Source organism: Pristiophorus japonicus, unplaced genomic scaffold (assembly GCF_044704955.1).
Source record: "Pristiophorus japonicus isolate sPriJap1 unplaced genomic scaffold, sPriJap1.hap1 HAP1_SCAFFOLD_45, whole genome shotgun sequence".
Lineage (NCBI taxonomy): Eukaryota > Metazoa > Chordata > Chondrichthyes > Pristiophoridae > Pristiophorus > Pristiophorus japonicus.
In genome coordinates, this window is record NW_027254352.1 from 2,295,599 (window position 1) to 2,367,687 (window position 72,089).

The 72,089-nt window shown below is 45.9% G+C and overlaps 3 non-coding genes across 3 annotated transcripts; all 3 read left to right on the forward strand.

The window, feature by feature from the left end:
* Positions 1 to 28,714: 28,714 nt before the first annotated feature.
* Positions 28,715 to 28,786, forward strand: trnaw-cca (transfer RNA tryptophan (anticodon CCA)). The gene has a single exon. It is a non-coding gene; the product is annotated as a tRNA-Trp (tRNA).
* A 9,986-nt stretch (positions 28,787 to 38,772) lies between these two features.
* On the forward strand, positions 38,773 to 38,845 carry trnav-cac (transfer RNA valine (anticodon CAC)). The gene has a single exon. It is a non-coding gene; the product is annotated as a tRNA-Val (tRNA).
* An 18,485-nt stretch (positions 38,846 to 57,330) lies between these two features.
* trnak-uuu (transfer RNA lysine (anticodon UUU)) lies at positions 57,331 to 57,403 on the forward strand. The gene has a single exon. It is a non-coding gene; the product is annotated as a tRNA-Lys (tRNA).
* The last annotated feature ends 14,686 nt before the right edge of the window (positions 57,404 to 72,089 follow it).

Consider the following 72,089-nt stretch of genomic DNA (forward strand, 5'->3'; position numbering starts at 1 on the left):
ACAGTGAATACATCACCTCTGGCACGAACAGCGATCATCGCACTGCTCCACAGAGAGGGAGTCGGAATCTGAGAACAGTAGATTGGAATGATACAACAATGTATCAGAGTCTGAAAAAATGGATTGGAATGTTACAACAAATGGCAGGAGTTTCATCTTGTATTTTAACTTTCTTGTTGCACATTTTGAGGAATTATCATTGTTATTGCGAATCCGTTACGCATTTCGTATTTATTCAATACATTTACTTTCCCGTCCTTGCTGTTGTTGGTTTTACTAGTAATTCTATCTAATTATTCCAGTAATAATGTTTCAATGTATTACTGATCTTATATTTTACTCTCCCCTCCTTGCTGCATTTGTTTTTCCTACTCGTCTCTGTATCCAACTATTAACTCTGCAACCAAATTTCGCTGTATTACAAGACTTGTAAATTGCTTTCTCATCTTTGATGCAGTTGTTGTTCCTGGGAAATCTCTTCATACAGCTGGTAACTATGCATACGTTGTTAATTGTACGAGTGATATTTTAATTTATTCCACAATCTTTCCTATAGTTGGTGTTCCTGGTAAGTCTCTATATCCAACAATTATAACTCTACTCTATATTTCACTGTATTACTGAGTATGTCACTTAATTCGATGGAAGTCTTTGTCACATTGTATTTCTACTGACTCAGTCCCCTCTGTGGCCAATGTCTGAATCTGAACGAGATTGTTCACAAATTCGGCATTCTGTTTTTTCCCAGAGTTCAGTTCTGAGCTCTTCTCCTCTGAATCACTGGTTCTGCCCACTATCATCTCCATAATACTGCCCAACTCATTCCTTCGCCTCAATAACCCAGTGACTTTGTGAAACAAGAATCAACCATTGCAATGCTTTCCTAGCCCACCTCGCAGTTACAGTCCACTATAAATTAGAGCTCAACTAAACAAGTTGCTGATCATTACCCAACTCCACTAAGTCCTGTTCACCCATCAATAATCTGCTCTTCAACATTGGCTCCCGATTAAGTAATACCTCATTTTTATTATTCTTATCCATGTGTTCAAATCCCACCATGGTCTCACCCCCTCCAATTATTCCCATTCAATTGCTCTATTCCCATAGTCCAGCAATTTTTTCCCCTTCAAATATTTATCCAATTGTCCAATAAATGTTAATTTACTTCCCTCTATACGTCCTCCAGTCATACTGTCTCTATTCTCTTTTTCTCATTCATTCTGGCACTTTGTGAATTTCTCACTTTCTCTCTGTCTCTCTGGCAGTTTCACGCTGTCTCTCCACATTTCCCTGTCTCTTGCTCATCGACTGTTAGATTAATACAGCAAAGAATGTGGCCGCTCGGTCCGTCGTGTCCATGCCGTCTCTTGGATAGGACGATCTCAAAAGCCAACTCTTGAGCCAGAAATATGTAAATATATCTCCTTCCACGAATAAAGCAATTCCCTTTCGATAATAACGATTGAATCTACTTCCACCGTGATCTCACAAATTGCATTCCAGATCGCAAAAGCTCACTGCATAAAGAACACTTTTCCCATCTCTCCTGTGGCTCTTTTGTCAATTACCTTAAACCTGTCTCCTCTGGTTATGCACAATTGTGCAACTGGAAATATTTTCGACATATCGCTCTATCACAACCCATCATAATTTAAAAATCTACATTAAATGTTAAATCTTTGCTGATGATACAACGTCATCATCGTAGGCAGTCACTTTAAATAGAGGAAGGCTTGCTTCCACTCTAAAAATGCGTTCGTTTGGAACTGAACAGTGCAATACGGGAATTAAAGTCTCTGTCACACGTGGGACAAACAGTGGTTGAAGGAAAGGGTGGTGGGACTCGTTTGACGCATGCTCCTTCTTCCTCCTGCGCTTGGTCTCAGCATGCTCTCGGCGACGAGACACGCGGTGCTCAGTGCCCTCCTGGATGCGCTTCCTGCACTTCAGGCAGTTTTGGGCCAGGGACTTCCAGCTGTCGGTCGGGATGTTGCATTTTATCAAGGAGTCTTTGATCGTTTCATTCAAAAGTTACCTCTGCGCACCTGGGGCTCGCTTACTGTTTAGGAGTTCCGAGTGGAGCGCTTGCTTGCGAGTCTTGTGTCAGGCATCCGGAAGATGTGGCCCGCCAATGGAACTGTCCAGGTTTACCAGCATCGAAGCACTGATAATACAAAGATAAGTGTGAAAGCATGTTGTGAGCAGGACGCAAAAAATCTGCAAAGGCATATAGATAGTCTAAGTGTGTGGGCCACAACAATGGCAGATGGGGTATAATGTGGAAAATGTGACGTTATATTCTTTGTTATGAAAAATAAATAAGCAAATTATCATTAAATGGGGAGAGATACCAAATTGCTGTGGTCCAGATTGATCTAGGGGTTCTTCTACATAAAACACTGAAGGTTAGCATGGAGGTACAGCTAGCAATTAGAAAAGGCAGCAGAAGGTCTGTCTTTATTTCAAGTGGGACAGAATATAGAAGTCCTGCTACAAATGTACAGGTTGTCTATAAGACTACAGCTGGAGTATTGTGTACAGTTTTGGTCACATTAGTGAAGGAAGGATTTACTTGCATTGGAGGCAGTTCAGAGAAGGTTCACGACATTGATTACTGGGATGAATATGTTGTCATAAGAATAAAGGTTGAGCAGGTTGGGCGTGTGTACATTGGAGTTTAGAAAACTACGAGGTGATCTTATTGAAATGTGCAAGATTCTATAGGGGCTTGATGGGGTATACGCAGAGATGATGTTTCCTCTCGTGGGAGAAATCTAGAACCAGGGGACATAGGTTCAGAATAAGGGATCGCCCATTTATATCACAAGTAAGAAGCAATTTATTCTCTCAGGGGGGCGTGAATCTTTGGAATTCTCTTCGACAGAAAGCTGTAGAGGCAGCTTCATTGAATCTTATTCACTGGAGATAGACTGAGTTTTAAACGAGAAGGGAGTTAAGGGTGTGTGCACGGAAGGGGAGTTGCGGCCAAGATCATATGTTCATTCCAAAGAGTCAGGTCCAATCACAGAGGCGGGAGCGGAGTAATGTTTTTGGCTCTCGGAATGAAATCCCTGGACCGACGTGAGAGCACTGGAAGTTAGGCAAACCTGAGAATGAAATTTCTCGACAGAGGTGGGAGTAGTGTAATGTAGGAGAACCTGGTCATTAAATATCTAGACTGAGGGAGGGAGCAGTGTAATCTAGGCAGATGTTGGTGTGAACTCCTGGGGCGAGGTGGGAGCCCTATCTGGGAAGTCGCATCATCGCATCACTGGAATCATCTCAGAGATCCTGAGGTTCATGAATATTTATTTATTGTGAATGTTTTACCGTTATTTTCTTTGATGCAATAATTCAGAAATCATATAAGCGGCCGTCCATTTTTTATTATTTAATTCCTTCCTTTTATCAGCCAATTTCTCGTCTTTTGTTCTCACTTGGAGTTGAACAGAGGAAGCGAAACTCTTTTCGCTCTGTTCTGTCCACGCTATGTTACAGGCGGGTAAATATCCGGTGATCATTTAGTTCCAGTCAGTGTCTCCTTTGTCACCATCTCAAGTTCTGCATTAATGGAAGTGCTTCTGATGGGTGGAACAGGATTACAAGCATCATTAACATTCACAAACAAAATGTTCGTTCAGCCAGATTTCATTCATTTATTTCCAATCTTTATTTTGAATTTGCAATTTGGTCCCAAGCCGATCTGTCACAATTTAGTAGGTCTCTCAGCGAGAAACAGAGTGGATATATCAGTTGCCTGCGGCTGTACACTTCTGATTTTGGGGCCCCTCGTGCGGAGGGGGAGCGGGAGGTCCGAAGACCTCCTCGTCGGATTGCTCCGGGGCATGGCCAAGTGGAGCATCAGCTGGTCCAGGCAGCGGGCGGTCGAGAGGATCGTTCAGCCCGGCTGCCTCCCTCTCTTCCGCGGACACATTCAAGCCAAGGTGCCCCTGGAGATGGTGCACGCGGTGTCCACCGGAACGTTCACAGCCTTCCACGAGAGGTGGCTGCCGGAGGGACTGAAGTGCATCATCAACACCGGCAACCACATTTAATTTGCTTCTTCAATGGTAAAAGTGTAATATCATTACAGTTATCGGTTTTATTGCACATTATATATCATAGCAGCGCATTTGGGAAGAGGTGGCATGATAGGTCCAAGTCAGCATGGATTTGTGAAAGGGAAATCATGCTTGACAAATCTTCTGGAATTTTTTGAGGATGTTTCCAGTAGAGTCGACAATGGAGAACCAGTTGATGTGGTATATTTGGACTTTCAGAAGGCTTTCGACAAGGTCCCACACAAGAGATTAATGTGCAAAGTTAAAGCACATGGATTTGGGGTTAGTGTGCTGACATGGATTGAGAACTGGCTGTCAGACAGAAAGCAAAGTGTTGGAGTAAATGGCTACTTTTCAGAATGGAAGGCAGTGCCTAGTGGGGTACCGCAAGGTTCTATGCTGGGGCCCCAGCTGTTTACACTGTGCATTAGTGATTTGGACGAGGGGATTAAATGTAGAATCTCGAAATTTGCGGATGACACTAAGTTGGGTGCCAGTGTGAGCTGTGATGATGATGCTATAAGGCTGCAGAGTAACTTGGATAGGTGAGGCGAGTGGGCAAATGCATGGCAGATGATGTATAATGTGGAAAAATGTGAGGTTATCCACTTTGGTGGTAAAAACAGAGAGACAGACTATTATCTGACTGGTGACAGATTACGAAAAGGGGAGGTGCAACGAGACCTGGGTGTCATGGTACATCAGGCATTGAAGGTTGCATGCAGGTGCAGCAGACGGTTAAGAAAGCAAATGGCATGTTGGCCATCATTGCAAGGAGATTTGAGTACAGGGGCAGGGAGGTATTGCTACAGTTGTACAGGGCATTTGTGAGGCCACACCAGGAGTATTGTGTACAGTTTTGGTCTTCTAACTTGAGGAAGGACATTCTTGCTATTGAGGGAGTGCAGCGAAGGTTCACCAGACTGATTCCCGGGATGGTGGGACAGACCTATCAAGAAAGATTGGATCAACAGCGCTTGTATTCAATGGAGTCAGAAGAATGAGAGGGGATCTCATAGAAATGTTTCAAATTCTGACGGGTTTAGACAGGTTAGATGCAGGAACAATGTTCCCAAAGTTGTGGAAGTCCAGAACTAGGGGTCACAGTCTAAGGATAAGGGGTAAGCCATTTAGGACTGAGATGAGGAGAAACTTCTTCATCCAGAAAGTGGTGAACCTGTGGAATTCACAACCACAGAAAGTTGTTGAGGTCAATTCACTAAATATATCCAAAAAGGAGTTAAATATAGTCCTTACTACCAGGAAGATCAAGGGTTATGGAGAGAAAGCAGGAAAGTGGTACTGAAGTCGAATGTTCAACCATGAATTCATTGAATGGCGGTGCAGGCTCGAAGGGCCGAATGGCCTACTCCTGCAACTATTTAATATATTTTCTATGTTTCGATAATGAGGGAGCAATTCATATATAGTTTAAATCAAAAATCGTTGAATTTCAGGATAAACAACCCCAGCTGATTGTAACTTAGGTACTTAGAATATGAACAAACTTTCATATTTTCTCGTCTGATATTCTCTGCACAAGTGGAAAGCAACAGGTGAAAAGCTGCAGCAATTAATCTCTTCCATTTGTATTCAAATACTTTAAATACTCGTTTCAAGGACACCCTCAAAGCCTCCATATTAAAAAGCAACATCCCCACCGACACATGGTAGCTCCTAGCCAAAGACCACCCTAAGTGGAGAAAGTGCATCCGGAAGGGCGATGATCACCTCGAGTCGTCGCCAAGAAAATGTAGAAACCAAGCGAGGGCTGCGGAATGAGCGTGTGGCAAACCAGACTCCCCACCCACCCTTTTCTTCAACCATTCTCTGTCCCGCCTGTGACAGAGAATGTAATTACCATGTTGGACTGTTCAGTCACCTGATAACTCACTTTTAGCGTGGAAGCAAGTCTTTCTCGATTTCGAGGGGCTGCCTCTGATGATGATGTTACATAAGCATTTGGCGGCTCAATGACTGAGGGATGCGTCGCCTGATTTAATGCTGATAAATTAATTTATTTGGTGATTACCTTGTCAATGATTGTTAATTATTTTAGTTTGGAGTCTATTCCTTGCACCCACATTAATGTTTAATTTACCTGTTTATTTCCCTGCCTGACAGTTAACATCCTGACGATTGTGATCCTGCCTCGTGGAAAGTGCGGTCTCTCCAGATGTGTCACTCGCTATCTGGTGGCCATGGCAGTGACAGATCTCCTGGTCATTATCCTCGACCTGATACTGAGACACATTCCGAATCTTTATCAGAAAGAGTTCCATTTCGTGCGGTTCTTCCATGTGTGTAATATTCACGCCATCTTACTTCACGCAGCCACAGATTGTTCTGTCTGGTTCACCGTCAGTTTCACCTTTGATCGCTTTGTGGCCATTTGTTGCCAGAAGCTGAAAACTAAATATTGCACCGAGAGAACGGCGGCTGTGTTTGTGGGCACCGTGACTTTGCTGAGCGGGTTCAAGAACATGTTCTGGTATATTAGGTTGACACGTTTCTATACACTTGAAAACATGCCCTGGTTTTGCTTTATAACAGATGATGTTCTGAATTCACCGGTCTGAGCAGCAATCATATTCCTTCATTCTATTCTCACCCCATGTATCCAATTTGCTCTGATTCTGCTGCTCAATACTGTCACCGCCAGGCATATTATATTAGCCAGCAGAGCCCGCAGGCAACTCCGGGGTGCCAGCAGTGGCGAGTGTCCCAGTGACCCAGAGATGGCGAGCCGCAGGAATTCCATCATTTTACTGTTTGTTATCTCCAGCAATTTCATCCTGTTGTGGACGGTGTTTATGGTGAATTCCATATGGACCCAGATGTAATTTTTGCGGCATGATTCTGTCTGTATACCTTTTTATGTAATGGACGTTGGAATAATGCTGCAGCTGCTGAGTTGCTGCACAAACACGGGAATTTATGCCGTGACCCAGACTAAGTTCAGACAGGAGTTGAAGAATGTAGGGAAATATCCCTTCACACTGATTCTGAAATTAATTAAGCAATGAGAAGACGCAGAAACGTTCCTGCATCAGACTCCCTGTGTCCTGATATTGTGAGCGAGCTGCTCTCCCCGGCGTGGCCAGTGATTCGCGTGAATAATAATACTCTCACTCACGCACTGTGTGCAACGGTCTCCCTATGAGGGGCCTACAGTCCGGGTGAATCACCATCAGCATCATCGGCAGTCCCACGAAATATAGAAACATAGAAACATAGAAAATAGGTGCAGGAGTAGGCCATTCGGCCTTTCGAAACTGCACCACCAACAATAAGATCATGACTGATCATTCACATCAGTAGCCATTTCCTGATTTCTCTCCATACCCATTGATCCATCCGTGAGGGCCATATTTTGAATATATTTCACGAATTGGCATTAACAACTCTCTGTGGTAGTGAATTCCACAGGTTCACAACTCTCTGAGTGAAATGTTTTCTCCTTATCTCGGTCCTAAATTTCTTACGCATTATCCTTAGACTGTGACCAGTAGCTTTGTACTTCCCCAACATTGGGAACATTCTTTCTGCATCTAAACTGTCGAGTCCCGTCAGAATTTAATAAGTTTCGAAGAGGTCCACTCTCATTCATTTAAACTCCTGTGAATACAGGCCCAGTGGATCCAATCTCTTCTCATATGCCAGCCATGCATCCCGGGAATCAGTCTGGTGAAACTTCGCTGCACATCTCAATAGCAAGACGGTCCTTCTTCAGATTAGGACATCAAAACTGATCATGATAATCCAGGTGATGCCTCACCAAGGCCCTGTACAACTGCAGTAAGACCTCCCTGCTCCAATACTCAAATCCCCTAGCTATGAACGCGAACATGCCATTTGTCTTGTTCACCACTTGCCAACTTTCAATAACAGATGCACCATGACTCCCAGTTCTCGGTGCACCTCCCCTTTTCCTAGTCAGCCACCATTCAGACAATATTCTGCCTTCACGTTTTCGTCACCAAAATTGATAAATTCACAATTATCCACATTATACCTCATCTGTCATGCATTTGCCCAAACACTGAACCTGTCCAACTCACCCTGCAGCCTCTTAGCATATTCCTCACAGCTCATACCGCCACCCAGCTTAGTATCATCTTCAAACTGGGAGATATTACACACAATTCCTTCACCTAAATCATCGATGTATATTGTAAATTGCTGGGGTCCCAGCACTGAGCCCATCTGCACCCAACTAGTCACTGCCTGCCATTCTGAAAAGGACCCGTTCATCCCGAATCTCTGCTTCCTGTCTGCCAAACAGATCTCTATCCACGTCAAAATATTACCACCAATACCATGTGCATTAATGCTGCACAACCATCTCTTGTGTGGGCCTTTGTCCAAAGTTTTTTTGAAAGACACCACAACCACTGGTTCCGCCTTGTCCACTCTACTCGTTAAATCCTCAAAAGATTCTTGAATATTGGTCAAGCATGAAGAGGACTTACTTCCACGCCGACAAATGATGCGTTGAGAGCGAAATCGAGGAGCAATAATTTAGGCAAGTTATTGTGAAGTCCAAAAACGTTAGGTTGGTAATAGTGATATTTGGAAAATAATCAGCGTGTTCACATCAAAGGGAGGTAGTTCTGTGCCGTGTGTGGGAAGCAAATCAATAAATCATCCAGCGTGCAGAAGCACGCAATAGTTCACACTGACGAGAGCTACCACTCAGAGGCTCTTACTGTGGAAAGTCATTTACGCACTCGTTCCACCTGCTGACACACCAAAGAGTTCACACTGGAGAGAGATTGTTTACCTGCCACGGGCGTGCGAAAGGATTCACTCAGTCCACGAAGCCCATGCAAAAGCAGTGGATTCACAGCGGAGAGAAACAAGTTAAATCTTAGAATAAGGGGACATTAAAAACAAAGAATCATATAAAATAGTTGCAGGAGTAGGCCATTCGGCCCTTCGAACCTGCACAACTATTCAATAAGTTCATGGCTGATCATTCACCTCAGTACCCATTTGCACCTTTCTCTCCATAACCCTTTATCCATTTAGCTGTAAGGGCCATATCTAACTTCCTCTTGACTATATCCAATTAACTGGCATTAACAAATATCTGCAGTAGGGAATTCCACAGGTTAAGAACTCCCTGACTGAAGACGTTTCTCCTCATCTCAGTCCTAAATGGCCTACCCCTTATCCTAAGACTATCCGCTGGTTCTGGACTTCTACAACAGCGGGAATATTTTTCCTGCATCGAATCTGTCGAGTCCGAACAGAATTTTAGTTGTTTCTATGAGATCCCTTCGCATCCTTCTGAACTCCAGTGAATACAGTCCCAGTCGCTCCAGTCTCTCCTTATATGTCTGTCGTGCCATCCCGGCCATCAGTCTGGTAAACCTTCGCTGCACTCTGTCAATAGCAAGAACGTCCTTGCTCAGATTAGGACACCAATATTGAACACAATATTCCAGGCGAGGCCTCACTGAGGCCCTGTACAACTGCAGTAAGACCTCCCTGCTACTATATTCAAATCCCCTCGCTCTGAAGGTCAACAACCAATTTGACTTCTTCACCGCCTGCTGTACCTGCATGCCACCTTTCAATGATTGATGTACCATGACACCCAAGTCTTGTTGCACCTCCCCTTTTCCTAATCTGCTATCATTCAGATAATATTCTAAATGGCGGCAGATTAGGAAAAGGGGAGGTGCAACGCCGATTTCAACGTGATATGAGGAGGAATTTCTTCTTTCAAAGCTTCGTAGAGGTGTTAAATTCGCTGCCTCAAAGCGCTGTGGAAGGTGGGTCATTGAATAAAATTAAGACAGAAATAGACAGTTTATTAACAGATGTGGGGATAACGGGTTATGGGGACAGGTAGGGAAGTTGACATGAATCCGTGAACAGATCAGGCTTGGTCGTATTAAATGTTGGAGCAGGCTCGAAGGTCAACGTGGCCTGCTCCTGCTCCTATTTCTTATGTTCTTATGTCCATATGCTGTTAAATGTACCGTGTATGGCAATGGATCCACCCATCCCTCCCGCTTGAGGGTGCATCAGCGAGTTCACACTGGGGAGAGCAGTGCAAGGAAGGTAGTCTAGGGGTCCCATGCGTCCTGCCCCCTGCAAAACAGATACACCGCTTTGGGTACTTTTGAGGGGGATGACTCATTCGGTGGGAGCAGCAGCAGCCAAGGTCAAGGCACCGTGGGAGCCTCTGCTGCACAGGAGGGCAGGAAAATCAGTGTGAAAGTTATAGTGAGAGGGGATTCGATTGTAAGGGGAATAGCTAGGCGTTTCTGCAGCCGCAACCGAGACCCCAGGATTGTCTGTTGCCTCCCTGGTGCAACAGTGAAGAATGTCTCGGAGTGGGTGAAGGAAATTCTGAAAATGGAGGGTGAACAGCCAATTGTCGTGGTGCTGTATGTACCAACGACGTAGGTAAAAAACGGGATGAGGTCCTACGAGGCGAATTTCGGGAGCTAGGAACTAAATTAAAAGCTAGGATCTCAAAGGTAGTAATCTCAAGAATGGTAGCAGTGCCACGTGCTAGACAGAGGAGGAATTGCAGGATAACTCAGATGAATACGTGGCTTGAGAAGTGGTGCAAGAGGGAGGGATTCAAATTCCTAGGACATGGTAACCGGTTCTGGGGGAGGTGGGACCAGTACAAACCGGATGGTCTGCACCTGGGCAGGACCGGAACGAATGTCATCGGGAGAGTGTTTGTTAGTGATGTTGGGGAGGATTTAAGCTACCATCATGGGGGATGGGAACCTATGCAGGGAGACAGAGGGAAGTAAAATGGAGGCAGAAGCAAAAGATAGAAAGGGGAATAGTATGGGTGGAGGGCAGATAAACCCAAGGCAAACAACAAAAAGGGCCGCATAACAGAAACAATCTGAAGAGGCAAAGTGTGTTGAAAATACAAGCCTGAAAGCTCTGTGAGAATGGATATGATTTATTTTGCATCACAGAGACATGGCTCCAGGTTGACCAAGGTTGGGAACGCAACAGCCAGGGGTATTCAACATTTTGAAGGATAGGAGAGAGGAAAAGGAGGCGGGGTGGCGTTGCTGATTAAAGAGGAAATTAATGCTTTAGTAAGTAGGGACATGAGTCTGGATGATGTGGAATAGTTATGGGTGGAGCTGCGTTATTCCAAAGGGCAGAAAACGTCAGTAGGACCACCAAACAGTAGTAGTGATGTTGGGGACAGCATCAACCAAGAAATAAGCGGTGTGTGTAATAAAGGTACATCAGTTATCATGGGCGACTTTAATCTAAAAATTGATTGGGCTAACCACACTGGTAGCAATGCGGTGGGAGAGAATATCCTAAAGTGTATTAGGGATTGTTTCTCGACCAATATGTCTCGGAACCAACTGGAGAGCTGACCATCATAATGTGATGTGTAATGAGAAGGGACTACTCAGCAATTTTTTTGTGCGAGGCCACTTGGGGAAGAGTGACCATAATATGGTAGATTTCATTATTAAGATGTAGAGTGACACAATTAAATCGGAAACTAGGGTGCAGAACTTAAGGAAAGGTAACTTCGACGGTATGAGGCGTGAATTGGCTAGAATAGACTTCCTTAGGATACTTAAAGTGTTGATGGTGGATAAGCAATGTCAAAAATTTAAAGATCACATGGATCAACTTCAGAAATTGTAATCTCTGTCTAGGGTAAAAATGAAATGGGGAAGGTGGCTCAACCATGGCTAACAAGGAAAATTAAGGATGTGTTAAATCCAAGGAAGAGGAATATAAATTGGCTAGAAAAAGTTACAAACCTGAGGAATGGGAGAAATTTAGTATTCAACAGAGGAGGACTAATGATTTAATTGAGGGGAGGAACATAGATTCCGAGAGGAAGCTTGCAGGTACATAAAAACTGTTTGCAAAGGCTTCTAAAGAAATGTGAAGAGAAAAAGATTAGTAAAGGCAAATGTATGTCGCTTGCAATCGGATTCGTTCAATTTATAATGGGCAACAAAGAAATGGCAGACCTATTGAACAAATACTTCGGTTCTGTCTTCACGAAGGAATGCAGAAATAACGTTCCGAATGTACTCGGGGACAATGGGTCTGGTGAGGAGGAACTGAAGGATATCCTTATTCGGCAGGACATTGTTTTAGGGAAATTGATGGGTTTGAAGGCCGATAAATACCGGGAGCCTGATAGTCTGCAAACAGAGCACATAAGGAAGTGGCCCTAGAAATAGTGCATGCATTGGTGATCATTTTCCAACAGTCTATCGATTCTGGATCAGTTCCTATGGACTGGAGGGTAGCTAACGTAAAACCACTTTTTAAAAATGAAGGGAAACAGAAAACGGGCAATTATAGAGAAGTTAGACTGACATCAGTAGTGGGGAAAATGTTGGAAAAATCGTTACGGATGAAATAGCAGCGCATTTGGAAAGCAGTGACAAGATCGGACCAAGTCACCATGGGATTTATGAAGGGGATATCATGCTTGACGAATCTTCAGGCATTTTTGGGGGATGCAACTCGCAGAGTGGACAAGGGAGAACCAGTGGATGTGTTGTATTTGACTTGCAAAAGGCTTTTGACAAGGTCCCGCACGAGAGATTGGTGTGCAAAATCAAAGCGCATGGTATTGGGAGTAGTGTACTGACGTGGATGGAGAACTGGTTGGCAGACAGGAAGCAGAGAGTCGGGATAAACGGGTCCTTTTCAGAATGGCAGGCAATGACTGCTGGAGTGCCGCAGGGCTCAGTGCTGTGACCCCAGCTCTTTATAATATACATTGAAGGTTTCGATGAATGAATTGAGTTTATTATCTCCAAGTTTGCTGATGACACTAAACTGGGTGGCGGTGTGAGCTGTGAGGGGGACGTTAAAAGGCTGCAGGGTGACTTGGACAGGTTAGGTGAGTGGAAAAATGCATGGCAGATGCATAATAATGTGCAATTGGTGGAAAAACACGAAAGGCAGAATATTATCTGAATTTCGGCAGATTAAGAAAAGGAGAGATGCAACGAGACCTTGGTACCATGTTTCATCAGTCATTGAAATTTGACGTGAAGCTACAGCAGGCAGTGAAGAAGGCAAATTGCATGTTGGCCTTTATTGCACGGTGATTTGTGGATAGGAACAGGGAGGTCTTTTACAGTTGCACAGGGCCTTGGTGATGCCTCACCTGGAGCATTGTGTTCAGATTGGTCTCCTAATCTGAGGAAGGACGTTCTTGCTATTGAGAGAGTGCAGCGAAGGTTCACCAGACTGATTCCACGGATGGCTGGACTGTCATGTGAGGAGGGACTGGATCAACTGCGCCTTGATTCACTGGAGTTTAGAAGGATGAGAGCGGATCTCATAGAAAGCAATAGGATTCTGAGGGAACTGGAAAGGTTAGATGTGGGAAGAATGTTCCCGATGTTAGGGAAGTCCAGAACCAGGGGACTGTGTCATACGACATGAGGTTTGCCATTTAGGACTGAGAAGAGGAGAAACTTCTTCACTCAGAGAGTTCTTAACCTATGGAATTCCCTGCCGCAGAGAGTTGTTGGTGCCACTTCATTGGATATATTCAAGAGGTAGTTAGATATGGCGCTTACAGCTAAGGGTATCAAGGGGTATGGAGAGAAAGCAGGAAAGGTGTACTGAGGGAATGTTCATCCATGATCTTATTGAATGACGGTGCACTCCCGAAGTGCAGATTGGCCTACTCCTGTACCTATTTTCTCTGTTTCTCTATGTCTATGTTCACCTGCCCCCAATGTGGGAAGGGAGGTACTTATTGGAGCTTTCTGCTGAAACACACACCGAGCAGTTCTTAAGAGACTCTCACTGTTCACTTCTACTGTTAGTGCAAGTTTTAATCACATCCACTGTACCTGAGCTGTGGATAATATGCTGGATATTTTTCAAATAAAGTAGAGTGATGGGCTTTTTAAAGTGCTTACTTCCAATACTGTAAACTACCAAGTATGTCGTCAATACAACCGAAAATAAGATTAATTCTTCTTGCCGGACGTTGCAATTAAATGACTCTGTGAATGATCTGAGCCATCACGATCTGTTCAGTAGTGACATCTGCGTCCAGCAGATGGGGATTTCCCACAATTTAGTTCCAACTGAGAGGCGCGGAAATGTCCCCGAGAAAAGTATGTGTAAGGAGAGCTCAGGGTCAGATTCTGAGCATATTGCTCCACACAGGGACATCACACACTGCACCCTTCCTGGGGCAGCTCTGGGTCAGACTCACCACTTACTGCATCCCACAGGGACATTTCACACGGCCCCCTCCCTGGGACTGCTCTGGGTCAGACACTGAGCATACTGCACCCACAGGGACATCACACACTGCCTCACCGTGGGGCAGCTGAGCCTCAGACTCACAACTTACTGCATCCCTGAGGGAGAATTCACTCTGCCCCTTCCGTTGGGCAGCCCAGGGTCTGACTCTGAGCATATGCACCCCACAGCGTCAGCACACATTCCCGCTCATTGGGGCAGTTCAGGTTCAGGCATTGCACCCCAGAGTGTCATCAAACATTAACCCCTCCCTGGTGCAGCTCAGGGTCAGACTCTCGCTTTATCTCACCACACAGGGACATCACGCACTGCCCGCTCCTGGGGCAGCTGATGGCCAGACACTGAAAATACTACACCACAGAGGAACATCATCCTCCACCCGCTTCCTGGCCAGCTCACGGTCAGACACTGCACACCACAGTGATATCAGACACTGCCCCCTCCCTGGGAAAGCCCAGTGTCAGACTCACAGCTTACTGCACCACACAGGGACATCACACAAGGCGCGCTCTCTGGGGCAGCTCAAGGCCAGACACTGAACACACTGCATCCCACAGCGACATCACACAGTTTCCCCTCCCTGTGGCATCTCAGATTCAGAAACTGCACTGCAAAGGGACATCTCACACTGCCACCTCCCTGCGGCAGCTCAGGAACATGACCTGAACAAACTGCACCTCACAAGGCGATCACAACTTGCATCCAGCTGTAAGAATACAGGCTTTGGTGAGTATTTTGAGGGATTAAGCATTGCAAGTATAAAATGAACCAAAGACATTCATTGAAAAGCTTGCTTCTGCAAAGACAAAGACACTGCTTTGGATTTTCTGCTGACGCAAGGCTCTGGCTCTGCCACCAGTCATTGTGGTGTTACGTCACACATTATCACTGCGAAACAAACGCAGTGGGAAATAATACCGAGGAGTTCAGATCTGTCTTAGTGTATCGCTCATCTTGCTTCTCTGAAGATGGAATCACACAGAGCACTTGCAAACTGTTGAAAATAATAAATTAGAAATCGTTTTTTCAAATTGTAATGCACTTAGTTAGGACTCATAACTATCAAAATCCTGCATTGCGTCGTCAGCATGGAAACTGAAAAACATAACAGAAAAAGCTTGTATTGAGGTTGAAGATAAGGTCTGCCAAAACCAGTGCGTGGAGACAGAGGGTCCCAGGCTCAAGCCTGGGTAGATGTGGATGTATATGATTGTTAGAGCGAAAAATGTTAATTAGAGGTAAAGTAATTCGGTGTAATTAAAATAAAGTAAGGAAGACTGAGAGTAAGATTTAAATTTCGTTCATGGTAGAATAGCTGTGTTCGGCAGAAACACTGAGGTCAGAGGAATTCGCTTAGGAGATAAGAACACGCACAAAATTTATGTAGACAGCTCTCAGATAGAATGAGAGGAGGCCATGATGTTCCAGCCACAGTAGATAACAGAGACAATGCCTCTTTTAAGTAGATGGTAGCCATATGTCTGCCAAGAACATTAGCCTGAGAATTAGCCTGGGAAGACCTTCTCAGAAAATTAACACATAACCTGCAAAGGCTTTTCCTCAACAACAGTCGCCAGAACTGAATGTACCAATGGAATCAGTAGAATTTACTCTATCCAATAAAATTAATGTAACTGTACCACCAATGAAATTGCTGTAACCTGTATTAACCAGTGGAACACTTCCCCGAGTAGTTCCACCATTTTAGAAACATAGAAACATAGAAACATAGAAAATAGGTGCAGGGGTAGGCCATTCGGCCCTTCTAGCCTGCACCACCATTCAATGAGTCCATGGCTGAACATGCAACTTCAATACCCCATTCCTGTTTTCTCACCATACCTCTTGATTCCCCTAGTAGTAAGGACTTCATCTAACTCCTTTTTGAATATATTTAGTGAATTGGCTTCAACAACTTTCTGTGGCAGAGAATTCCACAGTTTCACCACTCTCTGGGTGAAGAAATTCCCATCATCTCGGTCCTAACTGGCTTACCCCTTAACTTTAGACTGTGTCCCCTGGTTCTGGACTTCCCCAACATTGGGAACATTCTTCCTGCATCTAACCTGTCTAACCCCGTCAGAATTTTAAAAGTTTCTATGAGGTCCCCTCTCATTCTTCTGAAATCCAGTGAATACAAGCCCAGTTAATCCAGTCTTTCTTGATAGGTCAGTCCTGCCATCCCGGGAATCAGTCTGGTGAACCTTCGCTGCACTCCCTCAATAGCAAGAATGTCCTTCCTCAGGTTAGGAGACCAAAACTGTACACAATACTCCAGGTGTGGCCTCACCAAGGCCCTGTACAACTGTAGCAACACCTCCCTGCCCTTGTACTCAAATCCCCTCGCTGTGAAGGCCAACATGCCATTTGCTTTCTTAACCGCCTGCTGTAGCTGCATGCCAAACTTCAATTACTGATGTACCATGACACCCAGGTCTCTTTGCACCTCCCCTTTTCCTAATGTCATCATTCAGATAATAGTCTGTCTCTCTGTTTTTACCACCAAAGTGGATAACCTCACATTTATCCACATTGTACTTCATCTGCCATGCATTTGCCCACTCACCTAACCTATCCAAGTCGCTCTGCAGCCTCATAGCATCCTCCTCGCAGCGCACACTGCCACCCAACTTAGTGTCATCCGCAAATTTGGAGATACTACATTTAATCCTCTCGTCTAAATAATTAATGTACAGTGTAAACAGCTGTGACACCAGCACAGAACCTTGCGGTACCCCACTAGTCACTGCCTGCCATTCTGAAAAGTCCCCATTTACTCCTACTCTTTGCTTCCTGTCTGACAACCAGTTCTCAATCCATGTCAGCACTCTACCCCCAATCCCACGTGCTTTAACTTTGCACATTAATCTCTTGTGTGGGACCTTTTCGAAAGCCTTCCGAAAGTCCAAATATACCACATCAACTGGTTCTCCCTTGTCCACTCTACTGGAAACATCCTCAAAAAATTCCAGAAGTTTTGTCAAGCATTATTTCCCTTTCACAATTCCATGCTGACGTGGACCTATCTTATCACCTCTTTGCAAATGCACTGCGATGACATCCTTAATAATTGATTCCATCATTTTTCCCTCGACCGATGTCAGGTTGACCGGTCTATAATTCCCTGTTTTCTCTCTCCCTCATTTATTAAAAAGTTGGGTTACATTGGCTACCCTCCACTCCATAGGAACTGATCCAGAGTCAATGGAATGTTGGAAAATGACTGTCAATGCATCAACTATTTCCAAGGCCACGTCCTTAAGTACTCTGGGATGCAGTCCATCAGGCCCTGGGGCCTTCAATCCCATCAATTTCCCCAACACAATTTCCCGACTAATAAGGATTTCCCTCAGTTCCTCCTCCTTACTAGATCCTCCGACCCCTTTTATATCCGGAAGGTTGTTTGTGTCCTCCTCAGTGAATACCGAACCAAAGTACTTGTTCAATTGGTCCGCCATTTCTTTGTTCCCCGTTATGACTTCCCCTGATTCTGACTGCAGGGGACCTACGTTTGTCTTCACTAACCTTTTTCTCTTTACACATCTATAGAAACTTTTGCAATCCGCCTTAATGTTCCCTGCAAGCTGCTTCTCGTACTCCATTTTCTCTGCCCTAATCAAACCCTTTTTCCTCATCTGCTGAGTTCTAAATTTCTCCCAGTCCCCGGGTTCGCTGCTATTTATGGTCAATTTGTATGCCACTTCCTTGGCTTTAATACTATCCCTGATTTCCCTTGAAAGCCACGGTTGAGCCACCTTCCCTTTTTTATTTTTAAGCCAGACAGGAATGTACAATTGTTGTAGTTCATCCATGCGGTTTCTAAATGTCTGCCATTGTCCATCCACTGTCAACCCCTTCAGTATCATTCGCCAATGAATCCTAGCCAATTCACGCCTCATACCTTCAAAGTTACCCTTCTTTAAGTTCTGGACCATGGTCTCTGAATTAACTGTTTCATTCTCCATCCTAATGCAGAATTACACCATATTATGGTCACTCTTCCCCAAGGGGCCTCGCACAACGAGATTGCTAATTAATCCTCTCTCATTACAAAACACCCAGTCTAAGATGGCCTCCTCCCTAGTTGGTTCCTCGACATATTGGTCTAAAATACCATCCCTTATGCACTCCAGGAAATCCTCCTCCACCGTATTGCTTCCAGTTTGGTTAACCCAATCTATGTGCATATTAAAGTCACCCATTATAACTGCTGCACCTTTAATGCACGCACCCCTAATTTCATGTTTGATGCCCTCCCCAACATCACTACTACTGTTTGGAGGTCTGTACACAACTCCCACTAACGTTTTTTGCCCTTTGGTGTTCTGCAGCTCTACCCATATAGATTCCACATCATCGAAGCTAATGTCCTTCCGAACTATTGCCTTAGTTTCCTCCTTAACCAGCAATGCTACCCCACCTCCTTTTCCTTTTATTCTATCCTTCCTGAATGTTGAATACCCCTGGATGTTGAGTTCCCAGCCCTGATCATCCTGGAGCCACGTCTCCGTAATCCCAATCACATCATATTTGTTAACATCTATTTGCACAGTTAATTCATGCACCTTATTGCGGATACTCCTTGCATTAAGACACAAAGCCTTCAGGCTTATTTTTTTTAACACCCTTATGAGTAAGTGTGACCTTAGCTCCTTTATTCAAACTCCAGGGTGATGGAACAGATTGAGAGGCTTGCTTATATATAGTGCTCCCAAGGGATGCTAGGACCCCACCAGTCAGTGCCTGCCAACCCGAAAATGGCCTGTTTATTCCTACTCTCTGTTTTCTGTCCGTTAACCAATCGTTAATCCTTGTTAGTATATAACGCCCAATCCCATGAGCCCTAAATTTGTTCAATAATCTCTTTAGTGGCACCTCATCGAATCCCTTCTGTATATATAAATACACCACATCCAGTGGTTCCCCCTTATCTATCCTGCTAGTTACCTGAAAAAACACTAACAGATTTGTCAAGAACAATTTACCTTTCATATATCCGTGTTAATTCTGCCCAATCCTGTTATTCTGAAGTACCCTGTTAATACGTGCTTAATAATAGATTTTAGCATTTTCCCTGTATTGATATCCAGACGACCGGTACAGCACGGGTTGAGACAGAGTAAATCTCAGTCTACAATATCCCAAACACTCCCGGGGCAATTGCACATGGGTTATTTACAGAGTAAAGCTCCATCTACACTGTCGCATCAAACACTCCCAGTTCAGATACAACACAGGTGAGATACAGAGTAAAGCTCCCTCTGCCCCGTCCCATCAAACAGTCCCAGGGTAGATAAAGCACGGGTCAGATACAGAGTAAATCTCCCTCTAAACTGTCCCGTCAAACTCTCCCAGGGCAGGTACAGTACAGGTTAGGTCCAGCATAAATCTCCCTCTGAACAATCCCCATCAAAAGTCACAGGGCAGTTCCAGCATAGTTTAAATACAGGGTAATTTCTCCCAAAACACTGTCCCATCAAACACTCAAAGGGCAGGTACAGCACAGATTAGATACACATTTTCCCACTGGACATTCCAATGGCAGGGACTGCACAGGTTAGATACAGAGTAAAGTTCCTCTACATTGTCCCATGAAACTCTCCCAGGGCAGGAGCAGCATGCGTTAGATACACAGTAAAGCTCCCTCTACACTGTCCCATCAAGCACTCCCAGGGCAGTTACTGCTTTGGTGAGATACAGAGTAAAGCTTCCTCCACACTTTCCAAATAAACACTCCAAGAGCAAGTACAGCATAATTTAGTTAAAGGGTAACCATCCGAAACTTCACTCTGTAATTGTACAGGGCCTTGGTGAGACCACACCTGGAGTACTGTGCACATCTTTGGTCGCCTTATCTAAGGAAGAATATAGTTGCCTTGCTTATATGTAGAGCAAAGCTCCCTCAACATTGTCCCACCAGACATTCCATGGGCAGGTGCAACACAGGCTGGATATGGAGTATATCTCCCTCTACAATGTCTCAAGCATTCTAGAGTAGATACTGCATTGGTTAGATACAGAATAAAGTTCCTTCTACACTGGCCCATAAAAGACTCCCAGGGCAGATACAGAATAAATCTCCCTCTACATTGTCGCATCAAACACTCCCAGGGCAACGACAGCACGGGATAGATATAGAGTAAAGGTCCCTCTACTCTGCCACATCAAACATTCCCAGAGCAGGTACAACATGGTTTAAATACGGAGTAAATCTCCCTCTATACTGTTCCATCGGACATTCCCAGGGCAGGTACCGCATGCATTAGATACAGCGTAAAGCTCCCTCAACAACATTTCTCCCTCTACACTATCCAAAGCATTACAGGGTAGATACAGCATTGGTTAGATACAGAATCATGCTCCATCTACACAGTCCCATGAAACACTCCCAGGGCAAGGACAGTACGGGATAAATACAGTGGAATCTCTCCCTCTGCATTCTCCCAACAAATAATCCTAGGACAGGTAGCACATGTTAGATACAGAGTAAAGCTCTTTCTACACTGTCCCAACAAACAATCCTATGACAGGAACAGCACATGGTAGATTATAATATAAGAAATAAGAGCAGGAGTAGGCATTTGGCCCCTCGAGCCTGCTCCACCATTTAATAAGATCATGGCTGATCTGATCTTGGGCTCAGCTCCACTTCCCTGCCCACTTCCCATCACACTTTTTTCCCTTATTGCTCAAAAATCTGTCGATCTCCTCCTTTAAGATATTCAATGGCCCAGCCTCCACAGCTCTCTGGGGCAGACATTCCATAGATTTACAACCCTCAAAGAATAAATTCCATCTAATCTCGGTTTTAAATGGGCGGCCTCTTATTCTGAGACTATGTCCCGGAGTTTTAGTTTTCCCTATAGTTGCAAATATCCTCTCTGCACTCACCTTGTCGATCCCCTTCATTATCTTATATGTTTGATAAGATCACCTCTCATTGTTCTGAACTCCAATGGGTATAGACCCAACCTACTCAACCGATCTTCATAAGTCAACCCCCTCATCTCTGGAATCAACCTAGTGAACCTTCTCTGAACAGCCTCCAAAGCAAGTTCATTCTTCCTTAAATACAGAGACCAAAACTGTATGCAGTACACTAGGTGTGGCCTCACCAATATTCTGTACAGTTGTAGCAGGATTTACCTGCTTTTATACTTTATCCACCTTGCAATAAAGGCCAAGATTTCATTTGCTTTCCTGATTACTTGCTTTACCTGCAGACTAACTTTTTGTGTTTCATGCACAAGGACCCCAAGTCGCGACTGTATTGCAGCACTTTGCAATTTTTCTACATTTAAATTATAATTTGTTTTTCTATATTTTCTGCACCAGTGGATAATCTCACATTTTCCCACATTATACTCCATCTGCCAAATTTTTTGCCCACTCACTGAGTCTGTCAGTATCATTTACAGATTTTTGTGTCATCTTCACAAGTTTCTTTCCCGGCCATCTTTGTATCATCAGCAAACTTTTCGAGATTACACTCGGTCCCTTCATCCAAGTCATTAATATGGATTGAGGACTGAGCACCGACGCCTATGACAATGCTGGAGCTAGTTTTCCAAAGGAAAAATTACCCATTTATCCTGACTCAGATACAAAGTAAAGCTCCAACTACATTGTACCATCAAACACACCCAGGGCAGGTACAGCACGCGTTAGATAGAGTAAAGCTCCCTCTACCCAGTCGCATCAAACACTCCCAGGGTACGTACTGCATTGCTGAGATAAGAAGTAAAGCTCCTTCTACACTTTCCAAATAAACACTCCTAGGGCCGAGTACAGCTTAATTTAGATAAAGGGTAATCCTCTCAAATCTCACTCTACAATTGTACAGGGCCTTGGTGAGACCACACTTGGAGTACTGTGCACAGTTTTGGTCTCCTTATCTAAGGAAGGATACACTTGACTTGCTTAGATACCGAGTAAAGCTTCCTCAACACTGTCCACCAGACATTCCAAGGGCAGGTACAACACTGGTTAGATACGGTGTATATCTCCCTAACCCTGCCCCAAGCATTCCAGAGTAGATACTGCATTGGTTAGATAGAGTAAAGCTCCCTCTACACTGTCCCCTCAAAAACTCCCAGCGCAGGTACAGCAAGGGTTAGATACAGAGTAAAGCTCCCTCCAAATTGTCCCGTCAAACTCTCCCAGGGCAGCTACAGCACGGGATAAATACAAAGTACTTTCTCTCTCTACAATGTCCCAACAAACAATCCCAGGGCAATTACAGCACATGTTAAATACAAAATAAAGGTCCCTGTACACTGACCCATCAAATACTCCCAGGGCTGGTACAGCACTGGTTAGATACATGGTAAAGCTCCCTCTGCATTGTCCCATTAACGATTCCCAGGACAGGTGCAACACAGGTTAGATGCTATCTTACCAGACATTCCCAGGCAGATGCAGCACAGGTTACATAAAGATTAAATCTCCCTCTAGCCTGTCCCAAACACTCCCAGGTTAGGTACTGCATTGGTTAGATACAGAGTTAATCTCCCTGTATGCTGTCCCACCAAACACTACAGAACAGGTACAGCACGGGTTAGATACAGAGTAAAGCTCCTTACTAGAATGTTCCATCAAATCTTATTGAATAGGGAGCAGGCTCGGGGGGCCCGGTGTCCCACTCCTTCTCCGATGCCTCATGGTCTTATGTATCCAGCATGCTCCGCGGGGGAGAATGTGCCACACCCAGACTACAGGAACTCGGTGCGCAGGCGCGGGTCCTGGCTGTGTCTGGAGCATGCGCGGTGCGCGTAATGGCGGAGGAGACAAGATTTGGATGAGCTCCTCAGAAGTGACCTTTTTAGCGGGGCGTACGGGACTAATGGGCCAGCGGGGAGTCGGAGAGGCTTCATAAACAACCGGTGCCCGCCGCAAGCCCAGAACACTAACCGGAATATCGGCGGTTGCATCTTCTGGGCTTTCTCCCGGTCACAGGCCCAGGCTAACGGCCGCCATCTTCGTGCAGGAAGGCAGGTTCAGTGCTACACCATCTTGATTCAGTGAGTAGCGCAGCGCATGCGCGGCCATCTTGGTGCAGGAACAAAGTGAATGATGTTCGTGTCTGGAATTGAACCCAGCCAGAGTCAGCACCTTCAGGGGAAGGGAACCAGTGAGTGTGGAATTGAACACAACCAGAATCAGCACCTTCAGGGGAGGGGAACCAGTGAGTGTAGTCCTGAACCCAGACAGAGTCAGCACCTTCAGGGGAGGGGAACCAGTGAATGTGGAACTGAACCCAGCCAGAATCAGTACCTTCAGGGGAAGGGAACCACTGAGTGTAGAACTGAACCCAGACAGAGTCAGCACTTTCAGGGGAGGAGAGGGGAAGCAGTGAGTAGAAATGAATCCAGCCAGAGTCAGCACTTAAGGGGAGGGTAACATAAGATAATAGGAGCTCGAGTTGGCCATACGGCCCATCGAGCCTGCTCCGCCATTTAATAGGATTATGGCTTAATAGGACTCGGGTCCACCTCCCTGCCCACTCCCCATAACCCTTTAATCCATTATCGGTTAAGATACTGTCAATCTCTTAAAGTTATTCAATGACCCAGCTTCCACAGCTCTCTGAGACAGCGAATTCCACAGATTTACAATGCTTGGGAGAAGACATTTTTCCTCATCTCAGTTTTAAATGGGAGTTCCCTTATTCTAAGATTATGCTCCCTTGTTCTCGTCTCCCCTATCAGTGGAAACATCCTCTCTGCATCGACCTTGTCATGCTGCTTCAAAAGCTTATACGTTTATATAAGATACCTCTCATTCTTCTGAATTCCAATGAGTAGAGCCCCAAGCTCCTCAAACGTTTCTCATATGTCAACACCTCATCTCCGGAATCAACTTAGGAACCTACTCTGAACTGCCTCCAAAGCAAGTATATCCTTTCATAAATGTGGAAACCAAAACTGCACGCAGTATTCTAAGTGTGGCCTCACTAATACCTCTATGACTGTGGCAAGACCTCCCTGCTTTTATACTCCATCCCCTTTGCAATCGAGGCCAAGATTTCAATGGCTTTCCTGTTCACTTGCTGTACCTACATACTAAACTTTTGTTTCGTGCACAAGTACCCCCAGGTCCCACTGTACTGTAGCACTTTGCAATTTTTCTCCATTTAAATAATAACTTGCTCTTTGATTTTTATTTCTGCCAAAGTGCATGACCTAACACTTTCCTACATTTTACTCCATCTGCTAAATTTATGCCCACTCACTTAGCCTGCCTATGTCCTTTTGCAGATTTTTTGTGTCCTCCTCACACATTGCTTTTCCTGCCATCTTTGTATCATCCGTGTAGTGGGAATTTTCAGAAACCCCGCTTTATGCATTCTGGCGATGTTAAAATGGTCAAATAAAGTCTGCTGATTCTGAGTCACGGGGAAAGAAGAAGTTGGACAAAGTATGGTTGCAGTGCAAACAGATGTATGCATGCTTTTTCTCTGATAAGGAGGAACCGAATGCCCTGAACGCTGACCTCAGGTTCCCATGTACTTTATTGTCAAAGGTTTTTCTTCTTCCATTGTAACCACAATGACGCACGTGCTTGTGGGGTGTGAGATTAAATATGGAATGGCCGGGCCCAGCCGGCGAGTTCGGGGGCAACAGGCTGCGGAGCTTTTAGACTGATCTCCAACTCGGCCGAGTCTCTGTATAGATATAATAAACTTGTGTGTTTTCCACTTGAGCAGATGGGTTTCTGAGTCATATTCTTTAATATCGGTTCCACCTCAACAATTTGGCTACATTACATTCGGTCCTTTCTTCCAAGTCGTTAATGCTGATTGTAAATAGTTGGGGTCCTAGCACTGATCCCTGAGGCACCCCACTAGTTACTGATTGCCAACCCGAGAATGAACCATTTATCCCGACTCTCCGTTTTCTGTTAGTTAGCCAATCCTCTATCCATGCTAATATATTACTCCCAAACCCATGTTATTTTTATCTTGTGTTGTAACCTTTTATGTGGCACCTTGTCAATGCCTTCTGGAAGTCCAAATACACCACATCCACTGGTTCCCCTTTATCCACCCTGTTTGTTACATTGGTGGAGCCGAGATGATTTTGGACAGGAGACGGTCGGTTGTCGGTGCGGGGCAGGAATTGGAGCCGTAAGTGGGCTGGTGAGCCTCATAAACACCTGCTTTAGGTCCCAGGCCCCAATCACAGGCCACAGGCCCTGGGATGGCCCCGTGGTGACAGGCCCGTGTCAGCGGGGTCACTGGCCGCCATCTTGGACGGTTCATGGCGCATGTGCGGCCACCTTGTTGCAGGAACCAAGACATTTCGGAAAACATCAAATGCTGATATTTGTGTGCTGGGGTCCGGCCAAATATCAGCCAATGCTCCCCATACACCTCTGCAGGGAATTCCACAGGTTAACAACTCTCCGAGTAAAGAAGTTTCTCCTCATCTCCTTCCTAATTGGCCGACCGCGTATCCTAATACTATGTCCCCTGGTTCTGGACTTCCCCAACATCGGGAACAATCTATCCGCATCTAACCTGTCCAGTCCCGTCAGAATCTTATATGTTTCTATGAGATACCCTCTTATCCTTCTAAACTCCAGTGAATAAAGGCCCAGTTGATCCAGTTTCTCCTCATATGACAGTCCAGCCATCCTGGGAATCAAGAATCATTCTGGTGAACCTTCGCTGCACTCCCTCAACAGCAAGAACGTCCTTCCTCAGATTAGAAGACCAAAACGGAACACAATATTCCAGGTGAGGCACAAAAGACCCTGTACAACTGCAGTAAGTACTCCCGGCTATGAAGGCCAACATACCATTTGCCTTCTTCACTGCCTGTTGCACCTGTATGCCAACCTTCAATGACTGATGAACCATGACACCCAGGTCTCGTTGCACCTCCCCTTTTCCTATTCTGCCGCCATTCAGATAATATTCTGCCCCAGTATTTTTGCCCCCACAATGGATAACCTCACATTTATCCATATAATACTGCATCTACCATGCATTTGCCCACTCACCTAACCTGTCCAAGTCACCCTGCAGCCTATTAGCGTCCCCCTCACAGCTCACACCCCCACCCAGTTTAGTGTCATCTGCAAACTTGGAGATATTGCACTTAATTCCTTCATCGAAATCATTTATGTATATTGTAAAGAGCTGGGGTCCCTGCACTGAGCCCTGCGGCACTCCACTAGTCATTGCCTGCCATTCTGAAAAGGACCCGTTTATCCCGACTCTCTGCTTCCTGTCTGCCAACCATTTCTCTATCCACGTCAGTACACTACCCCCAATACCATGTGCTTTGACTTTGCACACCATCTCTTGTCTGGGACCTTGTCAAAAGCCTTTTGAAAGTCCAAATACACCACATCCACTGGTTCCCCCTTGTCCACTCTGCTAGTTACATCCTCATAAATTCCAGAAGATTCGTCAACCATGATTTCCCTTTCACAAATCCATGCTGACTAAGACCGATCCTGTCACTGCTTTCCAAATGCCCTGCTGTTTCATCTTTAATAATTGATTCCAACATTTTCCCCACTACTGATGTCAGGCTAACTGGTCTATAATTACCCGTTTTCTCTCTCCCTCCTTTTTTGAAAAGTGGTGTTACATTAGCTACCCTCCAGTCCATAGGAACTGATCCCGAGTCAATAGAATATTGGAAAATGACCACCAATGCATCAACTATTTCTCGGACCACATCCTTCAGTACTCTGGGATGCAGAATATCAGGCCTTGGGGATTTATCAGCCTTCAATCCCATCAATTTGCCTAACACAATTTCCCGCCTAATAAGGATATCCTTCTGTTCCTCCTTCTATCTAGACCCTCGGTCCCCTCGTACATTCGGAAGGTTATTCGTGTCTTCCTTCGTGAAGACAGAACCGATGTATTTGCTCTATTGGTCTGCCATTTCTTTTTTCCCCATTATAAATTCACCTGAATCCGACTGCAAGGGACCTACGTTTGTCTTCACTAATCATTTTCTCTTCACATATTTACAGTTGCTTTTCTGTTCCAAGCAACCTTCCCCTCCTAATGAAACCCTTCGTCCTCCTCTGTTGAATTCATAATTTCTCCCAGTCCTCAGGTTTGCTGCTTTTTCTGGCCAAGTTATGTGCCACTTCCTGGGATTTAACACTATCCTTAATTTCCCTTGTTAGCCACGGTTGAGCAACGTTCTCCGTTCTATTTTTACTCCAGACAGCGATGTACAATTGCTGAAGTTCACCCGTGTGATCTTGAAATGTTTACCATTGCCTATCCACTGTCAACGCTTTAAGTTTCCTTGGCCAGTCTATTCTCGCCAATTCACACCTCAGACCGTCAAAGTTTCCTTTCCTTAAGTTCAGGACCCTAGTTTCTGAATTAACTGTGACACTCTCCTTCTTAATGAAGAATTCTACCATATTATGGTACACTTCCCCAAGGGAAGATTGCTAATTAGTCCCTTCTCATTACACATCACCCAGTCTAGGATGGCCAGCTCTCTTATTGGTTCCTCAACATATTGGTGGAGAAACCCATTCCAAATACACTCCAGGAAATCCTCCTCCACCACATTACTACCATGTGGTTAACCCAATCAATATGTAGATTAAAGGCACCCATGATAACTGCTGTACCACCACTGCACACATCCCTTATTTCTTGTTTGATGCTGTCCCCAACCTTACGTCTATTAACAGTGAGACAGACATTGCAGCAAAGGTCTGGTTATTCTGAAACAACAATTCTAGAAGAACAGTGACCCCGACATGATTTGAACAAGCAGCACTTTGATCTAGAATCAGACGCACTACCGTTGAACCACGACGTTTACAGAGTAGTTAAGGGATGTTCGTCTATATGAAGGTTCTGCAACACAGTGGACTTTAAAACCCCCGCCCATTAAAATACAGTCAGTAAAATAGGATATGGTTTAACAGTCACAAGCAAAGTGTCATGTATTGATGCTTGGTGTCACTAGACACCAGAGGGCGCCACTGTCGGTGGTCATCGGGCTGTACGCGTGTGTACGCGGGCCCTGGTATATCAGAGATAGTAACATGTCACGTGGGCACTTTGGGAGTAAATAAAGTTGAACGTTGTTGACAGCCGAGTGAGTTTACAGTAACAAGTTTGTCGAGTCATTCTATACATTAGACAAAACACAGGACAAATGATTGAAGTATGGAGTGTCCCTGAGTTAGCATTTGTTTAATTGTGCAAAAGAAGGTGAGGGGTTAATAAATTATGCTTTCCCGTGAAAGCAAGACAAAAGGTTAAGAAAAAAACCATACGGTGACTGTCAGGTGAGCACTGCTTGTGATACCTGGTGGGACTGACAGGGAATTTTTAAGCCCCTTGTATTGCAGAACCTTCATATAGACGAACATCTCCCGCTCGTTGTGTCGGCCTCGTGGCGCAAAGGTAGCGCGTCTGACTCCAGATCAGAAGGTTGCGTGTTCAAATCACGTCGGGGTCACTGTTCTTTTGGATATTGTTCTTCCAGAATTAATATTACATTTGCTGTTTGACAATAACCAGAACTTGCTCCAATGTCTGTCTCACTGTTTCCCCGGTGTCAAGCAGAGATACGCCTGCTGCCCTCATTTATTTCATGTGACAGGACACAAAAATTCAAAATCAACCTGCAGGTGGCCACGCACAACACTGAATAGTCAGGATGGCCGAGCTGTCTAAGGTTCTGTGTTCAATTTAAAATCTATCCTCAAAACAAGGGTTCAAATCCCACTTCTGGTGTTTATTACGTTTAATCATTTAGCAGTAACATACACCAACTTTGTGAATATTGAACTATTAAGGTCAATTATTTCATTTTTTCTAATCTTTAATTGAACAATATTCAAAATGTTTATGCCCGGTTTCGAACCGGAGACTTTTCAGCTGTTAAGCAAATGTGATAACCACCACAATACAGAAACACTGCAATTGACACAATGCTAGGAACACAACCAGAGCTTTAACCGACACAGCTGGCCGATACTTCAGGAGCTGGTTTTACGAGAATAGAATGACGGTGCTATATTTAGGAAGGCTGTGAGTGTGGTAGAAATTGATCTCGTGTTTCCCAGACTTTACACATCGGAACAGGAGCTGGCCATTTAGGAGCGAGTGGTTAGAATCAGGAATGCACAGCTTGAGACTTTCTGGCCTCAGGTAAGAAGGTGGCGCTCAGGAATAAGGTGAAAGGTTGAATCTTCTGCACTGACTCCCTTTAACAAACTCCAGCATCAGGTCAGACGGAAATGTTAAGCGAGCTGCTGAATCCCACTTTGAAGGAGTTGGCCGTGGTGTCAAACAAATGTGTTCCGTTTAATGATAATAATTGTCAGAATTGGAATTCAAGCTTAACACAAGTGCAGAGGAGACAGTGACCTGAACACAGCACCTTCGACCACTCGGCCATCCTGACTATTCAGTGCTGTGTGTGGCCACCTGCAGGTTGATTTTGAACGTTTGTGTCCTGTCACATGAAATAAATGAGGGCAGCAGGCGTATCTCTGCCTGACACCAGGGAAACAGTGAGATAGACCTTGGAGCAAGTTCTGGTTATTGTCAAACATCAAAGGAAATATTAATTCTGGAAAAACAATATCCCCGACATGATTTGAACACACAACCTGCTGATCTGGAGTCAGACACACTAGCGTTGCACCACGAGGCCTACACAATGAGCTTGAGATATTCGTATATATGAAGGTTCTGCAATACAAGGGGCTTTAAAATCACCGCGCATTCCCAACAGGTGTCATGAGCAGCACTCACCTGACAGTCACCGGATGCTTTGTTCGAAAACTTTTCTCTTGCTTTCACGGGAAACCTTCAGTAATTAACCCCTCACCTTCTTTACACAATCAAACAAATGCTAACTCAGGGACACTCCAGACTTCAATCATTTGGTCTGTGCTTTGGGGAGCGGGCAGGGAAGTGGACCTGAGTCCATGATCAGATCAGCCATGATCGTATTAAATGGCGGAGCAGGCTCGAGGGGCAGTATGGCACACTCCTGCTCCTATTTCTTATGTTCTTATGTTCTTATGCATGTTAACCCATTTTACTCACTGTATTTTAGCTTTCTGTTTCAAAGTGTTCATTGCCGATGACACCACGAATCTGGGGCAATTTTTGTCAAATTTATCAGCACCGATTATCCCTACCGTGCACACAAAATACAATAAGTAGTGAAGATAAAATCCAATCTAATGTATTTTCAGATTCAACGCAGTAGCATTTCAAATAAAGTGAAAGAACTTTACACTGAAAAGATTTGCAAGTGTTACTTATATTTGTGTCTTGAATTACACTTTGTGGCGTCTGACTCCAGTTCATGCCACTGCTGAATAAGAAAGGAGGGTTTGACATTGACCAGACTGCACTGCCCCTGATATTTGTCAGATCATCCTTTATATTCAGTGGTTTCTCGCCCTTTCATGGGCTGCAGTGTAGCGGATATCAAGTTGGCCTCACACGCAAAAGGACCCCGGTGGATCCGTTTTCTCTCACTCAAAGTTATCTATCTATTGGTGAAATAAAGAGCAATTAATGATTAAGAGAGCCCTTTTGCCAGGAGAATAAATAGCAAATAAAAACAGCAAATGCTGGAAATCTCAGCAGGTCAGGCAGCATTTGCAGGGAGACGAAACTCGCCTCCGATTGTTCATTCCCAGCAAGTTGAAACAAAATGTTTATGCTTGGGATTGAACCAGGGACCTTTCGCGTGTAATGCAAACGTGATAACCAATACACTGCAGAAACCTCTGCTACAGCAGCCCCCACAGCGAGGAGGCTGACCAATGAGCTCCCTCTGTGCTGATCGGGAATGTGTTGGCTCACCTAAAACAACTTCTGTCCCACCCTGAAAGTTCTCAATCCTTCTCCTCCGCTGCCCTTTACAGAAATGTCACGGATAACCCAGCCACCGTGTTCACTTCCACATCCTCACAGTGGGGCCACAGAGGCTTCTACTGTCTCCCCGCGATCAGCGAACTCACCCAGTTTACAAACTTAAACCCCGAACACGTGCCCGGCAAAGGGCAGGAGAAGCCAGATAGTCTGTAAGCTCGGTCTATCACAGAAAGTATTGGTATTCATGGTGATTGCAGCAATTATTAATCGTCTAACAGACCTCAATTATTTTTATGCGATGAATTGATCGAGGATTGAAACCAGGTTAGTGCGCCGGGTCTTAACTCCTCGACCACCAGGAAACAGTTACGATACATGTCGAACCAGGTTAGTGCGCCGGGTCTTAACCCCTCGAGCACCAGGGAACAGTTACGATACATGTCGATATATTTATATATATTTATATATGAACCTGAATATCAATGGCTCCCTACCTAGACCTCGTGGCGCCCACGGTAGTGCGTCTAACTTTGAGTGAGAGAAAAGGTTCCATAGTGACACATGTCATGTGTTCTACAAGGTTACTGCTTGTACTATTGCAAGGTGTGCCACCAGAGGGCACTGCAGTGGGAGACTTGTAGCTTACCTGCACAGGTGTGCCTGGCCTAGTATAAAAGGCAGGCCACCAGGTGTGATCCTCAATCTGTGGTTATCAATAAAGGAGTCAGGTCACTACATTTCAAGCACGACACATTGTCTCGTGGAGTCATTATCAGAGCATTTGAAGGTATAACAAGGGAGCCCAAAGCCTCAGAAACTGGAAATTCTACCAGAGCGTCGAAGTCATGCTGTAGGTTCCTGGGACAACACATTGCTCAAAGTTGTCCACACGTGAAGGCAGAGTGTTTCTTCGACAGAAAGACTGGGCATCTTGCGAAGGCATGCCGACTGAAGGGTAAACCTGTTTTTAAAGCTATGAGTCCAGCGTTCAAAGCTATGAGTAGAAATCCCAAGAGACTACAGAGTATGGAAGAACAACAACAGGACGAGGAGATGTTAGAGTTACACATCATCAGGAGCACGAGGTTAACGGACAGCGATTCGGAAAGCATCAACATCCAAATAGATGTTGCGGGATTCAAGATACCAATGGAAATTGACACAGGTGCATCCGTGAGTGTAATAACGGAGTCACTGTACCGCGACAAATTGCGTGATTTCCAACTGGAGAAACCTAAGATAGATCTGCGAGGCTACTCGGGAGAGTAAATTCCTGTGGTCGGTCGTATCACTGTACCGGTGAAAGAGAAAGATCAATTTCAGAACTTGCCTGCAATAGTAGTGAAAGGAGACAAGTCTGCCTTTCAAGGAAGAAATTGATTAAGCTCACTGAAGCTGGATTGGAGTAAGATTTTCTGTGTGGAAGCGAGATTTTCATCAATGGATGAGGTTATCAAGAAGTATCCAAAGGTGTTCTGCGAAACGGGCAGTCCGATTCAAGGCTTCAAGGCGAGTGTCAGGGTACAGAAGGACGCTAGTTTGGTTTACTACAAGCCCCGTTCCGTACATATGCACTCAAGGAGAAAGTTGAGCAAGAACTCAAAAAACTAGAAGGTGTTAACCGTTACGCTGCGGAAACATCTCCACTTTCAGCACCAGATTACCAAAATTACCCTATTGAGATCGGGAGAATAGTTCCTCACATGCTCAGGGCAAAATATATGATTGTCGTTCCACAAAAGAATGAACAAACTTCAGCAACAGGTCAGACAGAAATGTTAAGCGAGTAGGTGGACTGCTGAATCGCATTTTTAAGGAGTTGGGTGGTGACAAAACAAATGGGTTCTGCCGAATGATTAAATGTAAGAAATGTCTGAAATAGGTTTCGAACACTATCTATAGTGACCTGAGCACATCATATTAGACCACTCGGCCATCATCACTATTCAGTGCTGTGTGTGGCCACCTGCAGGTTGATTTTAAACTGTTGTGCTGCCTGGCCTGCTCAGTGTTTCCTGCATTTATGCTTTTTATTCTCCAAACTTATAATCAGAGTATCACTTCCCTTGTCATCTAACTACGCTACTTCCTGATATGAAGCCTTGTCCTACAAACCAGTCTCCTTTCGGATGATTCCGAATTCATTGGAATTATAACTTCTTGACGATAACAATTATGTGATGCATGTAACTCTGTCATACTTGCCACCAGAGGGCGCGACTGTTGGAGTCCTAATGGTCACCTGCCCAACCGTGCAGGGCCAGTATAAAAGGTTGGCTGCCATGTTGTTCAGGCACTCTGGTGTTGTTACAAAGAAGACAAAGATCACACTATGTTTAGTTCACAGTACTCAGCCTCGGGGAGTTCTTCTATACAAAACAATTGGCGACGAGTAACAGAATACGAACCTTCACACAACCATGGCTGGTGTTGGAATATTAGAGAGATTCATAGAGAGTGAAATAAATGAGAGCAGCAGGCGGATCTCTGCCTGACACCGGGGAAACAGGGAGACAGACCTTGGAGCAAAGGGATATGGATTGAGTCGGCAAAACTAGAGGCATCTGATTCAGGAGATTCACGGGGCGTGGAAATTCGGGAGTTCAATGATTTTGAAAGCAACATTTTTGTTTTATGCCGTTTTGTTCAGGGAAATGTTTGTGAAAGGATTTTTTTGCAGAAAGGGATGCAGCATTTAAACTTCTGCCGTAACACTTCTTTCTGTGTTTCAGGATCACATTTCGTTTCAATGTTATTCTTCCAGAATTAATATTTCATTTGCTGTTTGACAATAACCAGACCCTTGCTCCAATGTCTGTCTCACTGTTTCCCCGGTGTTTGGCAGAGATACGCCTGCTGCCCTCATTTATTTCATGTGACAGGACACAAATGTTCAAATTCAACCTGCAGGTGGCCACACAAAGTACTGAGTAGTCAGGATGGCCGAGAGGTCTAAGGTACTGTGTTCAAATTGCAGTTTTCTCTGAAAGTGTTGGCTCGAATTCCACTTGTGACTTTTCTTATCTTTGAGCGGAACCCATTTGTTTTGTCATCACCAACTCTTTCAAAGTGCATTTCAGCAGTCCACCTGCTCGCTTAACATTTCCGTCTGACCTGGTGCTGAAGTTTGTTCATTCTTTTGTAGACCATCAATCAGATATTTTGCCCTGAGCATGTGAGGAACTTTTATCCCGATCTCATTGGGTTTAATTTTGGTAATCTGGCGCTGAAAGTGGAGATGTTTCCGCAGTGTAATAGTTAACACGTTCGCCACACACGCGAAAGCACGTCGGACAGAAATATTTTCTGGAGCTTTCTCATGCATGTTCAGAAGAGAGTTTGTTCTCCTGTGAAAGGTCAAGAGATCATAAGATCGTAAGAGTTAGGAACAAGAGTCAGCCATTCGGCCCATTTTCAAGTTTACAAGATCTTTCCGCCCGGATTCGGACCGGGGACCTTTCGTGTGTGAGGCGAATGTGTTAACTACGACATTACGGAAACACTATGCTAGAATCTATCTTAGGATAAAACCACAGCTCTAATCTACACAGCTAGCCGAGAATTCAGGAACTTGTTTTAAGAGAATAGAATGAAAGTGCTGTATTTAGGAAGGCTGTAAGTGTGGCCTTCGACAGCGTGGACGTTTTTCCACGTCTGGGGAACCTATTATCAGCAAGGGCAGACATCGATGACGAGGTCCAACACCGCCTCCAGTGTGCCAGCACAGCCTTCGATCACCTGAGGAGGAGAGTGTTTGAAGACAAGGACCTCAAATCTGGCACCAGGCTTATGGTGTGCAGGGCGGTGGTGATACCTGCCCCGTGGTATAGCTCCGACACATGGACGATATACAGCAGACTTCTCAAATCACTGGAGAAATACCACCAAGGCTGTCTCCGCAAGACCCTGCAAATCACCTGGGAGGACAGACGCACCAACATCAGTGTCCTCGCTCAGGCCAACATCACCAGCATTGAAGCACTGACCAAGCTCGCCAACTCCGTTTGGTGGGCCACTTTGTCCACATGCCCAATACGAGACTCCCTAAGCAAACGCTCTAATCAGAACTCCAACACGGTAAGCGAGCCCCATGCGGGCAGAGGAAACGTTTCGGGCACACCCTTAAAGCCTCCCTGATAAAATGCAACATCCCCACCGGCACGTGGGAATCTTTGTTCCTCGGGTTGAGTAGCTTGTGCTGCATGTTTCGTGACGGATCGATCATCCTCTGCCAGGTGGTATGTCACAGCACGTTTGCACATTCACTGGAGGTACCCCATCGTTGTGCAGCCTTTGCACACGTAGTGCTTGAATCGATATTGATGGGCCCGATGGTTACCCCCGGAGCACCAACACGGTGAAAATAGATAGACATTCATCCCCGATGGCGCACTCTGAGTCATCACAGGTGATGCAGCCACAGAACAATAGGCCCTGCCATATGCAGTTCGGCCTGCTAGCGACATCATTTTATGCACAGTACTTGCCGGTGAGCTTCGATGTTGAGGAGATATCTGTTTGGTGTTATCGTCCGTGGCCATGCATGCCTGGGCGATCGCCATGGCCCTGCTCAGGTCGAGGGTTTCAGCAGCCAGCAGCTTACGAAGAATGACCTCGTGGCTGATGCACAGCACGTGAAAGTCCCACAGCATTTGCCCCAAAACAGCTCCAAAATCGCAAGGTCCTGCGATGTGTCTCAGGTCGGTGACATGATCCACCAGGTCCTGGTCCCCGGAGCGATGGTGCGTGTAAAAATGATATCTGGCCATGAGGATACTCTCCTTTGGCTTGAGGAAGTCCCAAACCAGTGGGCACAACTCTGAATATTCCTTCTCCGTTGGTTTTGTCGGTGTGAGCAGATTCTGGATGAGGCTGTATATTTTAGGCCCACAGACGGTGAGGAGAACCGCCATGTTCTTGGCAAAGTTAGTATCTCCTTCCAGCTCGTTGCCCACAAAGTACTGGTCGAGCTGCTCGCCGAAGGCTTCCCAATCATCACCCTCTACGGATCTCTCTAATATTCCAACAGCAGCCATGGTTATGTGAAGGTTCGTATTCTATTACTCGTCGCCAATTGTTGTGTATAGAAGAACTCGCCGAGGCTGAGTACTGTGAGCTAAACTTAGTTTGACCTTAGTCTTCTTCATTACAACTCCAGAGTGCCTGAACAACATGGCAGCCAACCTTTTATACTGGCCCTGCACGTGTGGGCAGGTGACCATTAGGACTCCAACAGTCGCGCCCTCTGGTGGCAAGTATGACAGAGTTACATGCATCACAGAATTGTTATCGTTAAGAAGTTATAATTCCAATGAATGCCTGAATCGTGCGAAAGGAGCCTGTTTGTAGGACAAGAGTTCATATCAGTAAGGAATGTACTCAGATGACAAGGGAAGTGATACTCCGATTATAAGTTTGGAGAGTAAAAATAGTAAATGCTGGAATCACTGAGCAGGCCAGGCAGCATCTGTGGAGAGAGAAACAGAGTTAACGTTTCAGGTTAATAACCTTCCATCAGAAGTTGGGCAGTTGTGTTAGGTCATACTATTACAAGTTTCAATTATCACGAAGCAGGGGTAAGGAAAAGATATAAAATGTGGCATTTGGAATAGATAGTTTAGAATCCGATTAATGTTTGATCAATTTGTACACCGAGCTGGGAACTGTAATGTGTTTGAGTTCTTCGCCTAACATTTGCAAGGTTTGGGTGTAAGTACTGTTGTTATGTGTATGTTTAATTATTGTCTGCTTAATATCTCTGACATTTAATGTTGCGGACCCTATTCCTGCACTGCGCGTGTTCCATCTCTGTTTGGAGCACCGATCCCTTCAATCTGTCGTCTACAGGGACTGTTCGATTCACCGTTTCTTTGTTTGGTGAAATTTCAATGATTGAAAGCGGCGCACATCAACCTGGTCACCTACTCACTAACCGCTACACGCTGCTCCCGTGAAATGGAATCCGAGCTGCTGTTTCAAATTTGAATGCAGGAACAAGCAGAACTCATTAATAGAAAGTGCAAGTCCCTGAGATACCTGATTCTTTCCACCGAACTCCTTCGCAGAGTTGCGGTTCGTGTGTGGTGATTTGGGCACATCTTTCCCCACACTACAACACTTCAAACATAACTCAACGGCTGTAAAGTGCTTTGGGGCGTCATGAGTTCGTGAAAGGTGTTGCAGAAATGCAAGTCCTTCTTTGCAAAAGTTCGATGCAATTTCAAAATTCATGGCTAAACTGAGGGCTCGTCTGGGAATTGAACCCGGGACCTCTCGCAACTTTCAAGTAATAACCGAAAAGTGAACATCATATCGGTAAACCAACGTGCCAACTACTTGACAAATGTGGAGCTCAGTTGTAACCATTATTGAAGCATTTTTAGTGTGTTGCTATTCTTGATCGGAGGAGCACATGTGACGGAATCTGTGACTTTGCTTTTTCGACCTGTCTTCTGAAGCACCGCATGGTCCCACTCCGACAGTCAATGAGCTGTTGGGACATTAGGGAATCCAGGCTGCGGGGGGCCAACAGGCGCCTGGCTGCAATGAGTGAAAAAATCCAGCGTTAGCCAGAAGCCCGGCGTGATCAGTCGGTCGAACATGAGAATCTTAATTACAGGGTCGTGGGTTTGAGCCCCATGTTGGGCGATTGCATTTATTTTAATTTAATGATGCTTTCATGGAAAATCATCATTAATTAACCCACAATCTTCTTTTGCACAATTAAAGAAATGCTAACTGAAGGAACTCCATAATTGACTCATTTCTTCTGTGCACTGCAAGTGAACACTGAAACCATAAACCATTTTACACACTGTGCTTTCGGGGTCTGAGTCAAAATGTTCATTGCTGGTAACATCAACAGGAGACTGGGGAAACAGTGAGACTGACTTTAGAGCAAGGGTCTGGTTATTGTGAAACACCAAACAAAATTGCAATTCTGGAAGAATAACATCGAAAGGAAATGTGAGCTAACACCCAGAAAGAATTGTTAATGCTGCATCCCTTTCTGCAAAAAATTCCTTTCACAAATATTTCAATGACCGAAACGGCACAAAACAAAAATGTTCCTTTCCAAGTCATTAAACACCCGAATTTCCGCACCCCGCGAATCTCCTGAATCAGATGCCTCTAGTTTTGCCGACTCAATCCATGTCCCTTTGCAATGTAGTGTTCCCACCGACACTATGCATTGTGCCATTAACTTATCGAATCATGGAATGATTACAGCACGGAAGGCCATTCGGCCCATCGAGCCCGTGCCGACTCTCAGCGAGTTCCACTCCCCCCACCCTTCCCACGTAGCCCTACAATTGTTTTTCCTTCAGACACTTCTGCAACTCCCGTCTGAAAGATAAGATTGAGTCTTCCTCCACCGTCCTTTCAAGCCGTCCATTCCAGATTCTAACCACTCGCTGCTAAATGGCCATCTCCTGTTCCTATGTGTAAATTCTGAGAAACACAAGATCAATTCCTGCCACACTCGCAGCCTTCCTAAATATAGCACCTTCATTCTATTCTCGTAAAACCAGCTCCTGAAGTATCGGCCAGCTGTGTAGGTTGAAGCTCTGGTTATATTCCTAAGATTACTTGAATCACAGCGTTTCTGTAGTGTAGCGGTTATCATGTTCGCCTCACACGCAAAAGGAGCCTGGTTCGAGCCCGGGCAGGAACATTATTTTAGAGACTATTTTTGCTGTGAAATAACTTGAACAAAAGTCGCCCCAGGTTCCATGTCGCATGAGCACTGAACATTTTAAACCAGTCTCCAAAATGGAGAATGTGTAAAGTCAGAAAGAGGAGAAAACTTCATCAATGATTCAAAATCCTTGAATGATTAAAGTTCAGTTATTGAAGTTTCCACTGACCCTCAGTAGCAATTCTACAAAACAATGCTGTCGGTTAATGAATGGGGAATAAAACAAATAATCTTCACCCATCCCCATCACCCGACACACAGTTTAATTCGTTGTATGTCATTATTTTAAAGATTTTGAATGAAAGAATTAATTTCTGAATCCGGGCTCCCTCTGTGAGCGCCGCACCACTTAACGAGCAGGAAACACGTTAAAGAGTTTACCACAACTGCTGACAATTCTTAGCTTTTTTCTTATGTTTTTTCAGCTCTTCGTCCTGTTCAGCTCCTGTCTGCGGATATTGCTGTGATTAAACCTGAACACAATGCAATGTCTCACAGCCCCTGCATCGGTTACTACCAGCAGATCTAAGCCGCATTTCAAACCAACAAACAACTCAGTGGTTATTCGCCCTTCCCAGTTCCAGAGCTCAGAGTGTTATTGTCCATCCCTGGGATGCAAGCTACCTCGGACCCGGGCCAAAGCTCCCCGTACACCGAGCACAGGCTGAGGAAAACCCCGGGGGAAAGGATATCCTGCTGTGGGGGGCTACAGGACCCACGGACCCTTTAATAATCTCTCACAGCTCATCTGAACGCAGCCGGGATGTGCCTGCCTTAGCCGGGAGGCTACACTTGTTTATTTATGAAAAGAGAAGCAACTATCCTCATTCAGCAGATACAAGGCAAGATATCATCAAAAGAGGTGTTTGGACATTTTAAGTGAGGTGTTTAATGCTTCAGTCCTTTTTGTGTTTAATTCCCACCCCTTCTCTGGCTGTGCCTGCACTGAGCTTACCTCTACGTAAGGTGGTTCTGACCTTACAAAGGTGGGCACTTACTCCAGCCTAAGTTAGTTTGTAGTAAGTTTTCACTGCCGAAACTTGCAAAACAGGCCTGAGTGGCTGGGCACACCCCCTTTTGAAAATTAATACCTTACCTGAAGCCAACCTCAACTAACTCAGTAGAACTGGAGCAAACTAATATCCGAGAATTGCAATTTCTAACATTCTCCAAACAAAACTAGTTGCTGCAAAAAATTAGGAGCAACCCCACCCGAAACTTGGGCCCTCAGTGTGGGACAGAAGTTGTTTAAGGTGAGCCAACAGATTCCCGATCAGCACAGAGGGAGCTCACTGGTCAGCTCCCCTCTGTTGGGGCTGTTGTACCAGAAGTTTCTGTAAGGCAATAAACGGCAACGCCTCGGCGCGAATTCAACGGTGTCACTCATGCTGGCGTCCTATGACTATGCCATAAGGCACAGACCAGGCACAGACAACTGTGCCGAAGCGCTCACGAGGCTACCCCTGGCGACCACAGAAGGGTCTGATGAACACGGCTGTGAGATAATCATGGCAATCAACGCCTTTGAGTCCACAGGTTCGCCCATAACAGCTCACCAAAACCGAGCCTGGATGGCCAGCAACCCCACGTTATCTTTAGTAAAAAGTTGTGTCCTAACCGGTGACTGGGCAGTGGCTCGTGATGCCTGCCCCGAGGAATTAAAACCCTTTCACAGGAGCATGCATGAGCTATCACTACAAGCAGACTGCCTGATGTGGGGCAGCCAAGTAGTCATGCCTCTGCGAGGCAGAGAGACATTTGTCCGGGAGCTCCACCGCGAGCACCCGGGGATCGTTCTCATGAAGGCCCTAGCCAGATCCCACGTCTGGTGGCCTGGTATTGACGCGAACTTGGAGCGCTGCGTCCGAAGGTGCACTATTTGTGCCCAACTCAGCAATGCTCCCAGGGAGGCTCCACTGAGCCCCTGGCCCTGGCCAACCAAACCGTGGTCGCGGGTGCACGGAGACTATGCGGGCCCATTCATGGGCAAAATGTTCCTCGCAGTTGTAGATGCATTTTCAAAGTGGATCGAATGCACCATTTTAAATTCGAGCACAACCTCCACCACTGTGGAGAACCGCACGTGAAAGGACCCCGGTTTGAACCCGTGTAGAAACATTATTTTGGAGACTACTTTTGCTGTGAAATAAATTGAACAAAATTCGCCGCAGGTTCCTTGTCGCATGAGCACTGAAGATTTTAAACCAGTCTCCGAAATACAGAGTGTGTAAAGTCAGATAGGGGAGAAAACGTCATTAATGATTCAAGCTCCTTAAATGATTAACATAAGAACATAAGAAATAGGAACAGGAGGCGGCCATTCGGCCCCTCGATCCTGCTCTGCCATTCAATAAGATCATTGCTGATCTGACCATGGACTTTGAGTTAAGGGACTCGGGGGCCTGTTCTCTCTCCCCTGTGAAGGTTCACGTTCTACAGGCCAGCCTCTAAAAGGCACAACTCTGTGCACAGTACTTGCCGGGTTTGAGTCCTGAGGATGATTGATCCGCCGAGAGCCACAGGTCGAAGTCATGAATGCTTGGCTCACGGAGATGGCCTTCTGCAGTGCGACTGTGGTATGCGCTGACAGTAGCTTATGAAGAAAGCCCTCGTGGCCGATTCCGATGATAAAGATATCCCGCAGTGCTTCGGTGAGGTGGTCACCAAAATCCCACGGTGCCGCCAGCCTCCTGAGGTCTGCAGCATATTTCGTGATCTCCTGGCCTTCGGGCCGTCGGTGTGTATAAAACCGGTTTCTGGCTGTGAGGATGCTCTCTTTGGGTTTGAGTTGTTCTTGGATCAGTGTTACAAGCTCCTCGTACATCATGGTCATTGTCTTCGCTGGTGCCAGCAAGTCTCTGACGAGGCCATAGACGGTGGGCCCTCAACTGGTTAGCAGGATAGCTCTGCACTTATCAGCCAGTGTGGCCGGGTTGTCACCTGCCAGGTCGATTGCTGTGAAGAAATGGTCGAGCCTCTCCACAAAGGCTTTCCAATCATCACCATCAGCGAACTGCTGCAACGTACCAAGGTTAGCCATTTTCGTTTGACGGTCCATAATCTCGTCGCCAATTGTTATACCTTCAGATGATCGGATGATGACTCCACGAGACAATGTGTCGTGCTTGAACTGTAGTGACCTTAGTTCTTTAGTGATAACCACAGAGTGAGGATCACACCTGGTGGCCTGCCTTTTATACTCGGCCAGGCACACCTGTACAGGTAAGCTACAAGTCTCCCACTGCAGTGCCCTCTGGTGCACACCTTATAATAATACAAGCAGTAACCATGTAGAACACATGATCCGTGTCACTGTGGAACAATTTCTCTCACTCAAAGTTAGACACACTACCGTGGGCACCACGAGGTCTAGGTAGCTAGCCATTGACATTCAGGTTCATATATAAATATATATAAATATATCGACATGTATCGTAACTGTTCCCTGGTGGTCAAGGTGTTAAGATCTGGTGCACTAACCTGGTTTCAATCCTCGATCAATTCATCGCATAAAAATAATTGAGGTCTGTGAGTCGATTAGTAATTGCTTTAATCACCATGAATACCAATACTTTCTGTGATAGACTGAGCTTAGAGAATATCTGGCTTCTCCTGCCCTTTGCCGGGCACGTGCTCGGGGTTTAATTTTGAAAACTGGGTGAGTTCGCTGATTGCGGGGAGACGGTAGGAGGCTCTGCGGCCCCACTGTGAGGATGTGGAAGTGAACACGGTGGCTGGGTGATCCCTGACATTTCTGTAAAGGGCAGCGGAGGAGAAGGATTGAGAACTTTCAATGTGGGACAGAAGTTGTTCAAGGTGAGCCAACACATTCCCGATCAGCACAGAGGGAGCTCAATGGTCAGCTCCCCTCTGTTTGGGCTGTTGTAACAGAGGTTTCCGTCCTGTCGTGGTTATCATGTTTGTTTTACACGGAAAAGGTCCCTGGTTCGATCCTGGGTAGAAACATTATGTTTAAACTTGCTGTTGATGAACAATCGGAGGCGAGTTTAGTTTCGCTGCAAATGCTGCCTGACCTGCTGAGATTTCCAACATTTGCTGTTTTTATTTGCTATTTATTCTCCTGGCAAAAGGGCTCCTTTATTCCTTATTTGCTTTTTATTTCACTTCAATAAATAGATTACTTTGAGTGAGAGAAAACGGATCCACCGAGGACCTTTCGCGTGTGAGACCAACGTGATATCCGCTGCACTGCAACCCCTCAAAGGGCGAGAAACCACTGAATAGAAAGGATGAGCTGACAAGTATCAGGGGCAGTGCAGTCTGGTCAACGTCAAACCCTCCTTTCTTATTCAGCAGTGGCATGAACGGGAGTCAGACGTCACAAAGTTTAATTAAAGACACAAATACAAATAACACTTGCAAATCTTTTCAGTGTAAAATTCTTTCACTTTATTTGAAATCCGACTGCGTTAAATCTGAAAATACGCACAGTGGGATTTTATCTTCACTACTGATTGTATTTTGTGTGCACGGTAGGAATAACCTGTGCTGTTAAATTTGATAAAAGTTGCCCCAGATTCGTGCTGTCATCGGCAATGAAGACTTTGAACCAGAAACTAAAATACAGTGAGTAAAATGGGATATGGTTTTCGAGTTGAGATGCAAAGCACAGGACTAATGATTGAAGTATGGAGTGTCCCTGAGTTAGCATTTCTATGATTGTGCAAAAGAAGGTGAGGGTTTAATTAATGATGCTTTCCTGTGAAAGCCAGAGAAATGTTTCGAACAAACCATCAGGTAACTGTCAGGTGAGCGCTGCTTGTGATACCTGGTGGGAATGGGCGGGGATTTTAAAACCCCTTATAGTGCAGAACCTTCATATAGACGAACAACCCTTAAGTACTGTGGAGACCTTGTGGTGCAACGGTAGTGCGTCTGATTCTATATCAAAGAGTTGCGTGTTCAAATCATGTCGGGGTCACTGTTCTTTTAGCAATTGCTGTTTCACAACAACCAGACCCTTGCTGCAATGCCTGTTCCACTGGTTAGCAGCGGTCAGGTTGGGGACACCATCAAACAAGAATGAAGGGATGTGTGCAGTAGTGGTGCAGCAGTTGTCATGTGTGACTTTAATCTACGTAGTGATTGGGCTAACCACATGGTAGCAATGTGGTGGAGGAGGATTTCATGGAGTGTGTTATGGATGGTTTTCTCAACCAAGAAGTGTGCTGGCCATCCTTGACTGGATGGTGTGTAATGAGAAGGGACTAATTAGCAATCTTGTTGTGCGAGGCCCCTTGGGGAAGAGTAACATAATATGGTAGAATTCTTCATTAAGATGGAGAGTGTCACAGTTAATTCAGAAACTTGTGTCCTGAAATTAAGGAAAGGTAACTTTGACGGTGTGAGGTGTGAATTGGCTGGAATAGATAGGCCAAGGATACTTAAAGGGTTGATGGTGGATAGGCAATGGCAAACATTTAAAGATCACACGGGTGACTTCAGCAAATTCACATTCCTGTCTGGAGTAAAAATAGAACGGAGAACGTTGCTCAACCGTGGCTAACAAGGGAATTTAGGATAGTGTTAAAACCAAGGAAGAGGCAGATAAATTGGCCAGAAAAAGGAACAAACCTGAGGACTAGGAGAAATTTAGAATTCAACACAGGAGGACTAAGGGTTTCATTAGGAGGGGGAAAATAGATTAAGAGAGGAAGCTTGCTTGGAATATAAAAACTGACTGCAAAAGCTTCTGTAAATATGTGAAGAGAAAAAGATTAGTGAAGACAACTGTAGGTCCCTTGCAGTCGGATTCAGGTGAATTTTTAATGGGGAACAAAGAAATGGAAGGCCAATTGAACAAATACATCAGTTCCGTCTTCACGAAGGAAGACATGAATAACCTTCCAAAAGTACTAAGGGACCGAGGGTCTAGTGAGAAGAAGGAACTGATGGATATCCTTATGAGGTGGGAAATTGATGGGATTGAAGGATGATAAATCCCTGGGGCCTGATATTCTACATCCAAGAGTACTTAAGGAATTCACCCTAGAAATGGTGGATGCATTGGTGATCATTTTCCAACAGTCTATTGACTCGGGATCAGTTCCAATGGACTGGAGGTTAGCTAATGTAAAACCACTTTTTAAGAAGGGAGGGAGAGAGAAAGCGAGTAATTATAGACCAGTTAACCTGACATCAGTCATGGGGAAAATGTTGGAATCAATTATTAAGGATGAAACAGCAGTGTATTTGGAAAGCAGTGACAAGATCGGTCCAAGTCAGCATGGATTTATGAATGGGATGGATTTATGCTTGACAAATCTTCTGGAATTTTTGAGTATGTAACTAGTAGAGTGGACAAGGGAGAACAAGTGGATGTGTTGTATTTGGAATTTCAAAAGGCTTTTGACAAGGGTCCACACAAGAGATTGGTGTGCAAAATCAAAGCACATGGTATTGGGGGTAATATACTGACGTGGATAGAGAACTGGTTGGCAGACAGGAAGCAGAGAGTCTGGATAAAAGAGTCCTTTTCAAAATGGAAGGCAGTGACTAGTGGAGTGCTGCAGGGCTCAGTGCTGGTACCCCAGCTCTTTACAATGTACATCAATGATTTGGATGAAGGAATTGAGTGTAATATATCCATGTTTGCAGATGACACTAAACTGGGTGGCGGTGTGAGCTGTGAGGGGAAAGCTAAGAGACTGCAGGGTCACTTAGACAGGTTAGGTGAGTGGGCAAATTCATGGCAGATGCGGTATAATGTGGATAAATATGAGGTTATCCACTTAGAGGGCAAAAACGTGAAGACAGAATATTATCTGAATGGTAGCAGATTAGGAAAAGGGGAGGTGCAACGAGACCTTGGTGTCATGGTTCATCAGTCACTGAAAGTTGGCATACATGTACAGCAGGCAGGAAAATGGTAAATGATATGTTGGCCTTCATAGCTAGGGGATTTGAGTATAGGAGCAGGCACGTCTTACTGCAGTTGTACAGGGCCTTGGTGAGGCCTCACCTGGAATATTGTTTTCAATTTTGGTCTCTTAATCTGAGCAAGGACGATCTTGCTATTGAGGGAGTGCTGCGAAGGTTCACCAGACTGATTCCCGGGATGGCTGGACTGACATATGAGGAGAGACTGGATCAACTGGTCCTTTATACATTGGAGTTTAGAAGGATGAGAGGGGATCTCATCGAAACATAAAATATTCTTATGGGACAGGACTGGTTCGATGCGGGTAGATTGTTCCCTATGTTGGGGAAGTTGGAGCAGGCTCTCGAGGGACTAGATGGCTCACTCCTGTTCCGAATTCGTATGTTCTTATGTTCTTATAGCAATCCTGGAAGAATAACATTGAAAGAAAATTTGACCTGACACCCAGAAAGAAGTGTTAAGGCAGAAGGTTAAAGGCTGCATCCCTTTCTGCAAAACATTCCTTTCACAAACATTTCTCTGACCGAAACGGTACAAAACAAAAATGTTCCTTTCAAAGTCATTAAACTCCCGAATTTCCGCGCCCCGCAAATCTCCTGAATCAGAGGCCTCTAGTTTTGCTGACTCAATCCATAACCCTTTGCAATATTGTGCTCCCACCCACACTATGAAATGTGCCACTAACTTATCGAATCATGGAATGGTTACAGCACGGAAGGCCATTCGGCCCATCGAGCCCGTGCCGACTCTCAGCGAGTCCCACTCCTCCGCCCTTTCCCCGTCTCCCTGCAATTGTTTTTCCTTCAGACACTTATCCAACTCCCATCTGAAAGATAAGATTGAATCTGTCTCCACCACCCTTTCAAGCCGTGCATCCCAGTTCCTAACCACTCGCTCCTGTTCCTATGTGCAAAGTCTGGGAAACACTAGATCAATTACTGCCACACTCACAGCCTTCCTCAATACAGCACCGTCATTCTATTCTCGGAAAACGAGCTCCTGAAGCATCCGCCAGCTTTGTAGGTGAAAGCTCTGGTTATGTTCCGAGCACTGCGTCAATTGCAGTGTTTCTGTAGTGTAGTGGTTATCACCTTCACCTAATACGCGAAAATTCCCCGGTTTGAAACTGGGTTAAAGCATTTTCAACATTGTTCAATTGAATATTAGAAAAAATGGAATAATTGACATTAATGGTTCGATATTCACAAAGGTGGTCTTTGTTTCTGCTGATGTTAATAACCCTTCAACTAGGCTGGATTTTAATATTTTGATATTTCAAATAACAGTGTTGATATTTGCTGGCTCCAAGATAATAGAGACTAATTGATGTCCTTTTTCTGACTGCTCCATTTTTGATCAGGGCGGAGGAGCGGTGAGAGATCGGGGCCCAGGAGCGTCGTGATCGGGGCTCAGGAGAGGCAAAGGCCCAGGGACAGAACGGGCCAGCCCACACTCCGATCTATGGATAGTCTGCGCATGTGTGCACACTAGGTCCATGCAGTAGAGCTTGGTCTATGGTCGTCTTGGGTAATCCTTGCCTCTGGACCAAGACCTAGCTCTGTCAAGCTCGTGTGGTGGCTGGTGTGCAACGATCACCGCACGTTAAAACAATCCACCCACAGGCATCTTCCACCCTTCAGGATGTAGTTCGGAACCTAGATTGTACGGTCCCTCATCCAAACACCTGTAAACTCATCCCTTTTTAGTGTGGAAACAAGTCATCCTCGATACGAGGGACTGCCTAATACTGTACTATTAACAAAATGCAGTGTCTCACAGCGCTGTTACATTGGCTTGTTTCTCTGTACAGTTCTGTACACACTCAAACTCTAGACAGTGTCTCTCACTCCCTCCCGTTTCCAGCCCTGACGTTGCAGAAAGCCCCTCGCAAAGCTACACGTTCTGGCTGCTTTCAGTTGAGTTGTGAGAGATTATTAAAGGATCCTACATCTCCGCCTCGCTTCACAACAGCAGATCGAAGCCGCAAACAACCCATCGACTAATCGCTCGTACCCAGCTCCAGAGTGAGTGAGGCCGGGACTGTCATGTATTCAACCAGCATTGTTACCCATGTATAATCTGAACTAAGTTGTACACTGTGAGAACAATGACCACTAGGTGGTGAACTTGTGGGAGACACTCCTAACCTGGACCTTCAGGGATAAAACGGGAAGCTCCACCCACTTCCATCACTTGAGTGCTAAGGAATAAAGGACAGGTCACAGACTGACCTTCTCTGAAGCATGGGCCTCGTGTGCATTTACATTGTATAGTAAGGACGTATCAATGGCGACGAGAAACTGGGATTTAAACCACGCGAGCATGGCCACGAGCAGTAAAGATGAAAGGTACTGTGTTAAGCAATGGTTGGGACAGAGATTCAACATTGTTAAAGCATCACACAGTTCTCCAGGCAGGCAAGGGCAGTCAGGCATGCCCCAATATGTAGCCGAACCCAGAGGGGGAGTTCGACAGATACAATGGCAAGCTGAACAGCGATTCACGTCATTGCAAGGGACATTGCGGCCAGTAATGGGACCATCAACACCTGTTAATGGTGCACTCAAGGACAATCACGGGGCAAGAGACCTTTTATTTTCAACAGCAGCTCATGTTAGAGGCGTGGAGGCACACACTCAGCCGGAGTTTGCAGAGAGGAGCAAAATACCTGCAGAAATAGCAGAAATCGACACTGGGGGAAATCGCTGGAAGCTGAAGTTCAGCAAGTTCATGTGGAGCACGTATACAGTTCATACACAAGGACGCCACCGATAATGAGAAAGTGCTCCTCAATGGCATCCCAGTATCAGTGGCGCTAGACACGTGGGCCAGGCAGTCCCTGATGGGTATCAAATAGCTCAAAAAGTTGTGGGCGTCCAAGGCCAGGTGGCCAAAATTATTGCTGATTGACGCACAGCTACGAACATACACAAAGGAAATCATTCCGTTGCAAGGCAGCGCCACGGTAGTCGTGACCCACAAAGTTGGCTTGCTGTCATGAACTGGAAATGGGCCGTTGTCAATGCAATTTCCTCTGTGGAGCGAGTATCATGCTCACAGATCCTGGACAAATTTGACTCATTATTTCAACCCGGCATTGGCACTTTCATGGGGGCCAAGGTAGTGATTCACATAAACCCGGACGCCAGGCCAGTGCACCACAAGGCCAGGGCGGAGCAGTACGTTATGCGGGAAAAGATAGAAGGTGAATTGGACCACCTGCTAAGGGAAGGCATCTTCTCGCCAGTCGAATTCAGTGACTGAGCGAGCCCGATTGTGCCGGTGCTCAAGGCGGATGGGTCGGTCAGGATATGTGGTGATTACAACGCCACCATCAATCGGGTGTCACTCCAAGACTAGTACCGGTACCGAGAGCAGAGGACATCTTTGCGACGCAATCCGGTGGCAAACTTTTTTCAAAATTAGACCTGACCTCAGCTTACATGACCCAGGAGCTGGTGAGTGAGTCGAACGAGCTGAACACCATCACGACACACAAGTGGTTGTTTGAGTACAACAGATGTCCATTCGGGATTCGCTCGGTTGCCGCGATCTTCCAATGAAATATGGAAAGCCTCCTCAAGTCGATTCCAGGGAGGATGGTTTTTCAGGACGACATACTCATCATGGGTTACGATACTGAAGAACACCTCCACAACCTGGAGGAGGTACTACGCAGACTGGACCGGGTAGAGCTGCGACTGAAAAAGGCGAAGTTCGTCTTCCTAGCTACAGACGCAGAATTCCTGGGGAGGAGGGTAGCAGCAGATGGAATCAGCCCTACTGCCTCCAAAACGGAAGCGATCCAGAGAGCACCCAGACCCCGTAACACGACGGATCTGCATTCGTTCCTGGGGCTCCTGAACTATTTTGGTAACTTACTTCCCAAATTGAGCACGCTGCTGGAGCCGCTACACGTGCTCCTACGCAAAGGTCGCGAATGTGTCTGGGGGCAACGGGAAAGGGCATTTAATAGAGCACGCAATTTGTTATGTTCCAACACACTGTAAACGCTACATGACCCATGTAAGAAACTTTTGTTAACGTGCGATGAGTCGTCCTATGGTGTCGGGTGTGTGTTGCAGCATGTCAATGCCAAGGGTCAGTTACAGCCAGTAGCTGAGGCCTCCAGAAGTCTGTCCCAGGCAGAAAGGGGCTACGGGATGGTAGAAAAGGAGGCGCTCGCATGTGTATATGCGGTAAAGAAAATGCACCAGTACCTGTTTGGCAGGAAATTTGAGCTGGAGACAGATCACAAACCCCTAACGTCCCTTTTGGCCGACATCAAGGCCATAAATGCAAACGCATCGGCCCGCATACAGAGGTGGGCACTCACGTTAGCCTTCTATGACTACACAATTCGGCACAGACCGGGCACCGAAAACTGCGCTGATGCACTCAGCAGGCTCCCACTAGCCACCACTGAGGGGGCTACCGAGCATGTTGCTGAGATGGTCATGGCTGTCGAAGATTTCGGAAGCGAAGGCTCATCCGTGACAGCCCATTAGATTAAAGTCTGGACTAACAGAGACCCGCTATTGTCACTAGTCAAGAAATGTGTATTGAATGGGGACTGGGCAGCCACGTACAGGGCATGCCCTGAGGAAGTTAAACTATTTCACAGGCGCAGGGATGAACTCTCGATTCAGGCCGATTGCCTACTGTGGGTAAACCGCGTAGAAACCAGATGGGCAGAGAGGTGTTCATCAGAGAACTCCACAATGAGCACCCGGGCATTGTCATGAGGAAGGCAATTGCCAAGTCACACATTTGGTGGCCAGGGATAGACGCAGATCTGGAACTTTGTGTTCGCAGGTGCAACACGTTTGCCCAGCTGGGTAATGCGCCCAGGGAATCCCCCCTTAGCCCCTGCTCCGAGCCCACCAAGCCTTGGGAACGCATCCTTGAGGACTACGCAGGACCTTTCAAAAATGTTTTTGGTTGTAGTCGACGCCTACTCCATAAGAAACATAAGAAACACAAGAATTAGGAACAGGAGTAGGCCATCTAGCCCCTCGTGCCTGCTCCGCCATTCAACAAGATCATAGCTGATCTGGCAGTGGACTCAGCTCCACTTACCCGCCCGCTCCCCGTAACCCTTATTCCATTAGTGGTTAAAAATCTATCGAGCTGTGACTTGAATATATTCAATAAGCTCGCCTCAACTGCTTCCTTGGGCAGATAATTCCACAGATTCAAAACCCTCTGGGAGAAGAAATTCCTTCTCAACTCGGTTTTAAATTGGCTCCCCCGTATTTTGAGGCTGTGCCTCCTAGTTCGAGTCTCCCCTACCAGTGGAAACCATCTCTCTGCCTCGATCTTTTCTACCCTTTTCATTATTTTAAATGTTTCTATGAGATAGAAACATAGAAACATAGAAACTACGTGCAGGAGTAGACCATTCGGCCTTCTAGCCTGCACCGCCATTCAATGAGTTCATGGCTGAACATGCAACTTCAGTACCCCATTCCTGCTTTCTCACCATACCCCTTGATTCCCCTAGTAGTAAGGACTTCATCTAACTCCTTTTTGAATATATTTCGTCATCCTTCTGCACTCCAACGCGTAAAGACCCAGTCTACTCAATCTATCATCACAAGGCAACCCCATCATCTGCGGAATCAGCCGAGTGAATCGGCTCTGTATCCCCTCCAAAGCCAGTATATCCTTATTTAAGTAAGGTGAACAAAACTGCACGCAGTACTCCAGGTGCGGCCTCACAAATACCCTATACAGTTGCATCAGGACCTCCCTGCTTTTGCACTCCATCCCTCTCGCAATGAAGGCGAACATTCCATTCGCCTTCCTGATTACCTGCTGCACCTGCAAACTAACTTTTCGGGATTCATGCACAAGGACATGCACCGCAGCATGTTGTAATTTTTCCCCATTCAAATAATATTCCCTTTTACTGTTTTTTTTCCCAATGTGTATAACCTAACACTTTCCGACATTGTATTCCATCTGCCAAACTTTAACCCATTCGCTTAACCTATCCAAATCTCTTTGCAGCCTCTCTGTGTCCTCGACACAATCCGCTTTCCCATTAATATTTGTGTCATCTGTAGTTTTTGTTACACTACACTCTGTCCCCTCTTCCAGGTCATCTATGTATATTGCAAACAGTTGTGGTCCCAGCACCGATCCCTGTGGCACACCACTAACCACCGATTTCCAACCTGAAGGGCACCCATTTATCCCAACTCTCTGCTTTCTTTTCGCCAGCCAATTCTCGATCCATGCTAATACATATCCTCTGACTCCGCGTATCTCTATCTTCGGAAGTAACCTTTTGTGTGGTACCTTATCGAATGCCTTTTGGAAATCTAACTGCACCACATCCATCGGTACACCTCTATCCACCATGCTCGTTATATCCTCAAAGTATTCCAGTAAATTAGTTAAACATTATTTCCCCTTCATGAATCCATGCTGTGTCTGCTTGATTGCACTAAGCCTATCTAGATGTCCCGCTATTTCTTCCTTAATGATAGTTTCAAGCATTTTCCCCACTATAGATGTTAAACTAACCGTCTATAGTTACCTGCCTTTTGTCTGCCCACTTTTTTAAACAGAGGCATTACATTAGCTGCTTTTAATCCGCTGGTACCTCCCCAGAGCCCAGAGAATTTTGGAAGATTATAACGAATGCATCTGCTTTAACTTCCGCCATCCCTTTTAATACGCTGGGATGCATTTCATCAGGACCAGGGAACGTGTCTACCTTGAGTCGCATTAGCCTGCCCAGCACTAACCGCCTCGTAATAGTAATTGTTTCAAGGTCCTCCCTTCCCACATTCCTGTCACCAGCAATTTCTGGCATGGATTTTGTGTCTTCCACTTTGAAGACCGAAGCAAAATAATTGTTTACGGTCTCAGCCATTTCCACATTTCCCATTATTAAATCCCCCTTCTCATCTTCTGAGGGACCAACATTTACTTTCGTCACTCTTTGCCGTTTTATATATCGGTAAAAGCTTTTACTATCTGTTTATATGTTTTGCGCAAGTTTAATTTCGTAATCTATCTTTTCTTTCTTTATTGCTTTCTTAGTCATTGTTTGCTGTCGATTAAAATTTTCCCAATCTTCTAGTTTCCCACTAACCTTTGCCACCTTATACGGATTCATTTTTAATTTGATACTCTCCTTTATTTCCTTTGTTATCCACGGCAGGTTATCCCTTCTCTTACAGCCTTTCTTTTTCACTGTAATATATTTTTGTTGTGCACGATGAAGGAGCTCCTGAAAAGTCCTCTGCTGTTCCTCAATTGTGCCACCGTTTAGTCTGTGTTCCCAGTCTACTTTAGCCAACTCTGCCCTCATCCCACTGTAGTCCCCTTTGTTTAAGCGCAGTATGCTCGTTTGAAACACTACTTCCTCACCCGCAATCTATAGTCAAATTCAACCAGACTGTGATCACTCATTCCGAGAGGATATTTTACTAGGAGATCGATTGTTATTCCTGTCTCATTGCACAGGACCAGATCTAAGATAGCTTGCTCCCTTGTAGGTTCTGTAACATATTGTTCGAAGAAACAATCCCGTATGCATTCTATGAATTCCTCCTCCAGGCGACCCCGTGCGATTTGATTTGACCAATCAATATGTAGGTTAAAATCCCCCATGATTCCTGCCGTTCCTTTTTCACATGCCTCCATTATTCCCTTGATTATTGCCCACCCCACCGTCAAGTTATTATTTGGGGTCCTATAAACTACGCCCACCAGTGACTTTTTCGCCTTACTATCTCTAATCTCCACCCACAATGATTCAACATTTTGTTCATTAGAGCCAATATCATCTCTCACAACTGCCCTGATATCATCCTTTATTAACAGAGCTACCACACCTCCTTTCCCTTCTGGTCTATCTTTCCGAATTGTCAAATACCCCTGTATGTTTAATTCCCAGTCTTCGCCAACCTGCAACCACGTTTCTGTAATGGCCACCAAATCATACTCATTTGTCATGATTTGTGCCGTCGACTCATTTACTTAATTTTGAATGCTGCGTCCTTTAAGGTAAAGTGTTGAATACTAGTTTTTAAACCATGATTTTTGTTTGGACCCTCCTGCAGCCCCTTTATATTCATACATATTGTCCCTTCCTATTACCTTGTGGTTTACACTTACCCCAGTGCTACTCTGCTCTGTTGCCTCCTGCCTTTTGCATTCTTTCTTGGGGTCCTGTTTATCTGCGCTCTCACCCACTCTAACTAGCTCAGAGCCCTCTCCTGCGTTCTGAATACTCCTCGCATTGAGGCACCGAGCTTTCAGGCATGCCTTTTTATGACACTTTGACCCTTTAGAATTTTGCTGTACAGTGGCCCTTTTTGTTTTTTGCCTTGGGTTTCACTGGCCTCCACTTTTACTCATCGCCTTTCTGTCTTTTGTTTCTGTCTCCATTTTGTTTCCCTCTGTCTCCCTGCATTGGTTCCCATCCCCCTGCCATATTAGTTTAACTCCTCCCCAACTGCACTAGCAAACACTCCCCCTAGGACATTGGATCCGGACCTGCCCAGGTGCAGACCGTCCGGTTTGTACTGGTCCCACCTCCCCCAGAACCGGTTCCAACGCCGCAGGAATTTGAATCACTCCCTGCTGCACCACTGCTTTAGCCACGTATTCATCTGAGCTATCCTGCGATTCCTGCTCTGATTAACACGTGGCACTGGTAGCAATCCCGAGATTACTACTTTTGAGGTCCTACTTTTCAATTTAGCTCCTAGCTCCTTAAATTCATCTCGTAGGACCTCATCCCTTTTTTTATCTAAATCTTTCGTACCAATGTGCACCATTACAACTGGCTGTTCACCCTCCGTTTTCAGAATGTCCTGCACCCGCTCCAAGACATCTTTGACCCTTGCACCAGGGAGGCACACATACCATCCTGGAGTCTCGGTTGCGGCCGAAGAAACGCCTATCTATTCCCCTTACAATCGAATCCCCTATCACTATCGGTGTCCCACTCTTTTTCCTGCCCTCCTGCGCAGCAGAGCCAGCCACGGTGCCATGAACGTGGCTACTGCTGCCCTCCCCTGATGAGTCATCCCCCTCAACAGTACTCACTGTGAAGCCAACATGATATGCGCTACACTGCAGCCCATCAAAGGGCGAGAAACCACTGAAAACAATGGATGAGCTCACAAATATCAGGGGCAGTGCAGTCTGGTGAATGTCAAACCCTCCTTTCTTATTCAGCAGTGGCATGAACGGGAGTCAGACGCCACAAAGTTTAATTAAAAGACACAAATACAAGCCAATCTTGCAAATCTTTTCACTGTAAAATTCTTTCACTTTATTTGAAATGCTGCTGCGTTGAATCTGAAAATACGCATGTTGGGATTTTATCTTCACTACTGATTGTATTTTGTGTGCATGGTAGGAATAACCGGTGCTGTTAAATGTTGATAAAAGTTGCCCCAGATTCGTGGTGTCATCGGCAATGAAGATTTTCAACCAGAAAGCTATAATACAGTTAGTAAAATGAGATATGGCTTTCGAGTTAAGATGCAAAGCACAAGACAAATGATTGAAGTATGGACTGTTCCTGAGTTAGCATTTGTTTGATTGTGCAAAAGAAGGTGAGGGGTTAATTAATGATGGTTTTCCGTGAAAGCAAGAGAAAAGTTGAAGAAGAAACCACACGGTGCCTGTCAGGTGAGCGCTGCTTGTGATACCTGGTGGTAATGGGCGGGGATTTTAAAGCCCCTTGCATTACAGAACCTTCATATAGACGAACATCTCCAGCTCACTGTGTAGGTACCATGGTGCAACGGTAGTGTTTCTGTCTTCCGATCTGAAGGTTGTATGTTCAAATCACGTCAGGGTCACTGTTATTTTGGATATTGTTCTTCCAGAATTAATATTCCGTTTGCTTTTTGGCAATAACCAGACCCTTGCTCCAAGGTCTGTCTCACTGTTTCCCCAGTGTCAGGCAGAGATTTTTTTTTTGTTTAAAAAAATACTTTATTCATATAAAAATGTGTACAGTACATTCAAATGCAGTTCAGTACATTTAGCTGCGGTCAGTAATCCCATACACTACATTTGGGTGCTGACGGCAGTTCCGGTCGATATACTCCCTTGCTTTTCAGTTTCGGTACAATACGGGATACCTTGTCGTACATTCAACAAATTACATCACACGTGTCACTATACAGTACATGGAATTTGTGACGGTACATTTACATTTTTTTCAACGTGCATCACGAAACAGACCTTACATTGTACATGGCACTACAGATGTGTTTACAGATCATGGTGTTCCATCTACACAATAAAGAAGTTACAAGTACGACCCGAGGGGAGTTTTATACTGATTCCTGCCCCGAGGTGTACCGTGTCAGAAGGGCTTTAAACTGTGGCCCTTCCCCACCGTGCCTTTGCGGCAACTGCACCAATTTTAAGTCCGTCCCTCAGCACGTAATCCTGGATATTGGATTGTGCCAGTCTGCAACACGCAGACGTGGACATCTCCTTGCTCTGGAAGACCAGCAAGTTTCGGCAAGACCAAAGTGCGTCTTTGACTGAGTTGATGACCCTCCAGCAGCAGGTGATGTCTGTCTCGGTGTGTGCCCCTGGGAACAGCCCGAAGAGCACAGAGACCTTTGTTCCGGAGCTGCTCTATGTGAACCTCGACACAACCACTGCATCTTTTTCCAAACCTGGTTCCCTGATGGTCTAGTGGTTAGGATTTCGCGCTCTCACCGCCGCGGCCCAGGTCCGGTTCCCGTTCAGGGAAATTGTACTTTTAATTCAAAATCTTATAAAAAAATAGTTCATCTATTTTACACATCTTTATGCATCTCCTGTATAAAAAAAAAGAAGCATTGATTTAAACATCAGTTATTAATTCATAAAATTCTATTGTCATATGATATATTTTGCCCTGAGCATATGAGGAACTTTTCTCCCGATCCCATTGGGTTTAATTCTGGTAATCTGGTGCTGGAAGTGGAGATGTTTCCGCAGTGTAGCGATTAACACGTTCGCCTCACATGCACATCATAGACACCATCAGAGACAGTCCCTCGGGATCGAAAAGGACTTGCTTCCACTCCCAAAGTGAGTCCTTTGATGGCTGAACAGCTCGATACGAGAGCCACAGACCCTGTTACAGGTGGGGCAGACATACGTCGGGGGAAGGGGACGGTGGGACTGGTTTGCAGCATGCTCCTTCCGCTGCCTGCACTTGGTCACTTCATGCTCCTTCCGTCGAGACTCAAAGAGATCAACGCCCTCCCGGATGGACTTTCTCCACCTCGGGCGTGTCTGCGGCCAGGGTCTCCGAGGTGTCAGTGGTGATGTCGCACTTTACCAGGGAGGTTAGAGGGTGTCCTTGTAACTTTTCCGCTGTCCTCCTTTGGCTCGTTTACCCTGGAGGAGCACCGCATAAACACGTCAGGATTAGGGGCCGGAGTTGGCCATTCGGCCCCTCGAGCGTGGTCCACCATTCAAGAAGACCCTGACAGTTCTTCAACAGCAAGTTTAAACGTCTGGGGCGGAGCCAACAGGCGCCTAGCTGCAATGCGCGATACAAATGGCATTTTTGATGGAAGCCTGGATAGCTCAGTCGGTAGAGCATGAGAGTTTTAATCTCAGGGACGTGGGTTCGAGCCCCACGTTGTGCGATTGCATTTCTTTTCATTTAATGTTGCTTTCATGGAAAACCTCTGACCGAATCGGCACAAAACAAAAATTTTCCTTTCAAAGTCATTGAAATCCCAAATTTCCGCGCCCCGCGAATCAACTGAATCAGATGCCTTTAATTTTTGCCGACTCAATCCATGTCCATTTGCAATGTTGTGCTCCCACCCACACTATGAAATGTGCCACTAACTTATCGAATCATGGAATGGTTACAGCACGGAAGGCCATTCGGCCCATCGAGCCCGTTCCGAATCTCAGCGAGTCCCACTTCCCGCCCTTTCCACGTAGCCCTGCAATTGTTTTTCCTTCAGACCCTTATCCAACTCCCGTCTGAATGATAAGATTGAGTCTGCCTCCACCGCCCTTTCAAGCCGTGCATTCCAGATCCTAACCACTCGCTGCTAAATGGCCAGCTCCTGTTCCTATGTGTAACGTCTGGAAGCACGAGATCAATTCCTTCCACACTCACAGCCTTCCTAAATATCGCACCGTCATTCTCTTCTCGTAAAACCAGCTCCTGAAGTATCAGCCAGCTGTGTAGGTTAAAGCTCTGGTTATATTCCTAAGATTATTTTAACCACAGTGTTTCTGTAGTGTAGCGATTATCACTTTTCCCTCACACGCGAAAGGTCCCCAGTTTCAGCCCGGGTGGGAACATAATTTTGGAGACTATTTTTGCTGTGAAATAAATTGAACAAAAGTCGCCCCAGGTTCCTTGTCGCATGAGCACTGAGCATTTTAAACCAGTCTCCAACATACAGAGTGAGTAAAGTCAGATAGAGGAGAAAACTTCATCAATGATTCAAAATCCTTAAATAATTAAAGTTCAGTTATTGAAGTTTCCACTGTCCCTCAGTAACAATTCTACAAAACAACGCTGTCAGTTAATGAATGGGGAATAAAACAAATAATCTTCACCCATCCCCATCCCCCGACACACACTTTAATTCGTTGCGTGTAATTATTTTAAAGATTTTGAATGAAAGAGTTACTTTCTGAATCCGTGCTCCCTCTGTGAGCACCGGATCACTAAACGAGCAGGAAACACATTCAACACTTTACCACAATTGCTGACATTTCATAGCTTTTTTCTTGTGTTTTTTCAGCTCTTCGTCCTTTTCAGCTCCTGACTGCGGATATTGCTGTGATTAAACCTGAACACAATCCAATGTCTGTCTCACTGTTTCCCCGGTGTCAGGCAGAGATACGCCTGCTGCCCTCATTGATTCCATGTGACAGGACACAAATGTTCAAAATCAACCTGCAGGTGGCCACACACAACACTAAATCGTCAGTATGGTTGCGCGGTCTGCGGTTCTGTGTTTCAGTCACTGTCTCCTCTGGAGATGTGGGTTTATGTCCCACTTCTGATATTATTTTTGAACCAAAGACTACTGTGCGATAAAATGGAACAAGACCAGTCCGGGATATATTGTCACATGATGCAAGCTACCTCGGACCCGGACCAAAGCGCCCCGTGCACCGATCACTGGTTCAGGAAAACCCGAGGGGAGAGGATATCCCGGTCACTGGGCCTTCCATTAACACTGAATACGTGCCCGGTTGAAACTTTCCAGAGTAATAACTTGTAACTGCAGCATCGAACAGTCAGGATGGCCAAGTGGTCTAAGGTGCTGTGTTCAGGTCACTGTCTCCTCTGGAGATGTGGGTTCAAATCCCACTCCTGACATTCAGTGTTTTTAATTACAAACTCATTTGTTTGGACACCACTCTGAAGTGCTTTGGGACATCCATCAAACTTAATAAAATGACCCCACTTCAAATACAAACGGTGATATCAAAGTTACTTCTCAAACCGGGAATCGATCCTGGGTGGCTCTCGCGAAAGGAATGGTTTTGTGAAGCATTGAAAGGTGCCCTCGGAATATCTCGCACTGCTCATTTAAAAACACGGTTATAATTGGTTTCAGTGCGAAATAAGGCAGCCTCGAAGGGCCAAATGGCCGACTCCTGCTCCTGGTAATGTGTTCTTATGCAGAGCACAGAACACATGATCAAATGATCAACTCTCCCTCAGTTCGCATTTCTTTCATTTTGCAAAAGAAGATTATGGGTTCATTAATGATGTTTTCCTGTGAAAGCACCATAAAAATTTAAGGAAAATAATTCACCCAACATGGGGCTCAATCCCACGACCCGGAGATTAAGAGTCTTACACTTTACCGACGGAGCTAGCCGGGCCTGCTTAAGTTGCATCTTCCAGTCGCTGATTGCTGCCAGGCGCCTGTTGGCATCGCCCCGTGGGTTTATCTCGAGCTTCAAACGACAAAACAGGTTCTCCTGAATTTCAAGGTGTGTACGGAGATCAATCATCAAAAGCCGTTTCATTAACCACAGCTGGGCCGTCAATTTTCTGATCGCAAAGTGCTTTCATTTCTTGTCAATATCTCTTGTCTATTTGCCGGTGTTTCCCGATTCTGTCAGTCTCTCTGGCTCTCTTTAATCTATGTGTAGTCACCTGCAGGTTGATTCTCGATGAATGCCTGTGTTTGTGTCTTCAACAACAACAGAAAATGCTTCTTATATATTTCTTACGTTCTCTCCAATGCCTTGATATCCTTCCTAAATTGTGGTGCTCAGAACTGAAAACAGTTATCCAACTGAGGCCTAAACCGGGATTGAAAATGTTTGGTATAACTTCCTCGCTGGTGTCCTCTATTTCACTATATATAAAGCCAAGGGCTCTGTATTCTTTTTAAACAGCTTCGCAACTTATCTACCCAGCTTCAAAGATTTCTGTGTGTAAATCACTCAATCCTTCTGCTTCCCTTTTAAGACAATACCATTTAGTTTATGTTTTCTCATATCACCTCCCTTTGTTTCCCAGACCTTACTCACAGGTACAGGAGGATGCCGATTCAGCCCCTCGAGCCTGTTGCACAGGAACAGGAGGAGTCCCATTCAGCCTCTCGAGCCTGTTACACAAGAACAGGAGGAGGCCATTCAGCCCCTCTAGCCTATTACACAGGAACAGCAGGAGGCCCATTCAGCCCCTCGAGCCTGTTACACAAGAACAGGAGGAGGCCCATTCAGCCCCTAGAGCCTGTTACACAGGAACAGGAGGAGGCCCATTCAGCTCCTCGAGTCTGTTACACAGGAGCAGGAGGAGGCCCATTCAGCCCCTCGAGCCTGTTACGCCGGAAGAGGAGAAGGCCCATTCAGGCTCTAGAGCCTGTTACACAGGAAGAGGAGGAGGACATTCAGCCCCTCGAGCCTGTGACACAGGAACACAGGAGGCCATTCAGCCCCTCGAGCCGGTTCCGCCATTTAATGTGATCATGGCTGATCTGTGACGAAACTCCATATACCCACCTTTGGCCCATATTCCTTTATAATTTTGGTCAAAATGCGATGTAAATTGAACAACTGACCCCGCAACAACTGAGCTTTGCAGAAGGGAGTTCCAAACCTCTCCCACCCTGTGTGTGTAGGAATTTTTCCGAATTTCACTCCTGAAACGTCTGGCTCTAATGTTTAGATTTTGGCTTCTAGTCTGGTACTCCCCAACAAGCGGGAATCATTTATCTCACCTACTCTATCTGTTCCCTTATTATCTGGAAAATTTTGATCAAATCACTGCTCGACCCTCTAATTTCCAGTGGGTGTCATCTCAAATCTTAATTAAAACCTTGGAATCCAGGTATCATTCTGGGAAACCGACACAGTGCTCCCTCCAAAGCCAATATAGCCTTCCTAAGGCAAGGTCAGTGAAAACAGAATTAAGGGACGGGTCTTACTAGATTTAATCTGATGGTTTCCAGCAGGCATTTGGTAAGGTCCCACACTACATCATCATCATCATCATAGGTGGGTCCTCGAAAGAGGAAGGCTTACTTCGACATGGGTTCAGAGGTGTTTCAATGAAGGACCCGTTATTCCAGTCCTGAACTCCAATCAAAGGGTGGAAGATGCCTGTGGGTGGATTGTTTTAACGTGGTGTGACCGTTGCACACCAGCAACCACACGGGCTTGACAGAACGAGGTCTTGGTCCAGTGGCAAGGATTAACCAGGACGGCTCGAGACCTGCTCTGCTGCACATCATCAAAACACAGGTCGCCGTTTGGTGCATGGGCAGGAACATCTGCGGGAGCCAGGTACAGTGGAGGAGCGGGAAGGTCAGTGTGGAGGAACGGTGAGAGATCGTAGTGGAGGAACGTTGACAGATCATGGTGGTGGAACGGTGAGAGGTCGTGGTGGAGGAACGGTGAGAGGTCGTGGTGGAGGAACGGTGAGAGATCGTGGTGGAGGAACGGTGAGAGGTCGTGGTGGATGAGCGGTGAGAGGTCGTGGAAGAGGAGCGGTGAGAGGTCGTGGTGGAGGAGTGACGAGAGATCGTGGTGGTGGAACGGTGAGAGGTCGTGGTGGAGGAGCGGTGAGAGATCGTGGCGGAGGTGTGGCGAAGGTTAAACACAAGGGATGTTGGCAGAAATCAAAGTTGCGGCAATGTATGTGCTGTGTATCTGTAAAGCATGCACTCCCATGTTCCGCCACCAGGGAGCTCATCCACTGAAGTCCCAAGGGATCCCAGCACCCCTTGGGAGCACTGTATTTAAGCCGGCCCCTAAGGCCAGTTTCTCATTCTGGAGTGTCTTATGAAAGACTGAGGTCACTGTTACTTTAACCTCCCTGTATGCAGCATCATCTGTGTTAGGACCACAATAACTGGCGACGAGAATACGAATCCAACACAAACTTGCAGCAAACTGTTTGCATCCTGGAGAAGTTCTCACAGGGTGAGGACTGGGAAGCCTATGTCGAACAGCTAGACCAGTACATTGTAGCCAATGTACGGAGAAGGAAGTGCTGCAAAAATGAGAGCGGTCCTCCTCACAGTCTGTGGGGCACCGACCTACAGCCTCATGAAGAATCTTCTGGCTCCGGTGAAACCCACAGGTAAATCTTATGAGGAGCTGTGTGCACTGGTTCGGGAGCATCTTAACCCGAGGGAGAGCGTGCTATGGCTAGGTATCGTTTCTACACGTGCCAGCAATCTGAAGATCAGGAAGTGGCGAGCTGCATCGCCGAGCTAAGGCGACTTGCAGGATAATGTGACTTTGATGGCTACCTGGAGCAAATGTTCAGAGACTTTTTTGTCCTGGGCATTGGCCACGAGACCATCCTACGAAAACTTTTGGATGTAGAGACACCGACCCTCAGTAAAGCCATTGCGATAACAGAGGTATTTATTTCCACCAGTGATAACACCAAACAAATCTCTCAGCACACAAGTGCTAGCAATGTTCATAAATTAACTGGAACTGTGTTTTTGAGCAGAAATGTACAAGGCAGAACCCACGAGTCTGCAACTGCCAGCAGGCCTCAGGTGACCCAGATGACTCAGAATCCCCAACAAAGGATGAGTGCAAGGCAGTTCACACCTTGTTGGTGTTGCGCAGGCTTCCATTCAACCTATTCATGCCGCTTCAAAGGGTATGTTTGCAAGAGCTGTGGAACAATTGGGCATCTCCAACGAGCTTGCGAATGAGCTGCAAGTTCTGCAAAACCTGCTAACCACCATGTGGCAGAGGAAGATCGGTCCATGGTGGATCAAAGCAATTTCGAGCCTCAGAGAGAGGAGGCAGATGCTGAAGTACACGGGGTGCACACATTTTCGACGAAATCTCCACGTATAATGCTAAATGTAAAATTGAATGGCTTACCCGTAACCATGGAACTGGATACTGGCGCTAGCCAATCCACCGTGAGTAAAAAGATGTTTGAGAGACTGTGGTGCAACAACCTGCCCGAAGCCCCATCCACATGAAACTGAGAATGTACACCAAAAAGCTTATCACTGTACTGGGCAGCGCCATGGTCAAGGTCACCTACGAGGGCACGGTGCACCAACTGCCACTCTGGATTGTCCCGGGCGATGGCCCCACACTGCTTGGAAGAAGCTGGCCTGGCAAATACCGCTGGAACTGGGATACCATCCGAACGCTATCACTTGTCGATGAGGCCTTATATACCCAGGTTCTGAACAAATTTCCTTCCCTTTCTGAGCCAGGCATTGGAAGCTTTTCCGTGGCGAAGGTGCGCATCCACTTGGTCCCAGAGGCACGACCCATTCACCACAAGGCACGAGCGGTACCTCACATGATGAGGAGAGAGTGGAAATCAAGCTGGACAGGCTGCAACACGAGGGCATCATCTCCCCAGTGTAATTCAGCGAGTGGGCCAGACCGATTGTTCCAGTACTCAAAAGTGAAGGCACTGTCAGGGTTTGCGGCGATTATAAAGTAACCATTAATCGTTTCTCGCTACAAGACCAATGCCCGCTACCAAAGGCAGACGACCTATTTTTCGCGCTGGCAGGAGGCAAGGCGTTCACCAAGATTGACCTGACTTCGGCCTACATGACGCAGGAGCTGGAGGTGTCTTTGAAGGGCCTCACCTGCATCAACACGCAAAAGGGACTGTTCAGCGACAACAGATGCCCGTTTGTAATTCGGTCGGCTGCAGCGATCTTCCAGAGAAACATGGAGAGCCTACTCAAGTCGGTACCACGCACGGTGGTCTTTCAGGATGACATATTGGTTATGGGTCTGGACACCGCCGAACACTTACAAAACCTGGAGGAGGTCCTCCAGCGACTGGATCGCGTAGGGCTGTGGCTGAAGAGGTCGAAATGCGTCTTCATGGCAACAGAAGTGGAGATTGTGGGGAGAAAGATCGCGGCGGACGGCATTCGGCCCACAGCCGCCAAGACAGAGGCTATCATGAACGCGCCCAGGCCACAGAACGTCACGGAGCTGCGGTCGTTCCTGCGACTCCTCAACTATTTTGGTATCTTCCTACCGGGGTTATGCACCTTTTAGAGCCCCTACATGTGTTATTGCACAAAGTTGAGAACTGGGTATGGGGAAAAAAAACAAGTAATTGCTTTTGACAAAGCCAGCAACCTTTTATTCTCCAACAAGCTGCTTGTATTGTATAACCCGTGTAAAAGACTTCTGCTAGCATGTGACGCGTCGTCGTACAGAGTCGGGCGTGTATTACAACAAGCTAACATTGCGGGGAAGTTGCAAACTGTGGCCTATGTTTCCAGGAGCTTGTCGAAGGCCGAGAGGGCCTGCAGCATAATTGAGAAAGAGGCATTAGCGTGTGTGTTCGGGGTAAAGAAAATGCATCAGTTCGTGTTTGGCCTCAAATTTGAGCTGGAAACCGAACATATGCCCCTCACATCCCATTTCGCTGAAAACAAGTGGATAAATACGAATGCCGCAGCCCACATACAAAGTTGGGCACTCACGTTCTCAGCGGAAACTAGACCATCCGCCACAGGCCAGGCACCAAGAACTGTGCGGATGCTCTGTCGGCTACCATTGCCCACCACGGGGGTGGAAATGGCGCAGCCTGCAAACTTGTTGATGGTGGCGCAGCCCGCTGACTTGTTGATGGTCATGGAAGCGTTTGAAAATGATAAATCACCTGTTACGGCCCGCCAGATTAGGACTTGGACCAGCCAAGTTCCTCTGCTGTCCCTAGTAAAAAAACTGTGTACTGCATGGGAGCTGGGCCAGCATCCCCGTTGAAATACAAGAGCCAATCAAGCCGTTCCAGCGGAGAAAGGACGAGCTGTCCAGTCAGGCAGACTGCCTGTTGTGGGGTAACCGCGTAGTGCTACCAAAAAAGGGCAGGGAGACGTTCATCTCGGATCTCCACAGCACACACCCAGGTATAGTAATGATGAAAGTGATAGCGAGATACCACATGTGCTGGCCCAGTATGGACTCTGATTTCGAGTCCTGTGTACGGCAATGCAGTGTATGTGCTCAGTTGAGCAACGCGTCCAGAGAGGCACCACTAAGTTTGTGGTCCTGGCCCTCCAGACCAGGGTCGAGGATCCATGTCAACTATGCAGGCCCATTTCTTGGTAAAATGTTCCTTTTGGTGGTGGATGCTTTTTCAAAATAGATTGATGTGAAATAATGTCGGGAAGCACCGCCACCGCCACCATTGAAAGCCTGAGTGCCATGTTTGCCACCCACGGCCTGCCTGACATACTGGTCAGTGACAACGGTCCTTGTTTCACCAGTGCCAAATTTAAAGAATTCATGACCCGCAATGGGATCAAACATATCACCTGGACCCCGTTTAAACCAGCCTCAAATGGGCAGGCAGAGCGGGCAGTAGAAATAATCAAACAGAGCCTCAAACGAGTCACAGAAGGCTCACTTCTAACCCGCCTGTCCCGAGTACTGCTCAGCTATAGCACGAGACCCCACTCGCTCACAGTGGTGCCCCCGGCTGAGCTGCTCATGAATAGGACACTTCAAAGCAGTCTCTCGCTGGTCCACCCCAACCTGCATGATGTGGTCGAGAGCAGGCGTCAGCAACAAAATGTAAATGATGGTCGCGCCACTGTGTCACGGGAAATTGATCCGAATGGCCTACTCCTGCACCTATTTTCTATGTTTCTATAACCTTGTGTATGTGCTAAACTATGGACATGGTCCCAAGTGGATCGCGGGCACGGTGATAGCTAAAGAAGGGAGTCGGGTGTTTGTCGTCAAACTAGACAATGGACACATTTGCAGAAAGCACCTGGACCAAACGAGGCTGCGGTTCAAAGACTGCCCTGAACAACCCACAGCAGACATCACCTTTTTCGAACCCGCAACACACACCCAAAGGATTAACGATACCACCACAGATCGGAAATCGAACCCATCACACCCAACAGCCCAGCAAGGCCAGACTCACCCAGCAGCCCTGCAGGGCCAACAACACGCCATCCCAGCGAGGGCACAGCCAACACACCAGAACAGACATTTGTACCGAGGCGGTCCACCAGGGAAACAAAGGCTCCCGACCGCCTCACCTTGTAAATAGTTTTCACTTTGACTTTGGCGGGGGTGTGATGTTGTGTCTCTGTAATGCATGCACTCCCATTTTCCACCACCAGGGAGCGCATCCCCTGAAGTTCCAAGGGATCCCAAGAGACTGTTGGATGCTCCAGTTACAAGTTATTACTCTGGAAAGTTTCAGACCGGGCACTTGTTCAGTGTTGCTGGAAGGCCCAGTGACCGGGATATCCTCCGCCCGGGGTTTTCCTGAGCCTTTGCTCGGTGTACGGGGTGCTTTGGTCCGGGTCCGAGATAGCTTGCATCATGTGACAATGTACCCCGGACTGCTCTTGTTAAATTTTATCGTCCACAAGTTTTCATTTCAAAAATGTTTCCGCCAACAGGCTCTCAATCCCTCTCTCTGCAAAACGTTCCTTTCACAAACAGTTCTCTGACCAGAACTGCACCAAACCACAATGTTCCTTTCAAAGTCATTAAACTCCCCAATTACACGTCCGCAATTTTAAGGACAAGGACTGAAAGCGCATTGCGATCAGAAAATTGCCGGAGACCCTGTGGTTGATGACAGAGCTTTTGATGGTTGATCTCCGTACACACCTTGGAATTCAGGAGAACCTGTTTCGTGGTTTGAAGTTCGAGATAAACCCACGGGGCGGAGCCAACAGGCGCCTGGCAGCAATCAGTGACAGGAAGATGCAACTTAAGCAGGCCCGGCTTCACCGGCATTGCCATCGCCGAATCTCCCGCCATCAACAGCCTGGGATCACCATTGACCACTAACTGAAGGGGATTGACAGGTGCGCTGTTGAGAAGCCCGGCTAGCTCAGTCGATAGAACATGATGCTCTTAATTTCTGGGTCATGGGTTCGAGTCCCACGTCGGGTGAATTATTTTCCAAACCTTTTATGTTGCTTTTACGGGAATTAATCTTCTTTTGCACAATGAAAGAAATGCATACTGTTTTGGTCTCCTTATTTACGGAGGGATATACTTACATTGTAGGCAGTTCAGACAAGGTTCACGAGGATGCAGGAAGAATGTTCCCGATGACAAGTTGGCAAAAATAATTAAAGTCTGTGAGATACTCAACCATTATTTCAATAATTAATCCACCCACAACATTTGAGATACAACAAGGATCCATAGCTTTGCCAAGACCAGCCAGCTCAATTGGTCAAACATAAAACTCTTAATCTCAGGGTTGGGGGTTTGAGCCCCACGTTGGGTAAATAGCTTTTGTTGCAAGCCAGTAATGACATGCACTCTTTCACTAATCCACCCCTACTTTCAGTATCACAGTCCCGCCTAAAGAATGAGGAATTGTGGGTGACTGCATGTTATTAGCAGAGAACTTCCTCCTCTCCGATTCCACGAAGGCTCAGCCTCCCACGATCACCTCTCGACAGGACAGTCTGCTGTCCTGATCGATTATACAGAGGCTTGGAATACAAGAGCAGGGAGGTTATTCTTGAACTGTTAGGCCACAGCTAGAGTACTGCATTCAGTTCCTGTCACCACATTACAGCAAGGACGTGATTGCACTGGAGAGGGTACAGAGTAGGTTTATGAGGATGTTGCCTGGACTGGAGAATTTTAGCTCTGAGCAGAGTTTGGATAGGCTGGGTTTGCTTTCCTTGGAGCAGAAGATGCTGAGGGGAGAGGATTGAGGTGTATAAAATTATGAAGGGCCTGGATAGAGTGGACAGGATGGACCTGTTTCCCTTAGAAGAGGGGTCAACAACCAGGGGGCACAGATTTAAAGTAATTGATCGAAGGTTTAGAGGGGATTTGAGGGGAAATCACTGGAACTCACTGCCTGAAAAGGTGATCGAGTCAGAAACACTCAGCACATTTAAAAAGTACTTGGATGTGCACCTGAAGTGCCGTAACCTACAGGGCTACGGACCGAGAGCTGGAAAGTGGGACTGGGCTGGGGAGCTGTTTGTCGGCTGGCACGGACACGATGGGCCGATGGCCTCCTTCCATGCTGTAAATTTCTCTGATTCCATGATGAGCAATTAACATTTTAAACCAGTCTCCTAAAACACAGAGTGAGTAAAGTCAGATAGGGGATAAAATTTCCTCAAGGGACACACAGGGTAAGATAAAGGAAAAAGGGAAGCTTAGGACAGATAGCGAGAACTCGACACTGCAGAAACTCGAGAGGAGTATAAAAAGAGCAGGGGTGCAGGATCAGAACAGCCACGATATTATTGGATGGTGCAGCAGGCACGAGGGGCCGAATGGCCGACTCCTGCTCCTTACGTACTTATGTTAATTGTTGAATCATTGCCCATTACACGCACTTTACTTGAGGTGTCTGATTCATAATGTTCATTGTAACATGTAATGAACATGTAACAATGTAATATCTCCAAGTTTGCAGATGACACTAAACTGGATGGCGGTGTGAGCTGTGAGGGGGACGCTAAGAGGCTGCAGGTTGACTTGGACAGGTTAGGCGAGTGGGCAAATGCATGGCAGATGCAGTATAATGTGGATAAATGTGAGGTTATCCAGTTGGGGGCAAATACACTCGGGCAAAATATTATCTGAATGGCGGCAGATTAGGAAAAGGGGCGGTGCAACGAGACCTGGTTGTCATGGTTCATCAGTCATTGAAAGTTGGCATGCAGGTACAGCAGGCGATGAAGAAGGCAAATGGCATGTTGGCATTCATAGCGAGGAGATTTGAGTATAGGAGCAGGGAGGTCTTACTGCAGTTGCACAGGGCCTTGGTGAGGCCCCACCTGGAATATTGTGTTCAGTTTTGGTCTCCTAATCTGAGGAAGGACGTTCTTGCTATTGAGGGAGTGCAACGAAGGTTCACCAGACTGATTCCCGGGATGGCAGAACTGACATATGAGGAGAGACAGGATCAACTGGGCCTGTATTCATTGGAGGTTAGAAGGATGAAAGGGGTTCTCACAGAAACATTAAAAATTTGGATGGGACGGGACAGGTTAGATGCAGGAAGATTGTTCCCGATGTTGGGGACGTCCAGAACCAGGGGACACAGTCTAAGGATAAGGGGCAAGCCGGACTGACATATGAGGAGAAACTGGATCAATTGGGCCTTTATACATTGAAATTTAGAAGGATGAGCGGCGATCTCATAGAAACATTTAATATTCTGATGGGACTGGTAAGTGCCAACTTTAGCTCAGCCGTTACTCAGTAAAACCAACTTTGTGAAAAGTTTGAATTTGTCTTAATGTAGTCGCTGCCTGGTGTTTTTGTTGTCATTTTCAATCTCCTTCTTTCACACTGAAACAAATGGTAACCCTATTTGAAAATTATGAATGCGAGATTTTTAGAGAGCATATATAAATGCTTCACAAAAACATTCTGATCACAACAGCTGCCGGGGTTCGATTCCCAGTTAGAGAAGAAATTTTGCTACCACCGTTTTTAATTAAAGTGAAGTAATTTAATGAAATTACACAGATGACCCAAAGCACTTCAGAGTGGTGTCAAAACAAATGAGTTGGTAGTTAGAAATAAGGAATGTCAGAAGTTGGATTTGAGTTTCTGGGATGGAGTCTGTGCACTGGAACTGGGAAGGGTGAATAATGAATGAGTTGTTTCCGGGTTTGAAAATACGGCTTTTATCTGCTGGTATTAACCGATAGCATTGTTTAGCAGAATGAAGTAAATGCTAACATGATCACTGAGGGACAGTCGAAACTTCAACAACTTAATTTTAATAATTTGTGTAACTTGAATCATTGAGGAAGTTTTATTCCTTTCCTGATTTTACACACTCTGTATTTTAGGAGACTGGTTTTAAATGTTCGTTGCTCCTCATGGAATCAGAGAAGCTTGCAGCACGGAAGGAGGCCATTGTCACATGAACAATGAACATTTAAAACCAGTTTTTGTTTCAGAAATAATGTTTCCACCCGAGCTTGAACCGGGAACCTTTCGTGTGTGAGGCGAAATTGATGACCGCTACACTACAGAAACTAGCGCCTAAGGCTATGCCCAGAGAGAAATGTTCAGTAACAAGCTGAAATACTCAATCCCTCTCTCTGCAAAAAGTTCCTTTCACAACATTTCTCTGACCGGAAGTGCACCAAACAAAAATATTTCTTTCAAGTGTTTAAATTATTTTCGTTTAACTTTTATTTTGCTTTCATGATATAACATCGTTAAGGAATCGATAATCTTCTTTTGCACAATGAAAGAAATGCTAACAGAGGGAAAGTCAGTCTGTCAATGATTGGTTCTGTGCTCTGCATGTTGGTAATGTAGCCAAGATGATCCAATGTTCGGTGGGAAAGCAAGTTGTGAGGAGGACACAAACAATCTGCAAAGTGATATCGATAGGTTCAGTGGCTGGGCAGTAATTTGTCAGATGGAGTATAATGTGGGAAATATGAGGTTATCCACTGTGGTCGGGATAATAGTCAGGCCATCCTGACTATTCAGTGCTGTGTGTGGCCACCCGCAGGTTGATTTTGAACTTTTGTGTTTTGTCACATGAAATAAATGAGGGCAGCAGGCGTATCTCTGCCTGAAACCGGGGAAATAGTGAGAGAGACCTTGGAGCAAGGGTCTGGTTAATGTCAAACAGCAAATGAAATATTAATTCTGGAATAAAAGTGTCTGAAGGAACAGTGATCTCGACCTGATTTGAACACACAACCTACGGATCTCGAGTTAGACACACTACCGTTGCGCCACGAGGCCTGCACAGTGAGTTGGAGATGTTCGTCGAAATGAAAGTTCTGCAATACAAGGGGCTTGGAAATCAGGAGAACCAGTTTCGAGGTTTGAAGTTCGAGATAAACCCATGGTGCGGAGCCAACTGGCCCCTGGCAGCCATCAGCGACACGAAGATGCAACTTAAGCAGTACTGGCTAGCTCAGTCGGGAGAGTAGGAGACTCTTAATCTCAGGGTTGTGAGTTCAAGCCCCAAGTTGGCCGATTTAATTTCCTTAAATTTTTATGTTGCTTTTACAGGAAAACATCATTAATTAACCCATAAATTATTTTGCACAATGAAAGAAATGCGAACTGAGGGAGAGTTGATCATTTAATCATTTGTTCTGTGCTCTGTAGAAGAACACAAGAACCAGGAGCAGGAGTCGGCCATTTGGCCCTTCGAGCCAGCCTTCTTTTGCACTGAAACAAATTTAACAGTGTTTTTAAATGAGCAGTGCGAGATATTTAGAGGGCACCTTTCAATGCTTCACAAAACCATTCTTTCGTGACAGCCACCCGGGAACGATTCCCGGCTTGGGAAGTAACATTGATATCACTGTTTGTAATTGAAGTGGGGTCATTTTATTTCGAACGATGGATGTCCCAAAGCAGTTCAGAGTGGTGTCCAAACAAATGAGTTTGTTATTAAAAACACTGAATGTCAGGAGTGGAATTTGAGCCCACGCCTCCAGAGGAGACAGCGATCTGAACGCAATGCCTTATACCGCTCGCCCATCCTGACTGTTAGATGCTCTAGTTGCAAGTTATTACACTGGAAAATTTCAGAACGGGCACTTTTTCAGTGCAGCTGGAAGGCCCAGTGACCGGGATATCCTCTCCCCCGGGGTTTTCCTGAGCCTGTGCTCGATGTACGGGGACCTTTGGCACGGGTCCGAGGTAGCTTACATGTGTAGGCTGCTTGCAATCTTCAGGTGGTCTCTTAGCAGTGTGCTCAATTCTTCAAACGACTTGCTTGCTGGTTTCTCGGGTGCCAGCAGGTCCTTCATTAAAGCCTATGTTTCGAGCCACAGCTGGTCAATAGATGGGCTCTTCTCTTGTCTGCCTTATTGTCACCTAACCATTATTTGGTTACAAAGCTTTGCTGGAACCTTTCTATAAAGTCCTCCC